General features: G+C 53.4%; 2 protein-coding genes across 4 annotated transcripts; one reads left to right on the top strand and one right to left on the bottom strand.

The window, feature by feature from the left end:
* Positions 1 to 43,661: 43,661 nt before the first annotated feature.
* Positions 43,662 to 61,690, bottom strand: MAJIN (membrane anchored junction protein). 3 transcript variants are annotated; one of them, XM_064466088.1, is made up of 11 exons: positions 61,053 to 61,690; positions 60,803 to 60,927; positions 56,620 to 56,665; positions 55,263 to 55,338; positions 53,378 to 53,509; positions 51,990 to 52,021; positions 51,054 to 51,163; positions 48,618 to 48,672; positions 45,428 to 45,500; positions 44,866 to 45,010; positions 43,662 to 44,023 (listed from the first exon to the last, which is right to left on the bottom strand). In XM_064466088.1, the coding sequence occupies exons 2-11, from the start codon at positions 60,901 to 60,903 to the stop codon at positions 43,978 to 43,980; spliced, it is 816 nt and encodes a 271-aa protein (XP_064322158.1). In that variant the 5' UTR covers positions 60,904 to 60,927; positions 61,053 to 61,690; the 3' UTR covers positions 43,662 to 43,977. The 3 variants fall into 3 exon arrangements, with proteins under 3 accessions (XP_064322158.1, XP_064322160.1, XP_064322161.1); XM_064466090.1 differs by having other exon boundaries at positions 53,378 to 53,503; positions 61,053 to 61,689; XM_064466091.1 differs by lacking the exon at positions 45,428 to 45,500 and having other exon boundaries at positions 61,053 to 61,689.
* A 4,147-nt stretch (positions 61,691 to 65,837) lies between these two features.
* Positions 65,838 to 67,011, top strand: LOC135315770 (apelin receptor A-like). Its single transcript, XM_064465911.1, has one exon. The coding sequence runs from the start codon at positions 65,897 to 65,899 to the stop codon at positions 66,968 to 66,970; it is 1,074 nt and encodes a 357-aa protein (XP_064321981.1). The 5' UTR covers positions 65,838 to 65,896; the 3' UTR covers positions 66,971 to 67,011.
* The last annotated feature ends 2,630 nt before the right edge of the window (positions 67,012 to 69,641 follow it).

Raw genomic sequence — 69,641 nt, 5'->3', positions numbered from 1 at the left:
ACCTTACCTGGAATACTGTGTCCAGCTCTGGCGTCCTCAGCAAAGGACTGACATGGACTGAGCTGGTCCAGAGGAGGGCCACGAAGACGATCAGTGGGGTGGAACGCCTCTTCCTGTGCTGACAGGCTGAGAGAGCTGGGGTTGTTCAGCCTGGAGAAGAGAAGGCTCCTGGGAATCCTTACTGCGCAGGCTTTCAATACTTAAAGGGCGCCTATAAGAAAGATGGGGACAGACTTGTTAGGATGGCCCGTAGCGATAAGATAGGGGGCAATGGTTTTAAACTCAAAGAGGGTAGATTGACACTAGATACGAGGAAGACGTTTTTTAGGATGAGGGTGGTGAAACACTGGCACAGGTTGCCCAGAGCAGTGGTAGATGTCCCGTTCCTGGAAACATTCACGGTCAGGCTAGAAAGGACTCGGAGAAACCTGGTCTGGTTGAAGATGTCCCTGCTCACTGCAGGAGGGATAGGACTAGGTGACCTCCAAAGGTCCCTTGCAGCCCAAATGATTCTAGGACTGCACAGTTGTTTCCCTCTCGCCTCAGCAGCCCCTGGCTCGTCTGCCTCAGGCTTCAAGTGTCCTGCAGTATACCCAGCATGTCTCAGGCTACACCACCCACATGGAAGAACAGGTATGGGTAGCGGTCAAGGGCCACTGCAGGCTAGGACATTTCTTAGTGATGTCCTGAACCTGGGCCCCAGGGGGGCAGCAGTCTTCCCTAAGAGGAGGGTCTGTCTGGCATATTGGACCCTCTGTTCCCCGCAGAAGGGAGTCACCTACAACTGTACCCTGTCTTTTTCCTCCCTCATGGAGGCAGTCACGATCTGCGGGTAGGCCTTTCTGACCGTGGCAACAGCTCTGGTGTAGATGGACCATCACCCACATCATCCATTGACTGGCCTTCCACAGCCAGAGCCTCACACCTGTTCTACAGAGGCACCTGGGAAGGCAAGAAGGGGGTTCACCTGCCACCCCAAGCACGGACTGGCCTCCACTCGCTCCTTTCCTTTAAAACACTGCCTCCAGCCTGGCAGGGGGAGGGTTCAGGATCCCCTTGATCTGGGATTTTTTCTGGTGGCTGTCCCTGTTCCTGTCTCAGGGAAGGCGGAGCATCTCCCAGACTCTTTGGACCTGATCTTTAGGGACCTGTGATCCTGGGTAGCAGCCCCAGACTCCTCCAAGGAAGCTACCCGAGGTGCTTTTTCCTCTTGAAAAAAGATTTCTCCTCTGATATCCGCCTCAGACTCCTCCCAAGCATATCCAAGAGGCTTCTGACCTGTTCTTTAATGACACCAGATGCTCCGTAGCAGCCCCAGACTCCTCCAAGGAAGCGACACAAGTTGCTTTTTCTTCTTCGAAAGGTACCCCTATCCTCAACGACTGAGCAGAGAATCATCCCATGCATGTCCTAGTGACTTCTGACTTCTGCTTCTGTGACCTGAGATCCTGGGTAGCAGCGCCAGACTCCTCCAAGAAGCTACCCGAGGTGCTTTTTCCTCTTGAAAGCATGTTTCCCTGCCGCGTGGCAGCCCCCGGCTCCTCCAAGGAAGCTACGCAAGATGATTTTTCCTCTTTAAAGGACGTTTCGCCTCTAGCATCCACCTGAGACTCCTCCCAAGCATCTCCCAGACTCTTCTGACCTATCATTTAGAGGCACGAGATCTCTAGTAGCAGCCCCAGACTCCTCCAAGGAAGCTACGCCAGATGATTTTCCTTCTTCGAAGGAAGCGCTATCCTCCACGATACAGCGCAGAATCATCCCAGGCATGTCCTAGTGTCTTTTGACTTCTGCTTCTGTGACCTGAGGTCCTGGGTAGCAGCGCCAGACTCCGCCAAGAAGCTACCCGAGGTGCTTTATCCTCTTGAAAGCATGATTGTCTGCCGCGTGACAGCCCCAAGCTCCTCCAAGAAATTTAAGCCAGATGATTTTTCCTCTTTCAAGGACGTTTCGCCTCTAGCATCCACCTGAGACTCCTCCCAAGCATCTCCCAGACTCTTCTGACCTATCATTTAGAGGCACGAGATCTCTAGTAGCAGCTCCAGACTCCTCCAAGAAACCTACGCCAGATGATTTTCCTTCTTCAAAGGAAGCGCTATCCTCCACGATCCAGCGCAGAATCATCCCAGGCATGTCCTAGTGTCTTTTGACTTCTGCTTCTGTGACCTGAGGTCCTGGGTAGCAGCGCCAGACTCCTCCAAGGAAGCTACCCGAGGTGCTGCCTCATTCTGAAACATTCCCTCTCCTTTGGGATCTGCCTGAGACTCCTCCCAAGCATCTCCCAGACTCTTTGGACCTGATCTTTAGGGACCTGTGATCCTGGGTAGCAGCCCCAGACTCCTCCAAGGAAGCTACCCGAGGTGCTTTTTCCTCTTGAAAAAAGATTTCTCCTCTGATATCCGCCTCAGACTCCTCCCAAGCATATCCAAGAGGCTTCTGACCTGTGCTTTAACGACACCAGATGCTCCGTAGCAGCCCCAGACTCCTCCAAGGAAGCGACACAAGTTGCTTTTTCTTCTTCAAAAGGAACCCCTATCCTCAACGTCTGAGCAGAGAATCATCCCAGGCATGTCCTATGACTTTTGACTTCTGCTTCTGTGACCTGAGGTCCTGGGTAGCAGGGCCAGACTCCTCCAAGGAAGCTACCCGAGGTGCTTTTTCCTCTTGAAAGCATGTTTCCCTGCCACATGGCAGCCCCCGGCTCCTCCAAGGAAGCTACGCAAGATGATTTTTCCTCTCCAAGGGCTGTTGCTCCTCTGCATCCACAAGAGACTCCTCCCAAGTATTTCCCAAACAGTTGTGACATATTCTTTAGAGAGAATATACCTGGCGTAGCAGCCCCAGACTCCTCCAAGGAAGCTACCCGAGGTGCTTTTTCTTCTTCAAAGAAGTGCTATCCTCCACGACTCAGCAGACAATCATTCCAGGCATGTCCTAGTGACTTCTGACTTGTGCTTATGGGTCCCGAGATCCTGGGTAGCAGCCCCAGACTCCTCCAAGGAAGCTACCCGAGGTGCTGCCTCATTCTGAAACATTCCCTCTCCTTTGGGATCTGCCTGAGACTCCTCCCAAGCATCTCCCAGGCTCTTTGGACCTGATCTTTAGGGACCTGTGATCCTGGGTAGCAGCCCCAGACTCCTCCAAGGAAGCTACCCGAGGTGCTTTTTCCTCTTGAAAAAAGATTTCTCCTCTGATGTCCGCCTCAGACTCCTCCCAAGCATCTCCAAGAGGCTTCTGACCTGTTCTTTAACGACACCAGATGCTCCGTAGCAGCCCCAGACTCCTCCAAGGAAGCGACACAAGTTGCTTTTTCTTCTTCAAAAGGAACCCCTGTCCTCAACGACTGAGCAGAGAATCATCCCAGGCATGTCCTAGTGACTTCTGACTTTTGCTTGTGGGTCCCAAGATCCTGGGTAGCAGCGCCAGACTCCTCCAACGAAGCTACCCAAGGTGCTTTTTCCTCCTGAAAGCATGTTTCTCTGCCGCGTGGCAGCCCCAGGCTCCTCCAAGAAACTTAAGCAAGAAGATTTTTACTCTTTCAAGGACGTTTCGCCTCTAGCATCCACCTGAGACTCCTCCCAAGCATCTCCCAGGCTCTTCTGACCTATCATTTAGAGGCAAGAGATCTCTAGTAGCAGCTCCAAGCTCCTCCAAGAAACTTAAGCCAGATGATTTTTCCTCTTTCAAGGACGTTTCGCCTCTAGCATCCACCTGAGACTCCTCCCAAGCATCTCCCAGACTCTTCTGACCTATCATTTAGAGGCACGAGATCTCTAGTAGCAGCTCCAGGCTCCTCCAAGGAAGCTACGCCAGATGATTTTCCTTCTTCAAAGGAAGCGCTATCCTCCACGATCCAGCGCAGAATCATCCCAGGCATGTCCTAGTGTCTTTTGACTTTTGCTTCTGTGACCTGAGGTCCTGGGTAGCAGCGCCAGACTCCTCCAAGGAAGCTACCCGAGGTGCTGCCTCCTTCTGAAACATTCCCTCTCCTTTAGGATCTGCCTGAGACTCCTCCCAAGCATCTCCCAGGCTCTTTGGACCTGATCTTTAGGGACCTGTGATCCTGGGTAGCAGCCCCAGACTCCTCCAAGGAAGCTACCCGAGGTGCTTTTTCCTCTTGAAAAAAGATTTCTCCTCTGATATCTGCCTCAGACTCCTCCCAAGCATCTCCAAGAGGCTTCTGACCTGTGCTTTAACGACACCAGATGCTCCGTAGCAGCCCCAGACTCCTCCAAGGAAGCGACACAAGTTGCTTTTTCTTCTTCAAAAGGAACCCCTATCCTCAACGTCTGAGCAGAGAATCATCCCAGGCATGTCCTATGACTTTTGACTTCTGCTTCTGTGACCTGAGGTCCTGGGTAGCAGGGCCAGACTCCTCCAAGGAAGCTACCCAAGGTGCTTTTTCCTCTTGAAAGCATGTTTCCCTGCCACGTGGCAGCCCCAGGCTCCTCCAAGAAACTTACGCAAGATGATTTTTCCTCTTTCAAGGACGTTTCGCCTCTAGCATCCACCTGAGACTCCTCCCAAGCATCTCCCAGACTCTTCTGACCTATCATTTAGAGGCACGAGATCTCTAGTAGCAGCCCCAGACTCCTCCAAGGAAGCTACGCCAGATGATTTTCCTTCTTCGAAGGAAGCGCTATCCTCCACGATACAGCGCAGAATCATCCCAGGCATGTCCTAGTGTCTTTTGACTTCTGCTTCTGTGACCTGAGGTCCTGGGTAGCAGCGCCAGACTCCGCCAAGAAGCTACCCGAGGTGCTTTATCCTCTTGAAAGCATGTTTCTCTGCCGCGTGGCAGCCCCAGGCTCCTCCAAGAAACTTAAGCCAGATGATTTTTCCTCTTTCAAGGACGTTTCGCCTCTAGCATCCACCTGAGACTCCTCCCAAGCATCTCCCAGACTCTTCTGACCTATCATTTAGAGGCACGAGATCTCTAGTACCAGCTCCAGACTCCTCCAAGGAAGCTACGCCAGATGATTTTCCTTCTTCAAAGGAAGCGCTATCCTCCACGATCCAGCGCAGAATCATCCCAGGCATGTCCTAGTGTCTCTTGACTTCTGCTTCTGTGACCTGAGGTCCTGGGTAGCAGTGCCAGACTCCTCCAAGGAAGCTACCCGAGGTGCTGCCTCATTCTGAAACATTCCCTCTCCTTTGGGATCTGCCTGAGACTCCTCCCAAGCATCTCCCAGACTCTTTGGACCTGATCTTTAGGGACCTGTGATCCTGGGTAGCAGCCCCAGACTCCTCCAAGGAAGCTACCCGAGGTGCTTTTTCCTCTTGAAAAAAGATTTCTCCTCTGATATCCGCCTCAGACTCCTCCCAAGCATCTCCAAGAGGCTTCTGACCTGTGCTTTAACGACACCAGATGCTCCGTAGCAGCCCCAGACTCCTCCAAGGAAGCGACACAAGTTGCTTTTTCTTCTTCAAAAGGAACCCCTATCCTCAACGACTGAGCAGAGAATCATCCCAGGCATGTCCTATGACTTTTGACTTCTGCTTCTGTGACCTGAGGTCCTGGGTAGCAGGGCCAGACTCCTCCAAGGAAGCTACCCGAGGTGCTTTTTCCTCTTGAAAGCATGTTTCCCTGCCACGTGGCAGCCCCAGGCTCCTCCAAGGAAGCTACGCAAGATGATTTTTCCTCTTCAAGGGCTGTTGCTCCTCTGCATCCACAAGAGACTCCTCCCAAGTATTTCCCAAACAGTTGTGACATATTCTTTAGAGAGAAAATACCTGGCGTAGCAGCCCCAGACTCCTCCAAGGAAGCTACCCGAGGTGCTTTTTCTTCTTCAAAGAAGTGCTATCCTCCATGACTCAGCAGACAATCATTCCAGGCATGTCCTAGTGACTTCTGACTTGTGCTTATTTGTCCCGAGATCCTGGGTAGCAGCCCCAGACTCCTCCAAGGAAGCTACCCGAGGTGCTGCCTCATTCTGAAACATTCCCTCTCCTTTGGGATCTGCCTGAGACTCCTCCCAAGCATCTCCCAGGCTCTTTGGACCTGATCTTTAGGGACCTGTGATCCTGGGTAGCAGCCCCAGACTCCTCCAAGGAAGCTACCCGAGGTGCTTTTTCCTCTTGAAAAAAGATTTCTCCTCTGATATCTGCCTCAGACTCCTCCCAAGCATCTCCAAGAGGCTTCTGACCTCTGCTTTAACGACACCAGATGCTCCGTAGCAGCCCCAGACTCCTCCAAGGAAGCGACACAAGTTGCTTTTTCTTCTTCAAAAGGAACCCCTATCCTCAACGTCTGAGCAGAGAATCATCCCAGGCATGTCCTATGACTTTTGACTTCTGCTTCTGTGACCTGAGGTCCTGGGTAGCAGGGCCAGACTCCTCCAAGGAAGCTACCCAAGGTGCTTTTTCCTCTTGAAAGCATGTTTCCCTGCCACGTGGCAGCCCCAGGCTCCTCCAAGAAACTTACGCAAGATGATTTTTCCTCTTTAAAGGACGTTTCGCCTCTAGCATCCACCTGAGACTCCTCCCAAGCATCTCCCAGACTCTTCTGACCTATCATTTAGAGGCACGAGATCTCTAGTAGCAGCACCAGACTCCTCCAAGGAAGCTACGCCAGATGATTTTCCTTCTTCGAAGGAAGCGCTATCCTCCACGATACAGCGCAGAATCATCCCAGGCATGTCCTAGTGTCTTTTGACTTCTGCTTCTGTGACCTGAGGTCCTGGGTAGCAGCGCCAGACTCCGCCAAGAAGCTACCCGAGGTGCTTTATCCTCTTGAAAGCATGTTTCTCTGCCGCGTGGCAGCCCCAAGCTCCTCCAAGAAACTTAAGCCAGATGATTTTTCCTCTTTCAAGGACGTTTCGCCTCTAGCATCCACCTGAGACTCCTCCCAAGCATCTCCCAGACTCTTCTGACCTATCATTTAGAGGCACGAGATCTCTAGTACCAGCTCCAGACTCCTCCAAGGAAGCTACGCCAGATGATTTTCCTTCTTCAAAGGAAGCGCTATCCTCCACGATCCAGCGCAGAATCATCCCAGGCATGTCCTAGTGTCTCTTGACTTCTGCTTCTGTGACCTGAGGTCCTGGGTAGCAGCGCCAGACTCCTCCAAGGAAGCTACCCGAGGTGCTGCCTCATTCTGAAACATTCCCTCTCCTTTGGGATCTGCCTGAGACTCCTCCCAAGCATCTCCCAGACTCTTTGGACCTGATCTTTAGGGACCTGTGATCCTGGGTAGCAGCCCCAGACTCCTCCAAGGAAGCTACCCGAGGTGCTTTTTCCTCTTGAAAAAAGATTTCTCCTCTGATATCCGCCTCAGACTCCTCCCAAGCATATCCAAGAGGCTTCTGACCTGTTCTTTAACGACACCAGATGCTCCGTAGCAGCCCCAGACTCCTCCAAGGAAGCGACACAAGTTGCTTTTTCTTCTTCAAAAGGAACCCCTATCCTCAACGACTGAGCAGAGAATCATCCCAGGCATGTCCTATGACTTTTGACTTCTGCTTCTGTGACCTGAGGTCCTGGGTAGCAGGGCCAGACTCCTCCAAGGAAGCTACCCGAGGTGCTTTTTCCTCTTGAAAGCATGTTTCCCTGCCACGTGGCAGCCCCAGGCTCCTCCAAGGAAGCTACGCAAGATGATTTTTCCTCTCCAAGGGCTGTTGCTCCTCTGCATCCACAAGAGACTCCTCCCAAGTATTTCCCAAACAGTTGTGACATATTCTTTAGAGAGAAAATACCTGGCGTAGCAGCCCCAGACTCCTCCAAGGAAGCTACCCGAGGTGCTTTTTCTTCTTCAAAGAAGTGCTATCCTCCATGACTCAGCAGACAATCATTCCAGGCATGTCCTAGTGACTTCTGACTTGTGCTTATTTGTCCCGAGATCCTGGGTAGCAGCCCCAGACTCCTCCAAGGAAGCTACCCGAGGTGCTGCCTCATTCTGAAACATTCCCTCTCCTTTGGGATCTGCCTGAGACTCCTCCCAAGCATCTCCCAGGCTCTTTGGACCTGATCTTTAGGGACCTGTGATCCTGGGTAGCAGCCCCAGACTCCTCCAAGGAAGCTACCCGAGGTGCTTTTTCCTCTTGAAAAAAGATTTCTCCTCTGATATCTGCCTCAGACTCCTCCCAAGCATCTCCAAGAGGCTTCTGACCTGTGCTTTAACGACACCAGATGCTCCGTAGCAGCCCCAGACTCCTCCAAGGAAGCGACACAAGTTGCTTTTTCTTCTTCAAAAGGAACCCCTATCCTCAACGTCTGAGCAGAGAATCATCCCAGGCATGTCCTATGACTTTTGACTTCTGCTTCTGTGACCTGAGGTCCTGGGTAGCAGCGCCAGACTCCTCCAAGGAAGCTACCCGAGGTGCTTTTTCCTCTTGAAAGCATGTTTCCCTGCCGCGTGGCAGCCCCAGGCTCCTCCAAGAAACTTAAGCAAGATGATTTTTACTCTTTCAAGGAAGGACGTATCGCCTCTAGCATCCACCTGAGACTCCTCCCAAGCATCTCTCAGGCTCTTCTGACCTATCATTTAGAGGCACGAGATCTCTAGTAGCAGCTCCAAGCTCCTCCAAGAAACTTAAGCCAGATGATTTTTCCTCTTTCAAGGACGTTTCGCCTCTAGCATCCACCTGAGACTCCTCCCAAGCATCTCCCAGACTCTTCTGACCTATCATTTAGAGGCACGAGATCTCTAGTAGCAGCTCCAGGCTCCTCCAAGAAACCTACGCCAGATGATTTTCCTTCTTCAAAGGAAGCGCTATCCTCCACGATCCAGCGCAGAATCATCCCAGGCATGTCCTAGTGACTTCTGACTTCTGCTTCTGTGACCTGAGGTCCTGGGTAGCAGCGCCAGACTCCTCCAAGGAAGCTACCCGAGGTGCTGCCTCCTTCTGAAACATTCCCTCTCCTTTAGGATCTGCCTGAGACTCCTCCCAAGCATCTCCCAGACTCTTTGGACCTGATCTTTAGGGACCTGTGATCCTGGGTAGCAGCCCCAGACTCCTCCAAGGAAGCTACCCGAGGTGCTTTTTCCTCTTGAAAAAAGATTTCTCCTCTGATGTCCGCCTCAGACTCCTCCCAAGCATCTCCAAGAGGCTTCTGACCTGTTCTTTAACGACACCAGATGCTCCGTAGCAGCCCCAGACTCCTCCAAGGAAGCGACACAAGTTGCTTTTTCTTCTTCAAAAGGAACCCCTATCCTCAACGACTGAGCAGAGAATCATCCCATGCATGTCCTAGTGACTTCTGACTTGTGCTTGTGAGTCCCGAGATCCTGGGTAGCAGCGCCAGACTCCTCCAACGAAGCTACCCGAGGTGCTTTTTCCTCTTGAAAGCATGTTTCCCTGCCGCGTGGCAGCCCCAGGCTCCTCCAAGAAACTTAAGCAAGATGATTTTTCCACTTTCAAGGATGTTTAGCCTCTGGCATCCACCTGAGACTCCTCCCAAGCATCTCCCAGACTCTTCTGACCTATCATTTAGAGGCACGAGATCTCTAGTAGCAGCTCCAGGCTCCTCCAAGAAACCTACGCCAGATGATTTTTCTTCTTCAAAGGAAGCGCTATCCTCCACGATCCAGCGCAGAATCATCCCAGGCATGTCCTACTGACTTTTGACTTCTGCTTCTGTGACCTGAGGTCCTGGGTAGCAGCGCCAGACTCCTCCAAGGAAGCTACCCGAGGTGCTTTTTCCTCTTGAAAGCATGTTTCCCTGCCGCGTGGCAGCCCCAGGCTCCTCCAAGAAACTTAAGCAAGATGATTTTTCCACTTTCAAGGACGTTTCGCCTCTAGCATCCACCTGAGACTCCTCCCAAGCATCTCCCAGGCTCTTCTGACCTATCATTTAGAGGCAAGAGATCTCTAGTAGCAGCCCCAGGCTCCTCCAAGAAACTTAAGCCAGATGATTTTTCCTCTTTCAAGGACGTTTCGCCTCTAGCATCCACCTGAGACTCCTCCCAAGCATCTCCCAGACTCTTCTGACCTATCATGTAGAGGCACGAGATCTCTAGTAGCAGCTCCAGACTCCTCCAAGGAAGCTACGCCAGATGATTTTCCTTCTTCAAAGGAAGCGCTATCCTCCACGATCCAGCGCAGAATCATCCCAGGCATGTCCTAGTGTCTTTTGACTTCTGCTTCTGTGACCTGAGGTCCTGGGTAGCAGCGCCAGACTCCTCCAAGGAAGCTACCCGAAGTGCTGCCTCATTCTGAAACATTCCCTCTCCTTTAGGATCTGCCTGAGACTCCTCCCAAGCATCTCCCAGACTCTTTGGACCTGATCTTTAGGGACCTGTGATCCTGGGTAGCAGCCCCAGACTCCTCCAAGGAAGCTACCCGAGGTGCTTTTTCCTCTTGAAAAAAGATTTCTCCTCTGATGTCCGCCTCAGACTCCTCCCAAGCATCTCCAAGAGGCTTCTGACCTGTTCTTTAACGACACCAGATGCTCCGTAGCAGCCCCAGACTCCTCCAAGGAAGCGACACAAGTTGCTTTTTCTTCTTCAAAAGGAACCCCTATCCTCAACGACTGAGCAGAGAATCATCCCAGGCATGTCCTATGACTTTTGACTTCTGCTTCTGTGACCTGAGGTCCTGGGTAGCAGGGCCAGACTCCTCCAAGGAAGCTACCCGAGGTGCTTTTTCCTCTTGAAAGCATGTTTCCCTGCCACGTGGCAGCCCCCGGCTCCTCCAAGGAAGCTACGCAAGATGATTTTTCCTCTTCAAGGGCTGTTGCTCCTCTGCATCCACAAGAGACTCCTCCCAAGTATTTCCCAAACAGTTGTGACATATTCTTTAGAGAGAAAATACCTGGCGTAGCAGCCCCAGACTCCTCCAAGGAAGCTACCCGAGGTGCTTTTTCTTCTTCAAAGAAGTGCTATCCTCCACGACTCAGCAGACAATCATTCCAGGCATGTCCTAGTGACTTCTGACTTGTGCTTATGGGTCCCGAGATCCTGGGTAGCAGCCCCAGACTCCTCCAAGGAAGCTACCCGAGGTGCTGCCTCATTCTGAAACATTCCCTCTCCTTTGGGATCTGCCTGAGACTCCTCCCAAGCATCTCCCAGGCTCTTTGGACCTGATCTTTAGGGACCTGTGATCCTGGGTAGCAGCCCCAGACTCCTCCAAGGAAGCTACCCGAGGTGCTTTTTCCTCTTGAAAAAAGATTTCACCTCTGATGTCCGCCTCAGACTCCTCCCAAGCATCTCCAAGAGGCTTCTGACCTGTTCTTTAACGACACCAGATGCTCCGTAGCAGCCCCAGACTCCTCCAAAGAAGCGACACAAGTTGCTTTTTCTTCTTCAAAAGGAACCCCTATCCTCAACAACTGAGCAGAGAATCATCCCAGGCATGTCCTAGTGACTTCTGACTTTTGCTTGTGGGTCCCGAGATCCTGGGTAGCAGCCCCAGACTCCTCCAAGGAAGCTACCCGAGGTGCTTTTTCCTCTTGAAAGCATGTTTCCCTGCCGCGTGGCAGCCCCCGGATCCTCCAAGGAAGCTACGCAAGATGATTTTTCCTCTTCAAAGGCTGTTGCTCCTCTGCATCCACACGAGACTCCTCCCAAGTATTTCCCAAAGAGTTGTGACATATTCTTTAGAGAGAAAATACCTGGCATAGCAGCCCCAGACTCCTCCAAGGAACCTACCCGAGGTGCTTTTTCTTCTTCAAAGAAGTGCTATCCTCCACGACTCAGCAGACAATCATTCCAGGCATGTCCTAGTGACTTCTGACTTCTGCTTGTGGGTCCCGAGATCCTGGGTAGCAGCCCCAGACTCCTCCAAGGAAGCTACCCGAGGTGCTGCCTCATTCTGAAACATTCCCTCTCCTTTGGGATCTGCCTGAGACTCCTCCCAAGCATCTCCCAGGCTCTTTGGACCTGATCTTTAGGGACCTGTGATCCTGGGTAGCAGCCCCAGACTCCTCCAAGGAAGCTACCCGAGGTGCTTTTTCCTCTTGAAAAAAGATTTCTCCTCTGATATCCGCCTCAGACTCCTCCCAAGCACCTCCAAGAGGCTTCTGACCTGTTCTTTAACGACACCAGATGCTCCATAGCAGCCCCAGACTCCTCCAAGGAAGCGACACAAGTTGCTTTTTCTTCTTCAAAAGGAACCCCTATCCTCAACGACTGAGCAGAGAATCATCCCAGGCATGTCCTAGTGACTTCTGTCTTTTGCTTGTGGGTCCCGAGATCCTGGGTAGCAGCGCCAGACTCCTCCAAGGAAGCTACCCGAGGTGCTTTTTCCTCCTGAAAGCATGTTTCTCTGCCGCGTGGCAGCCCCAGGCTCCTCCAAGAAACTTAAGCAAGATGATTTTTCCTCTTTCAAGGATGTTTAGCCTCTGGCATCCACACGAGACTCCTCCCAAGCATCTCCCAGACTCTTCTGACCTATCATTTAGAGGCACGAGATCTCTAGTAGCAGCCCCAGGCTCCTCCAAGAAACATACGCCAGATGATTTTTCTTCTTCAAAGGAAGCGCTATCCTCCACGATCCAGCGCAGAATCATCCCAGGCATGTCCTAGTGTCTTTTGACTTCTGCGTCTGTGACCTGAGGTCCTGGGTAGCAGCGCCAGACTCCGCCAAGGAAGCTACCCGAGGTGCTTTTTCCTCTTGAAAAAAGATTTCTCCTCTGATATCCGCCTCTGACTCCTCCCAAGCATCTCCAAGAGGCTTCTGACCTGTTCTTTAACGACACCAGATGCTCCGTAGCAGCCCCAGACTCCTCCAAGGAAGCGACACAAGTTGCTTTTTCTTCTTCAAAAGGAACCCCTATCCTCAACGACTGAGAAGAGAATCATCCCAGGCATGTCCTAGTGACTTCTGACTTCTGCTTCTGTGACCTGAGGTCCTGGGTAGCAGCGCCAGACTCCGCCAAGGAAGCTACCCGAGGTGCTTTTTCCTCTTGAAAGCATGTTTCCCTGCCGCGTGGCAGCCCCCGGCTCCTCCAAGAAACTTAAGCAAGATGATTTTTCGTCTTTCAAGGATGTTTAGCCTCTGGCATCCACACGAGACTCCTCCCAAGCATCTCCCAGACTCTTCTGACCTATCATTTAGAGGCACGAGATCTCTAGTAGCAGCTCCAGGCTCCTCCAAGAAACCTACGCCAGATGAATTTTCTTCTTCAAAGGAAGCGCTATCCTCCACGGTCCAGAGCAGAATCATCCCAGGCATGTCCTACTGACTTTTGACTTCTGCTTCTGTGACCTGAGGTCCTGGGTAGCAGCGCCAGACTCCGCCAAGGAAGCTACCCGAGGTGCTGCCTCATTCTGAAACATTCCCTCTCCTTTGGGATCTGCCTGAGACTCCTCCCAAGCATCTCCCAGACTCTTTGGACCTGATCTTTAGGGACCTGTGATCCTGGGTAGCAGCCCCAGACTCCTCCAAGGAAGCTACCCGAGGTGCTTTTTCCTCTTGAAAAAAGATTTCTCCTCTGATATCCGCCTCAGACTCCTCCCAAGCATCTCCAAGACGTTTCTGACCTGTTCTTTAACGACACCAGATGCTCCGTAGCAGCCCCAGACTCCTCCAAGGAAGCGACACAAGTTGCTTTTTCTTCTTCAAAAGGAACCCCTATCCTCAACGACTGAGCAGAGAATCATCCCAGGCATGTCCTAGTGACTTCTGACTTCTGCTTCTGTGACCTGAGGTCCTGGGTAGCAGCGCCAGACTCCTCCAAGGAAGCTACCCGAGGTGCTTTTTCCTCTTGAAAGCATGTTTCCCTGCCGCGTGGCAGCCCCAGGCTCCTCCAAGAAACTAACGCAAGATGATTTTTCCTCTTCAAAGGCTGTTGCTCCTCTGCATCCACACGAGACTCCTCCCAGGTATTTCCCAAACAGTTGTGACATATTCTTTAGAGAGAAAATACCTGGCGTAGCAGCCCCACACTCCTCCAAGGAAGCTACCCGAGGTGCTTTTTCTTCTTCAGAGAAGTGCTATCCTCCACGACTCAGCAGACAATCATTCCAGGCATGTCCTACTGACTTCTGACTTGTGCTTGTGGGTCCCGAGATCCTGGGTAGCAGCCCCAGACTCCTCCAAGGAAGCTACCCGAGGTGCTTTTTCCTCTTGAAAAAAGATTTCTCCTCTGATTTCCACCTCAGACTCCTCCCAAGCACCTCCAAGACGTTTCTGACCTGTTCTTTAACGACACCAGATGCTCCGTAGCAGCCCCAGACTCCTCCAAGGAAGCGACACAAGTTGCTTTTTCTTCTTCAAAAGGAACCCCTATCCTCAACAACTGAGCAGAGAATCATCCCAGGCATGTCCTAGTGACTTTTGACTTCTACTTATGGGTCCCGAGATCCTGGGTAGCAGCCCCAGACTCCTCGAAGAAGCTACCCGATGTGCTTTATCCTCTTGAAAGCATGTTTCTCTGCCGCGTGGCAGCCCCAGGCTCCTCCAAGGAAGCTACGCAAGATGATTTTTCCTCTTCAAGGGCTGTTGCTCCTCTGCATCCACATGAGACTCCTCCCAGGTATTTCCCAAACAGTTGTGACATATTCTTTAGAGAGAAAATACCTGGCGTAGCAGCCCCAGACTCCTCCAAGGAGGCTACCCGAGGCGCTTTTTCTTCTTCAAAGAAGTGCTATCCTCCACGACTCAGCAGACAACCATTCCAGGCATGTCCTAGTGACTTCTGACTTCTGCTTGTGGGTCCCGAGATCCTGGGTAGCAGCCCCAGACTCCTCCAAGGAAGCTACCCGAGGTGCTTTTTCCTCTTGAAAAAAGATTTCTCCTCTGATATCCGCCTCAGACTCCTCCCAAGCATCTCCAAGAGGCTTCTGACCTGTTCTTTAACGACACCAGATGCTCCGTAGCAGCCCCAGACTCCTCCAAGGAAGCGACACAAGTTGCTTTTTCTTCTTCAAAAGGAACCCCTATCCTCAACGACTGAGCAGAGAATCATCCCAGGCATGTCCTAGTGACTTCTGACTTTTGCTTGTGGGTCCCGAGATCCTGGGTAGCAGCGCCAGACTCCTCCAACGAAGCTACCCGAGGTGCTTTTTCCTCTTGAAAGCATGTTTCCCTGCCGCGTGGCAGCCCCAGGCTCCTCCAAGAAACTTAAGCAAGATGATTTTTCCTCTTCAAAGGCTGTTGCTCCTCTGCATCCACACGAGACTCCTCCCAAGCATCTCCCAGACTCTTCTGACCTATCATTTAGAGGCACGAGATCTCTAGTAGCAGCCCCAGGCTCCTCCAAGAAACCTACGCCAGATGATTTTTCTTCTTCAAAGGAAGCGCTATCCTCCACGATCCAGCGCAGAATCATCCCAGGCATGTCCTACTGACTTTTGACTTCTGCTTCTGTGACCTGAGGTCCTGGGTAGCAGCGCCAGACTCCGCCAAGGAAGCTACCCGAGGTGCTTTTTCCTCTTGAAAAAAGATTTCTCCTCTGATATCCGCCCCAGACTCCTCCCAAGCATCTCCAAGAGGCTTCTGACCTGTTCTTTAACGACACCAGATGCTCCGTAGCAGCCCCAGACTCCTCCAAGGAAGCGACACAAGTTGCTTTTTCTTCTTCAAAAGGAACCCCTGTCCTCAACGACTGAGCAGAGAATCATCCCAGGCATGTCCTAGTGACTTCTGACTTCTGCTTCTGTGACCTGAGGTCCTGGGTAGCAGCGCCAGACACCTCCAAGGAAGCTACCCGAGGTGCTTTTTCCTCTTGAAAGCATGTTTCCCTGCCGCGTGGCAGCCCCAGGCTCCTCCAAGAAACTAACGCAAGATGATTTTTCCTCTTCAAAGGCTGTTGCTCCTCTGCATCCACACGAGACTCCTCCCAGGTATTTCCCAAACAGTTGTGACATATTCTTTAGAGAGAAAATACCTGGAGTAGCAGCCCCAGACTCCTCCAAGGAAGCTACCCGAGGTGCTTTTTCCTCTTGAAAGCATGTTTCCCTGCCGCGTGGCAGCCCCAGGCTCCTCCAAGAAACTTAAGCAAGATGATTTTTCCTCTTTCAAGGATGTTTAGCCTCTGGCATCCACCTCAGACTCCTCCCAAGCATCTCCCAGACTCTTCTGACCTATCATTTAGAGGCACGAGATCTCTAGTAGGAGCTCCAGGCTCCTCCAAGAAACCTACGCCAGATGAATTTTCTTCTTCAAAGGAAGCGCTATCCTCCAAGACCCAGAGCAGAATAATCCCAGGCATGTCCTACTGACTTTTGACTTCTGCTTCTGTGACCTGAGGTCCTGGGTAGCAGCCCCAGACTCCTCCAAGGAAGCTACCCGAGGTGCTGCCTCATTCTGAAACATTCCCTCTCCTTTGGGATCTGCCTGAGACTCCTCCCAAGCATCTCCCAGACTCTTTGGACCTGATCTTTAGGGACCTGTGATCCTGGGTAGCAGCCCCAGACTCCTCCAAGGAAGCTACCCGAGGTGCTTTTTCCTCTTGAAAAAAGATTTCTCCTCTGATATCCGCCTCAGACTCCTCCCAAGCATCTCCAAGACGTTTCTGACCTGTTCTTTAACGACACCAGATGCTCCGTAGCAGCCCCAGACTCCTCCAAGGAAGCGACACAAGTTGCTTTTTCTTCTTCAAAAGGAACCCCTATCCTCAACAACTGAGCAGAGAATCATCCCAGGCATGCCCTAGTGACTTTTGATTTCTACTTGTGGGTCCCGAGATCCTGGGTAGCAGCCCCAGACTCCTCCAAGAAGCTACCCGATGTGCTTTATCCTCTTGAAAGCATGTTTCTCTGCCATGTGGCAGCCCCAGGCTCCTCCAAGGAAGCTACGCAAGATGATTTTTCCTCTTCAAGGGCTGTTGCTCCTCTGCATCCACACGAGACTCCTCCCAGGTATTTCCCAAACAGTTGTGACATATTCTTTAGAGAGAAAATACCTGGCGTAGCAGCCCCAGACTCCTCCAAAGAGGCTACCCGAGGCGCTTTTTCTTCTTCAAAGAAGTGCTATCCTCCACGACTCAGCAGAAAATCATTCCAGGCATGTCCTAGTGACTTCTGACTTTTGCTTGTGGGTCCCGAGATCCTGGGTAGCAGCGCCAGACTCCTCCAACGAAGCTACCCGAGGTGCTTTTTCCTCTTGAAAGCATGTTTCCCTGCCACGTGGCAGCCCCAGGCTCCTCCAAGAAACTTAAGCAAGATGATTTTTCCTCTTTCAAGGATGTTTAGCCTCTGGCATCCACCCGAGACTCCTCCCAAGCATCTCCCAGACTCTTCTGACCTATCATTTAGAGGGACGAGATCTCTAGTAGCAGCTCCAGGCTCCTCCAAAAAACCTACGCCAGATGATTTTTCTTCTTCAAAGGAAGCGCTATCCTCCACGATCCAGCGCAGAATCATCCCAGGCATGTCCTACTGACTTTTGACTTCTGCTTCTGTGACCTGAGGTCCTGGGTAGCAGCGCCAGACTCCGCCAAGGAAGCTACCCGAGGTGCTTTTTCCTCTTGAAAGCATGTTTCCCTGCCGCGTGGCAGCCCCAGGCTCCTCCAAGAAACTAACGCAATATGATTTTTCCTCTTCAAAGGCTGTTGCTCCTCTGCATCCACACGAGACTCCTCCCAGGTATTTCCCAAACAGTTGTGACATATTCTTTAGAGAGAAAATACCTGGCGTAGCAGCCCCAGACTCCTCCAAGGAAGCTACCCGAGGTGCTTTTTCCTCTTGAAAGCATGTTTCCCTGCCGCGTGGCAGCCCCAGGCTCCTCCAAGAAACTTAAGCAAGATGATTTTTCCTCTTTCAAGGATGTTTAGCCTCTGGCATCCACCTCAGACTCCTCCCAAGCATCTCCCAGACTCTTCTGACCTATCATTTAGAGGCACGAGATCTCTAGTAGCAGCTCCAGGCTCCTCCAAAAAACCTACGCCAGATGAATTTTCTTCTTCAAAGGACGCGCTATCCTCCACGATCCAGAGCAGAATCATCCCAGGCATGTCCTACTGACTTTTGACTTCTGCTTCTGTGACCTGAGGTCCTGGGTAGCAGCCCCAGAATCCTCCAAGGAAGCTACCCGAGGTGCTGCCTCATTCTGAAACATTCCCTCTCCTTTGGGATCTGCCTGAGACTCCTCCCAAGCATCTCCCAGACTCTTTGGACCTGATCTTTAGGGACCTGTGATCCTGGGTAGCAGCCCCAGACTCCTCCAAGGAAGCTACCCGAGGTGCTTTTTCCTCTTGAAAAAAGATTTCTCCTCTGATATCCACCTCAGACTCCTCCCAAGCATCTCCAAGACGTTTCTGACCTGTTCTTTAACAACACCAGATGCTCCGTAGCAGCCCAAGACTCCTCCAAGGAAGCGACACAAGTTGCTTTTTCTTCTTCAAAAGGAACCCCTATCCTCAACGACTGAGCAGAGAATCATCCCAGGCATGTCCTAGTGACTTCTGACTTCTGCTTCTGTGACCTGAGGTCCTGGGTAGCAGCCCCAGACTCCTCCAAGGAAGCTACCCGAGGTGCTTTTTCCTCTTCAAAAAAGATTTCTCCTCTGATATCCGCCTCAGACTCCTCCCAAGCATCTCCAAGACATTTCTGACCTGTTCTTTAACGACACCAGATGCTCCGTAGCAGCCCCAGACTCCTCCAAGGAAGCGACACAAGTTGCTTTTTCTTCTTCAAAAGGAACCCCTATCCTCAACGACTGAGAAGAGAATCATCCCAGGCATGTCCTAGTGACTTCTGACTTCTGCTTCTGTGACCTGAGGTCCTGGGTAGCAGCGCCAGACTCCTCCAAGGAAGCTACCCGAGGTGGTTTTTCCTCTTGAAAGCATGTTTCTCTGCCACGTGGCAGCCCCAGGCTCCTCCAAGAAACTAACGCAATATGATTTTTCCTCTTCAAAGGCTGTTGCTCCTCTGCATCCACACGAGACTCCTCCCAGGTATTTCCCAAACAGTTGTGACATATTCTTTAGAGAGAAAATACCTGGCGTAGCAGCCCCAGACTCCTCCAAGGAAGCTACCCGAGGTGCTTTTTCCTCTTGAAAAAAGATTTCTCCTTTGATGTCCGCCTCAGACTCCTCCCAAGCATCTCCAAGAGGCTTCTGACCTGTGCTTTAACGACACCAGATGCTCCGTAGCAGCCCCAGACTCCTCCAAGGAAGCGACACAAGTTGCTTTTTCTTCTTCAAAAGGAACCCCTATCCTCAACGACTGAGCAGAGAATCATCCCAGGCATGTCCTAGTGACTTCTGACTTTTGCTTGTGGGTCCCGAGATCCTGGGTAGCAGCGCCAGACTCCTCCAACGAAGCTACCCAAGGTGCTTTTTCCTCTTGAAAGCATGTTTCCCTGCCGCATGGCAGCCCCAGGCTCCTCCAAGAAACATAAGCAAGATGATTTTTCCTCTTTCAAGGATGTTTAGCCTCTGGCATCCACACGAGACTCCTCCCAAGCATCTCTCAGACTCTTCTGACCTATCATTTAGAGGCACGAGATCTCTAGTAGCAGCTCCAGGCTCCTCCAAGAAACCTACGCCAGATGATTTTTCTTCTTCAAAGGAAGCACTGTCCTCCACGATCCAGTGCAAAATCATCCCAGGCATGTCTTACTGACTTTTGACTTCTGCTTCTGTGACCTGAGGTCCTGGGTAGCAGCGCCAGACTCCTCCAAGGAAGCTACCCGATGTGCTTTTTCCTCTTGAAAGCATGTTTCCCTGCCACGTGGCAGCCCCAGGCTCCTCCAAGAAACTTACGCAAGATGATTTTTCCTCTTTCAAGGATGTTTAGCCTCTGGCATCCACCTCAGACTCCTCCCAAGCATCTCCCAGACTCTTCTGACCTATCATTTAGAGGCACGAGATCTCTAGTAGCAGCTCCAGGCTCCTCCAAGAAACCTACGCCAGATGAATTTTCTTCTTCAAAGGACGCGCTATCCTCCACGATCCAGAGCAGAATCATCCCAGGCATGTCCTAGTGTCTTTTGACTTCTGCTTCTGTGACCTGAGGTCCTGGGTAGCAGTGCCAGACTCCGCCAAGGAAGCTACCCGATGTGCTGCCTCATTCTGAAACATTCCCTCTCCTTTGGGATCTGCCTGAGACTCCTCCCAAGCATCTCCCAGACTCTTTGGACCTGATCTTTAGGGACCTGTGATCCTGGGTAGCAGCCCCAGACTCCTCCAAGGAAGCTACCCGAGGTGCTGCCTCATTCTGAAACATTCCCTCTCCTTTGGGATCTGCCTGAGACTCCTCCCAAGCATCTCCCAGACTCTTTGGACCTGATCTTTAGGGACCTGTGATCCTGGGTAGCAGCCCCAGGCTCCTCCAAGGAAGCTACCCGAGGTGCTTTTTCCTCTTGAAAAAAGATTTCTCCTCTGATATCTGCCTCAGACTCCTCCCAAGCATCTCCAAGAGGCTTCTGACCTGTTCTTTAACGACACCAGATGCTCCGTAGCAGCCCCAGACTCCTCCAAGGAAGCGACACAAGTTGCTTTTTCTTCTTCAAAAGGAAACCCTATCCTCAACGACTAAGCAGAGAATCATCCCAGGCATGTCCTAGTGACTTCTGACTTTTGCTTGTGGGTCCCGAGATCCTGGGTAGCAGCCCCACACTCCTCCAAGAAAGCTATCCCAGGTGCTTTTTTCATCTTCAAAGGTTGTCTCACCTCTGGGATCCACCCAACCCTCCTCCCAGGAGTCTCCCAGAGTCTCTTCAGCTGCACTTTAGAGACCCGAGTTCCTTGGTAGCAGCCTCAGCCCCCTCTAAGATACCCAGATGCTTTTTCAGCTTTAAAGGATGTCTCTCCCCTGGGATCTGCCTAGGTTTCCTCTATTGCACCTCCCAGAGTCATTTGTTCTGCTAGTTAGGCACCTGACATCCCAGGTAGCAGCCCCAGACTCCTCCAAAGAATCTACCCGAGCTGATTTCCCCTTTGGAAAACAAGGCCACCGCTCTGGGATACAACCAAGATTCCTCCCAGGCATGCCCTAGATACCTTTGCCTTCTGCGTTAGGGACCTGACGACCTGGGTGGTGGCACCTCAGACTCCTCATGAGAAAGTTACCAGAAGTGCTTTTTCTCCTTTAAAGAAGCTGCCTTCAACATGAACCACCTGACACACCTCCCTCACTGCTCCTAGGGTCCTTTCCCTTCTGCTTTGGGGACCTGAGATCCTGGGTAGCAGCCCCACACGCCTCCAAGGAAGCTACCCGAGGTGCTTTTTTTTCTTTAAAGATTCCCTCTCCTCTGGGATCTGCCTATGACTCCCCCCAGGTATTTCCAAGGTTTTTGACCTCTGCTTTACTGACTTGATGTCCCTCATAGGAGCCCCACACTCCTCCAAGAAAGCTACCCAAGGTGGTTTTCTTCCTTTAAAATAACCTCTTTCTCCTCTGGGAAGCCTCACCCCTGTGAGTCCTCCCAGGCATCTGTTGCCGCCTTTTCCTGATTTCTTACTCTTGGGGAGGAAGAGCATGGCCAGCAGGTCAAGGGAGGTGATTCTGGCCCTCTACTCTGATCTGCCAAAACCTTACCTGGAATACTGTGTCCAGCTCTGGCGTCCTCAGCAAAGGACTGACATGGACTGAGCTGGTCCAGAGGAGGGCCACGAAGACGATCAGTGGGGTGGAACGCCTCTTCCTGTGCTGACAGGCTGAGAGAGCTGGGGTTGTTCAGCCTGGAGAAGAGAAGGCTCCTGGGAATCCTTACTGCGCAGGCTTTCAATACTTAAAGGGCGCCTATAAGAAAGATGGGGACAGACTTGTTAGGATGGCCCGTAGCGATAAGATAGGGGGCAATGGTTTTAAACTCAAAGAGGGTAGATTGACACTAGATACGAGGAAGACGTTTTTTAGGATGAGGGTGGTGAAACACTGGCACAGGTTGCCCAGAGCAGTGGTAGATGTCCCATTCCTGGAAACATTCACGGTCAGGCTAGAAAGGACTCGGAGAAACCTGGTCTGGTTGAAGATGTCCCTGCTCACTGCAGGAGGGATAGGACTAGGTGACCTCCAAAGGTCCCTTGCAGCCCAAATGATTCTAGGACTGCACAGTTGTTTCCCTCTCGCCTCAGCAGCCCCTGGCTCGTCTGCCTCAGGCTTCAAGTGTCCTGCAGTATACCCAGCATGTCTCAGGCTACACCACCCACATGGAAGAACAGGTATGGGTAGCGGTCAAGGGCCACTGCAGGCTAGGACATTTCTTAGTGATGTCCTGAACCTGGGCCCCAGGGGGGCAGCAGTCTTCCCTAAGAGGAGGGTCTGTCTGGCATATTGGACCCTCTGTTCCCCGCAGAAGGGAGTCACCTACAACTGTACCCTGTCTTTTTCCTCCCTCATGGAGGCAGTCACGATCTGCGGGTAGGCCTTTCTGACCTTGGCAACAGCTCTGGTGTAGATGGACCATCACCCACATCATCCATTGACTGGCCTTCCACAGCCAGAGCCTCACACCTGTTCTACAGAGGCACCTGGGAAGGCAAGAAGGGGGTTCACCTGCCACCCCAAGCACGGACTGGCCTCCACTCGCTCCTTTCCTTTAAAACACTGCCTCCAGCCTGGCAGGGGGAGGGTTCAGGATCCCCTTGATCTGGGTTTTTTTCTGGTGGCTGTCCCTGTTCCTGTCTCAGGGAAGGCGGAGCGTGGCTCCACCAGCCTCTCTCTTTCTCAGGCTCCCTGATGCTCCTTAACCTTTCTGTTTCCTCCCGTGGCTCTGCCACCAGGCTGAGCAGGTTGTCTACCCGGTCACACCTCGCACAGCTGCGCTCACTCCTGCCGTCCCTTACCAGCCTTCGAAGGGCTCTGGCATGCCCTGCGGCCCGAGGCCTGGGTGGCTGCACGCTTTCCTGGGAGCTCTGCCCGGGCTGCCAGAGGACAGGGCTTTCTGCCGGGCGGACCCAGAGCCAAGCTCCTGCCGGGAGGGCGGTGACCAGCAGCGAGACTCACCTCTCGGGCTGGGAGGCTGCCGGCGCCCTCCCGCACCAGCCGCCGCTCCGGCCCCGGCCCCGGCCCCGGCGCCCCCGCTCGCCGGCGCTCCCCAGCCCGCTCTCTGCAGGCGCGGGGACTGCCGCGGCCCGGGACCTGCCGCTCGGCCGCGGACGGGACCGGGACCCGCCCCGGCGCGGCTCCCCTCGGCAACTGACAGCTCGCCGTTGTGACCGCGCCTTTAAACCTCCCGCCGTTGCCGCGGCAACGCCCCCGCCTCGCGGCGTCCCTCGCGACGGCTGCCGTGGCGCGGCGGGTCTCTCACCGCCCCGGCCCGTGCGGCGGCTGCGTCGCGTGCCCCTCGGCCGCCCCTTCCCCAGGCAGGGGCGACCCGGCGCCCTCCTGTGCCCTCCTCGGCCGGGGCCGCACCCGAAGGGCTTCCCGGCCGGCGCGGGGGGCCCGAGACCACGGCCGCGGGGGTCCCTCGCCTCCTACGTTGCCGCATTAGTACCTCTCAAAATATTTTCAGCTGTTATTCAGGGACCTGGCATCCCGGGTAGCAGCCCCAGGCTCCTCCAAAGAATCTACCCAAGCCTATTTCTCCTTTGAAAAATAAGACCATTGCTCTGGGAGCCAAACAAGATTCCTAGCAGGCTGCTCCTAAACTCCTTTCACTTCAGCTTTAGGGACCTGCGATCCTGGGCAGCAGCCCCACACTCCTCCAAGAAAGCTATCCCAGGTGCTTTTTTCATCTTCAAAGGTTGTCTCACCTCTGGGATCCACCCAACCCTCCTCCCAGGAGTCTCCCAGAGTCTCTTCAGCTGCACTTTAGAGACCCGAGTTCCTTGGTAGCAGCCTCAGCCCCCTCTAAGATACCCAGATGCTTTTTCAGCTTTAAAGGATGTCTCTCCCCTGGGATCTGCCTAGGTTTCCTCTATTGCACCTCCCAGAGTCATTTGTTCTGCTAGTTAGGCACCTGACATCCCAGGTAGCAGCCCCAGACTCCTCCAAAGAATCTACCCGAGCTGATTTCCCCTTTGGAAAACAAGGCCACCGCTCTGGGATACAACCAAGATTCCTCCCAGGCATGCCCTAGATACCTTTGCCTTCTGCGTTAGGGACCTGACGACCTGGGTGGTGGCACCTCAGACTCCTCATGAGAAAGTTACCAGAAGTGCTTTTTCTCCTTTAAAGAAGCTGCCTTCAACATGAACCACCTGACACACCTCCCTCACTGCTCCTAGGGTCCTTTCCCTTCTGCTTTGGGGACCTGAGATCCTGGGTAGCAGCCCCACACGCCTCCAAGGAAGCTACCCGAGGTGCTTTTTTTTCTTTAAAGATTCCCTCTCCTCTGGGATCTGCCTATGACTCCCCCCAGGTATTTCCAAGGTTTTTGACCTCTGCTTTACTGACTTGATGTCCCTCATAGGAGCCCCACACTCCTCCAAGAAAGCTACCCAAGGTGGTTTTCTTCCTTTAAAATAACCTCTTTCTCCTCTGGGAAGCCTCACCCCTGTGAGTCCTCCCAGGCATCTGTTGCCGCCTTTTCCTGATTTCTTACTCTTGGGGAGGAAGAGCATGGCCAGCAGGTCAAGGGAGGTGATTCTGGCCCTCTACTCTGATCTGCCAAAACCTTACCTGGAATACTGTGTCCAGCTCTGGCGTCCTCAGCAAAGGACTGACATGGACTGAGCTGGTCCAGAGGAGGGCCACGAAGACGATCAGTGGGGTGGAACGCCTCTTCCTGTGCTGACAGGCTGAGAGAGCTGGGGTTGTTCAGCCTGGAGAAGAGAAGGCTCCTGGGAATCCTTACTGCGCAGGCTTTCAATACTTAAAGGGCGCCTATAAGAAAGATGGGGACAGACTTGTTAGGATGGCCCGTAGCGATAAGATAGGGGGCAATGGTTTTAAACTCAAAGAGGGTAGATTGACACTAGATACGAGGAAGAGGTTTTTTTAGGATGAGGGTGGTGAAACACTGGCACAGGTTGCCCAGAGCAGTGGTAGATGTCCCATTCCTGGAAACATTCACGGTCAGGCTAGAAAGGACTCGGAGAAACCTGGTCTGGTTGAAGATGTCCCTGCTCACTGCAGGAGGGATAGGACTAGGTGACCTCCAAAGGTCCCTTGCAGCCCAAATGATTCTAGGACTGCACAGTTGTTTCCCTCTCGCCTCAGCAGCCCCTGGCTCGTCTGCCTCAGGCTTCAAGTGTCCTGCAGTATACCCAGCATGTCTCAGGCTACACCACCCACATGGAAGAACAGGTATGGGTAGCGGTCAAGGGCCACTGCAGGCTAGGACATTTCTTAGTGATGTCCTGAACCTGGGCCCCAGGGGGGCAGCAGTCTTCCCTAAGAGGAGGGTCTGTCTGGCATATTGGACCCTCTGTTCCCCGCAGAAGGGAGCCACCTACAACTGTACCCTGTCTTTTTCCTCCCTCATGGAGGCAGTCACGATCTGCGGGTAGGCCTTTCTGACCTTGGCAACAGCTCTGGTGTAGATGGACCATCACCCACATCATCCATTGACTGGCCTTCCACAGCCAGAGCCTCACACCTGTTCTACAGAGGCACCTGGGAAGGCAAGAAGGGGGTTCACCTGCCACCCCAAGCACGGACTGGCCTCCACTCGCTCCTTTCCTTTAAAACACTGCCTCCAGCCTGGCAGGGGGAGGGTTCAGGATCCCCTTGATCTGGGTTTTTTTCTGGTGGCTGTCCCTGTTCCTGTCTCAGGGAAGGCGGAGCGTGGCTCCACCAGCCTCTCTCTTTCTCAGGCTCCCTGATGCTCCTTAACCTTTCTGTTTCCTCCCGTGGCTCTGCCACCAGGCTGAGCAGGTTGTCTACCCGGTCACACCTCGCACAGCTGCGCTCACTCCTGCCGTCCCTTACCAGCCTGCGAAGGGCTCTGGCATGCCCTGCGGCCCGAGGCCTGGGTGGCTGCACGCTTTCCTGGGAGCTCTGCCCGGGCTGCCAGAGGACAGGGCTTTCTGCCGGGCGGACCCAGAGCCAAGCTCCTGCCGGGAGGGCGGTGACCAGCAGCGAGACTCACCTCTCGGGCTGGGAGGCTGCCGGCGCCCTCCCGCACCAGCCGCCGCTCCGGCCCCGGCGCCCCCGCTCGCCGGCGCTCCCCAGCCCGCTCTCTGCAGGCGCGGGGACTGCCGCGGCCCGGGACCTGCCGCTCGGCCGCGGACGGGACCGGGACCCGCCCCGGCGCGGCTCCCCTCGGCAACTGACAGCTCGCCGTTGTGACCGCGCCTTTAAACCTCCCGCCGTTGCCGCGGCAACGCCCCCGCCTCGCGGCGTCCCTCGCGACGGCTGCCGTGGCGCGGCGGGTCTCTCACCGCCCCGGCCCGTGCGGCGGCTGCGTCGCGTGCCCCTCGGCCGCCCCTTCCCCAGGCAGGGGCGACCCGGCGCCCTCCTGTGCCCTCCTCGGCCGGGGCCGCACCCGAAGGGCTTCCCGGCCGGCGCGGGGGGCCCGAGACCACGGCCGCGGGGGTCCCTCGCCTCCTACGTTGCCGCATTAGTACCTCTCAAAATATTTTCAGCTGTTATTCAGGGACCTGGCATCCCGGGTAGCAGCCCCAGGCTCCTCCAAAGAATCTACCCAAGCCTATTTCTCCTTTGAAAAATAAGACCATTGCTCTGGGAGCCAAACAAGATTCCTAGCAGGCTGCTCCTAAACTCCTTTCACTTCAGCTTTAGGGACCTGCAATCCTGGGCAGCAGCCCCACACTCCTCCAAGAAAGCTATCCCAGGTGCTTTTTTCATCTTCAAAGGTTGTCTCACCTCTGGGATCCACCCAACCCTCCTCCCAGGAGTCTCCCAGAGTCTCTTCAGCTGCACTTTAGAGACCCGAGTTCCTTGGTAGCAGCCTCAGCCCCCTCTAAGATACCCAGATGCTTTTTCAGCTTTAAAGGATGTCTCTCCCCTGGGATCTGCCTAGGTTTCCTCTATTGCACCTCCCAGAGTCATTTGTTCTGCTAGTTAGGCACCTGACATCCCAGGTAGCAGCCCCAGACTCCTCCAAAGAATCTACCCGAGCTGATTTCCCCTTTGGAAAACAAGGCCACCGCTCTGGGATACAACCAAGATTCCTCCCAGGCATGCCCTAGATACCTTTGCCTTCTGCGTTAGGGACCTGACGACCTGGGTGGTGGCACCTCAGACTCCTCATGAGAAAGTTACCAGAAGTGCTTTTTCTCCTTTAAAGAAGCTGCCTTCAACATGAACCACCTGACACACCTCCCTCACTGCTCCTAGGGTCCTTTCCCTTCTGCTTTGGGGACCTGAGATCCTGGGTAGCAGCCCCACACGCCTCCAAGGAAGCTACCCGAGGTGCTTTTTTTTCTTTAAAGATTCCCTCTCCTCTGGGATCTGCCTATGACTCCCCCCAGGTATTTCCAAGGTTTTTGACCTCTGCTTTACTGACTTGATGTCCCTCATAGGAGCCCCACACTCCTCCAAGAAAGCTACCCAAGGTGGTTTTCTTCCTTTAAAATAACCTCTTTCTCCTCTGGGAAGCCTCACCCCTGTGAGTCCTCCCAGGCATCTGTTGCCGCCTTTTCCTGATTTCTTACTCTTGGGGAGGAAGAGCATGGCCAGCAGGTCAAGGGAGGTGATTCTGGCCCTCTACTCTGATCTGCCAAAACCTTACCTGGAATACTGTGTCCAGCTCTGGCGTCCTCAGCAAAGGACTGACATGGACTGAGCTGGTCCAGAGGAGGGCCACGAAGACGATCAGTGGGGTGGAACGCCTCTTCCTGTGCTGACAGGCTGAGAGAGCTGGGGTTGTTCAGCCTGGAGAAGAGAAGGCTCCTGGGAATCCTTACTGCGCAGGCTTTCAATACTTAAAGGGCGCCTATAAGAAAGATGGGGACAGACTTGTTAGGATGGCCCGTAGCGATAAGATAGGGGGCAATGGTTTTAAACTCAAAGAGGGTAGATTGACACTAGATACGAGGAAGACGTTTTTTAGGATGAGGGTGGTGAAACACTGGCACAGGTTGCCCAGAGCAGTGGTAGATGTCCCATTCCTGGAAACATTCACGGTCAGGCTAGAAAGGACTCGGAGAAACCTGGTCTGGTTGAAGATGTCCCTGCTCACTGCAGGAGGGATAGGACTAGGTGACCTCCAAAGGTCCCTTGCAGCCCAAATGATTCTAGGACTGCACAGTTGTTTCCCTCTCGCCTCAGCAGCCCCTGGCTCGTCTGCCTCAGGCTTCAAGTGTCCTGCAGTATACCCAGCATGTCTCAGGCTACACCACCCACATGGAAGAACAGGTATGGGTAGCGGTCAAGGGCCACTGCAGGCTAGGACATTTCTTAGTGATGTCCTGAACCTGGGCCCCAGGGGGGCAGCAGTCTTCCCTAAGAGGAGGGTCTGTCTGGCATATTGGACCCTCTGTTCCCCGCAGAAGGGAGCCACCTACAACTGTACCCTGTCTTTTTCCTCCCTCATGGAGGCAGTCACGATCTGCGGGTAGGCCTTTCTGACCTTGGCAACAGCTCTGGTGTAGATGGACCATCACCCACATCATCCATTGACTGGCCTTCCACAGCCAGAGCCTCACACCTGTTCTACAGAGGCACCTGGGAAGGCAAGAAGGGGGTTCACCTGCCACCCCAAGCACGGACTGGCCTCCACTCGCTCCTTTCCTTTAAAACACTGCCTCCAGCCTGGCAGGGGGAGGGTTCAGAATCCCCTTGATCTGGGTTTTTTTCTGGTGGCTGTCCCTGTTCCTGTCTCAGGGAAGGCGGAGCGTGGCTCCACCAGCCTCTCTCTTTCTCAGGCTCCCTGATGCTCCTTAACCTTTCTGTTTCCTCCCGTGGCTCTGCCACCAGGCTGAGCAGGTTGTCTACCCGGTCACACCTCGCACAGCTGCGCTCACTCCTGCCGTCCCTTACCAGCCTTCGAAGGGCTCTGGCATGCCCTGCGGCCCGAGGCCTGGGTGGCTGCACGCTTTCCTGGGAGCTCTGCCCGGGCTGCCAGAGGACAGGGCTTTCTGCCGGGCGGACCCAGAGCCAAGCTCCTGCCGGGAGGGCGGTGACCAGCAGCGAGACTCACCTCTCGGGCTGGGAGGCTGCCGGCGCCCTCCCGCACCAGCCGCCGCTCCGGCCCCGGCCCCGGCCCCGGCGCCCCCGCTCGCCGGCGCTCCCCAGCCCGCTCTCTGCAGGCGCGGGGACTGCCGCGGCCCGGGACCTGCCGCTCGGCCGCGGACGGGACCGGGACCCGCCCCGGCGCGGCTCCCCTCGGCAACTGACAGCTCGCCGTTGTGACCGCGCCTTTAAACCTCCCGCCGTTGCCGCGGCAACGCCCCCGCCTCGCGGCGTCCCTCGCGACGGCTGCCGTGGCGCGGCGGGTCTCTCACCGCCCCGGCCCGTGCGGCGGCTGCGTCGCGTGCCCCTCGGCCGCCCCTTCCCCAGGCAGGGGCGACCCGGCGCCCTCCTGTGCCCTCCTCGGCCGGGGCCGCACCCGAAGGGCTTCCCGGCCGGCGCGGGGGGCCCGAGACCACGGCCGCGGGGGTCCCTCGCCTCCTACGTTGCCGCATTAGTACCTCTCAAAATATTTTCAGCTGTTATTCAGGGACCTGGCATCCCGGGTAGCAGCCCCAGGCTCCTCCAAAGAATCTACCCAAGCCTATTTCTCCTTTGAAAAATAAGACCATTGCTCTGGGAGCCAAACAAGATTCCTAGCAGGCTGCTCCTAAACTCCTTTCACTTCAGCTTTAGGGACCTGCGATCCTGGGCAGCAGCCCCACACTCCTCCAAGAAAGCTATCCCAGGTGCTTTTTTCATCTTCAAAGGTTGTCTCACCTCTGGGATCCACCCAACCCTCCTCCCAGGAGTCTCCCAGAGTCTCTTCAGCTGCACTTTAGAGACCCGAGTTCCTTGGTAGCAGCCTCAGCCCCCTCTAAGATACCCAGATGCTTTTTCAGCTTTAAAGGATGTCTCTCCCCTGGGATCTGCCTAGGTTTCCTCTATTGCACCTCCCAGAGTCATTTGTTCTGCTAGTTAGGCACCTGACATCCCAGGTAGCAGCCCCAGACTCCTCCAAAGAATCTACCCGAGCTGATTTCCCCTTTGGAAAACAAGGCCACCGCTCTGGGATACAACCAAGATTCCTCCCAGGCATGCCCTAGATACCTTTGCCTTCTGCGTTAGGGACCTGACGACCTGGGTGGTGGCACCTCAGACTCCTCATGAGAAAGTTACCAGAAGTGCTTTTTCTCCTTTAAAGAAGCTGCCTTCAACATGAACCACCTGACACACCTCCCTCACTGCTCCTAGGGTCCTTTCCCTTCTGCTTTGGGGACCTGAGATCCTGGGTAGCAGCCCCACACGCCTCCAAGGAAGCTACCCGAGGTGCTTTTTTTTCTTTAAAGATTCCCTCTCCTCTGGGATCTGCCTATGACTCCCCCCAGGTATTTCCAAGGTTTTTGACCTCTGCTTTACTGACTTGATGTCCCTCATAGGAGCCCCACACTCCTCCAAGAAAGCTACCCAAGGTGGTTTTCTTCCTTTAAAATAACCTCTTTCTCCTCTGGGAAGCCTCACCCCTGTGAGTCCTCCCAGGCATCTGTTGCCGCCTTTTCCTGATTTCTTACTCTTGGGGAGGAAGAGCATGGCCAGCAGGTCAAGGGAGGTGATTCTGGCCCTCTACTCTGATCTGCCAAAACCTTACCTGGAATACTGTGTCCAGCTCTGGCGTCCTCAGCAAAGGACTGACATGGACTGAGCTGGTCCAGAGGAGGGCCACGAAGACGATCAGTGGGGTGGAACGCCTCTTCCTGTGCTGACAGGCTGAGAGAGCTGGGGTTGTTCAGCCTGGAGAAGAGAAGGCTCCTGGGAATCCTTACTGCGCAGGCTTTCAATACTTAAAGGGCGCCTACAAGAAAGATGGGGACAGACTTGTTAGGATGGCCCGTAGCGATAAGATAGGGGGCAATGGTTTTAAACTCAAAGAGGGTAGATTGACACTAGATACGAGGAAGACGTTTTTTAGGATGAGGGTGGTGAAACACTGGCACAGGTTGCCCAGAGCAGTGGTAGATGTCCCATTCCTGGAAACATTCACGGTCAGGCTAGAAAGGACTCGGAGAAACCTGGTCTGGTTGAAGATGTCCCTGCTCACTGCAGGAGGGATAGGACTAGGTGACCTCCAAAGGTCCCTTGCAGCCCAAATGATTCTAGGACTGCACAGTTGTTTCCCTCTCGCCTCAGCAGCCCCTGGCTCGTCTGCCTCAGGCTTCAAGTGTCCTGCAGTATACCCAGCATGTCTCAGGCTACACCACCCACATGGAAGAACAGGTATGGGTACCGGTCAAGGGCCACTGCAGGCTAGGACATTTCTTAGTGATGTCCTGAACCTGGGCCCCAGGGGGGCAGCAGTCTTCCCTAAGAGGAGGGTCTGTCTGGCATATTGGACCCTCTGTTCCCCGCAGAAGGGAGCCACCTACAACTGTACCCTGTCTTTTTCCTCCCTCATGGAGGCAGTCACGATCTGCGGGTAGGCCTTTCTGACCTTGGCAACAGCTCTGGTGTAGATGGACCATCACCCACATCATCCATTGACTGGCCTTCCACAGCCAGAGCCTCACACCTGTTCTACAGAGGCACCTGGGAAGGCAAGAAGGGGGTTCACCTGCCACCCCAAGCACGGACTGGCCTCCACTCGCTCCTTTCCTTTAAAACACTGCCTCCAGCCTGGCAGGGGGAGGGTTCAGAATCCCCTTGATCTGGGTTTTTTTCTGGTGGCTGTCCCTGTTCCTGTCTCAGGGAAGGCGGAGCGTGGCTCCACCAGCCTCTCTCTTTCTCAGGCTCCCTGATGCTCCTTAACCTTTCTGTTTCCTCCCGTGGCTCTGCCACCAGGCTGAGCAGGTTGTCTACCCGGTCACACCTCGCACAGCTGCGCTCACTCCTGCCGTCCCTTACCAGCCTGCGAAGGGCTCTGGCATGCCCTGCGGCCCGAGGCCTGGGTGGCTGCACGCTTTCCTGGGAGCTCTGCCCGGGCTGCCAGAGGACAGGGCTTTCTGCCGGGCGGACCCAGAGCCAAGCTCCTGCCGGGAGGGCGGTGACCAGCAGCGAGACTCACCTCTCGGGCTGGGAGGCTGCCGGCGCCCTCCCGCACCAGCCGCCGCTCCGGCCCCGGCCCCGGCCCCGGCGCCCCCGCTCGCCGGCGCTCCCCAGCCCGCTCTCTGCAGGCGCGGGGACTGCCGCGGCCCGGGACCTGCCGCTCGGCCGCGGACGGGACCGGGACCCGCCCCGGCGCGGCTCCCCTCGGCAACTGACAGCTCGCCGTTGTGACCGCGCCTTTAAACCTCCCGCCGTTGCCGCGGCAACGCCCCCGCCTCGCGGCGTCCCTCGCGACGGCTGCCGTGGCGCGGCGGGTCTCTCACCGCCCCGGCCCGTGCGGCGGCTGCGTCGCGTGCCCCTCGGCCGCCCCTTCCCCAGGCAGGGGCGACCCGGCGCCCTCCTGTGCCCTCCTCGGCCGGGGCCGCACCCGAAGGGCTTCCCGGCCGGCGCGGGGGGCCCGAGACCACGGCCGCGGGGGTCCCTCGCCTCCTACGTTGCCGCATTAGTACCTCTCAAAATATTTTCAGCTGTTATTCAGGGACCTGGCATCCCGGGTAGCAGCCCCAGGCTCCTCCAAAGAATCTACCCAAGCCTATTTCTCCTTTGAAAAATAAGACCATTGCTCTGGGAGCCAAACAAGATTCCTAGCAGGCTGCTCCTAAACTCCTTTCACTTCAGCTTTAGGGACCTGCGATCCTGGGCAGCAGCCCCACACTCCTCCAAGAAAGCTATCCCAGGTGCTTTTTTCATCTTCAAAGGTTGTCTCACCTCTGGGATCCACCCAACCCTCCTCCCAGGAGTCTCCCAGAGTCTCTTCAGCTGCACTTTAGAGACCCGAGTTCCTTGGTAGCAGCCTCAGCCCCCTCTAAGATACCCAGATGCTTTTTCAGCTTTAAAGGATGTCTCTCCCCTGGGATCTGCCTAGGTTTCCTCTATTGCACCTCCCAGAGTCATTTGTTCTGCTAGTTAGGCACCTGACATCCCAGGTAGCAGCCCCAGACTCCTCCAAAGAATCTACCCGAGCTGATTTCCCCTTTGGAAAACAAGGCCACCGCTCTGGGATACAACCAAGATTCCTCCCAGGCATGCCCTAGATACCTTTGCCTTCTGCGTTAGGGACCTGACGACCTGGGTGGTGGCACCTCAGACTCCTCATGAGAAAGTTACCAGAAGTGCTTTTTCTCCTTTAAAGAAGCTGCCTTCAACATGAACCACCTGACACACCTCCCTCACTGCTCCTAGGGTCCTTTCCCTTCTGCTTTGGGGACCTGAGATCCTGGGTAGCAGCCCCACATGCCTCCAAGGAAGCTACCCGAGGTGCTTTTTTTTCTTTAAAGATTCCCTCTCCTCTGGGATCTGCCTATGACTCCCCCCAGGTATTTCCAAGGTTTTTGACCTCTGCTTTACTGACTTGATGTCCCTCATAGGAGCCCCACACTCCTCCAAGAAAGCTACCCAAGGTGGTTTTCTTCCTTTAAAATAACCTCTTTCTCCTCTGGGAAGCCTCACCCCTGTGAGTCCTCCCAGGCATCTGTTGCCGCCTTTTCCTGATTTCTTACTCTTGGGGAGGAAGAGCATGGCCAGCAGGTCAAGGGAGGTGATTCTGGCCCTCTACTCTGATCTGCCAAAACCTTACCTGGAATACTGTGTCCAGCTCTGGCGTCCTCAGCAAAGGACTGACATGGACTGAGCTGGTCCAGAGGAGGGCCACGAAGACGATCAGTGGGGTGGAACGCCTCTTCCTGTGCTGACAGGCTGAGAGAGCTGGGGTTGTTCAGCCTGGAGAAGAGAAGGCTCCTGGGAATCCTTACTGCGCAGGCTTTCAATACTTAAAGGGCGCCTACAAGAAAGATGGGGACAGACTTGTTAGGATGGCCCGTAGCGATAAGATAGGGGGCAATGGTTTTAAACTCAAAGAGGGTAGATTGACACTAGATACGAGGAAGACGTTTTTTAGGATGAGGGTGGTGAAACACTGGCACAGGTTGCCCAGAGCAGTGGTAGATGTCCCATTCCTGGAAACATTCACGGTCAGGCTAGAAAGGACTCGGAGAAACCTGGTCTGGTTGAAGATGTCCCTGCTCACTGCAGGAGGGATAGGACTAGGTGACCTCCAAAGGTCCCTTGCAGCCCAAATGATTCTAGGACTGCACAGTTGTTTCCCTCTCGCCTCAGCAGCCCCTGGCTCGTCTGCCTCAGGCTTCAAGTGTCCTGCAGTATACCCAGCATGTCTCAGGCTACACCACCCACATGGAAGAACAGGTATGGGTAGCGGTCAAGGGCCACTGCAGGCTAGGACATTTCTTAGTGATGTCCTGAACCTGGGCCCCAGGGGGGCAGCAGTCTTCCCTAAGAGGAGGGTCTGTCTGGCATATTGGACCCTCTGTTCCCCGCAGAAGGGAGCCACCTACAACTGTACCCTGTCTTTTTCCTCCCTCATGGAGGCAGTCACGATCTGCGGGTAGGCCTTTCTGACCTTGGCAACAGCTCTGGTGTAGATGGACCATCACCCACATCATCCATTGACTGGCCTGCCACAGCCAGAGCCTCACACCTGTTCTACAGAGGCACCTGGGAAGGCAAGAAGGGGGTTCACCTGCCACCCCAAGCACGGACTGGCCTCCACTCGCTCCTTTCCTTTAAAACACTGCCTCCAGCCTGGCAGGGGGAGGGTTCAGGATCCCCTTGATCTGGGTTTTTTTCTGGTGGCTGTCCCTGTTCCTGTCTCAGGGAAGGCGGAGCGTGGCTCCACCAGCCTCTCTCTTTCTCAGGCTCCCTGATGCTCCTTAACCTTTCTGTTTCCTCCCGTGGCTCTGCCACCAGGCTGAGCAGGTTGTCTACCCGGTCACACCTCGCACAGCTGCGCTCACTCCTGCCGTCCCTTACCAGCGAAGGGCTCTGGCATGCCCTGCGGCCCGAGGCCTGGGTGGCTGCACGCTTTCCTGGGAGCTCTGCCCGGGCTGCCAGAGGACAGGGCTTTCTGCCGGGCGGACCCAGAGCCAAGCTCCTGCCGGGAGGGCGGTGACCAGCAGCGAGACTCACCTCTCGGGCTGGGAGGCTGCCGGCGCCCTCCCGCACCAGCCGCCGCTCCGGCCCCGGCCCCGGCCCCGGCGCCCCCGCTCGCCGGCGCTCCCCAGCCCGCTCTCTGCAGGCGCGGGGACTGCCGCGGCCCGGGACCTGCCGCTCGGCCGCGGACGGGACCGGGACCCGCCCCGGCGCGGCTCCCCTCGGCAACTGACAGCTCGCCGTTGTGACCGCGCCTTTAAACCTCCCGCCGTTGCCGCGGCAACGCCCCCGCCTCGCGGCGTCCCTCGCGACGGCTGCCGTGGCGCGGCGGGTCTCTCACCGCCCCGGCCCGTGCGGCGGCTGCGTCGCGTGCCCCTCGGCCGCCCCTTCCCCAGGCAGGGGCGACCCGGCGCCCTCCTGTGCCCTCCTCGGCCGGGGCCGCACCCGAAGGGCTTCCCGGCCGGCGCGGGGGGCCCGAGACCACGGCCGCGGGGGTCCCTCGCCTCCTACGTTGCCGCATTAGTACCTCTCAAAATATTTTCAGCTGTTATTCAGGGACCTGGCATCCCGGGTAGCAGCCCCAGGCTCCTCCAAAGAATCTACCCAAGCCTATTTCTCCTTTGAAAAATAAGACCATTGCTCTGGGAGCCAAACAAGATTCCTAGCAGGCTGCTCCTAAACTCCTTTCACTTCAGCTTTAGGGACCTGCGATCCTGGGCAGCAGCCCCACACTCCTCCAAGAAAGCTATCCCAGGTGCTTTTTTCATCTTCAAAGGTTGTCTCACCTCTGGGATCCACCCAACCCTCCTCCCAGGAGTCTCCCAGAGTCTCTTCAGCTGCACTTTAGAGACCCGAGTTCCTTGGTAGCAGCCTCAGCCCCCTCTAAGATACCCAGATGCTTTTTCAGCTTTAAAGGATGTCTCTCCCCTGGGATCTGCCTAGGTTTCCTCTATTGCACCTCCCAGAGTCATTTGTTCTGCTAGTTAGGCACCTGACATCCCAGGTAGCAGCCCCAGACTCCTCCAAAGAATCTACCCGAGCTGATTTCCCCTTTGGAAAACAAGGCCACCGCTCTGGGATACAACCAAGATTCCTCCCAGGCATGCCCTAGATACCTTTGCCTTCTGCGTTAGGGACCTGACGACCTGGGTGGTGGCACCTCAGACTCCTCATGAGAAAGTTACCAGAAGTGCTTTTTCTCCTTTAAAGAAGCTGCCTTCAACATGAACCACCTGACACACCTCCCTCACTGCTCCTAGGGTCCTTTCCCTTCTGCTTTGGGGACCTGAGATCCTGGGTAGCAGCCCCACATGCCTCCAAGGAAGCTACCCGAGGTGCTTTTTTTTCTTTAAAGATTCCCTCTCCTCTGGGATCTGCCTATGACTCCCCCCAGGTATTTCCAAGGTTTTTGACCTCTGCTTTACTGACTTGATGTCCCTCATAGGAGCCCCACACTCCTCCAAGAAAGCTACCCAAGGTGGTTTTCTTCCTTTAAAATAACCTCTTTCTCCTCTGGGAAGCCTCACCCCTGTGAGTCCTCCCAGGCATCTGTTGCCGCCTTTTCCTGATTTCTTACTCTTGGGGAGGAAGAGCATGGCCAGCAGGTCAAGGGAGGTGATTCTGGCCCTCTACTCTGATCTGCCAAAACCTTACCTGGAATACTGTGTCCAGCTCTGGCGTCCTCAGCAAAGGACTGACATGGACTGAGCTGGTCCAGAGGAGGGCCACGAAGACGATCAGTGGGGTGGAACGCCTCTTCCTGTGCTGACAGGCTGAGAGAGCTGGGGTTGTTCAGCCTGGAGAAGAGAAGGCTCCTGGGAATCCTTACTGCGCAGGCTTTCAATACTTAAAGGGCGCCTACAAGAAAGATGGGGACAGACTTGTTAGGATGGCCCGTAGCGATAAGATAGGGGGCAATGGTTTTAAACTCAAAGAGGGTAGATTGACACTAGATACGAGGAAGACGTTTTTTAGGATGAGGGTGGTGAAACACTGGCACAGGTTGCCCAGAGCAGTGGTAGATGTCCCATTCCTGGAAACATTCACGGTCAGGCTAGAAAGGACTCGGAGAAACCTGGTCTGGTTGAAGATGTCCCTGCTCACTGCAGGAGGGATAGGACTAGGTGACCTCCAAAGGTCCCTTGCAGCCCAAATGATTCTAGGACTGCACAGTTGTTTCCCTCTCGCCTCAGCAGCCCCTGGCTCGTCTGCCTCAGGCTTCAAGTGTCCTGCAGTATACCCAGCATGTCTCAGGCTACACCACCCACATGGAAGAACAGGTATGGGTACCGGTCAAGGGCCACTGCAGGCTAGGACATTTCTTAGTGATGTCCTGAACCTGGGCCCCAGGGGGGCAGCAGTCTTCCCTAAGAGGAGGGTCTGTCTGGCATATTGGACCCTCTGTTCCCCGCAGAAGGGAGCCACCTACAACTGTACCCTGTCTTTTTCCTCCCTCATGGAGGCAGTCACGATCTGCGGGTAGGCCTTTCTGACCTTGGCAACAGCTCTGGTGTAGATGGACCATCACCCACATCATCCATTGACTGGCCTTCCACAGCCAGAGCCTCACACCTGTTCTACAGAGGCACCTGGGAAGGCAAGAAGGGGGTTCACCTGCCACCCCAAGCACGGACTGGCCTCCACTCGCTCCTTTCCTTTAAAACACTGCCTCCAGCCTGGCAGGGGGAGGGTTCAGAATCCCCTTGATCTGGGTTTTTTTCTGGTGGCTGTCCCTGTTCCTGTCTCAGGGAAGGCGGAGCGTGGCTCCACCAGCCTCTCTCTTTCTCAGGCTCCCTGATGCTCCTTAACCTTTCTGTTTCCTCCCGTGGCTCTGCCACCAGGCTGAGCAGGTTGTCTACCCGGTCACACCTCGCACAGCTGCGCTCACTCCTGCCGTCCCTTACCAGCGAAGGGCTCTGGCATGCCCTGCGGCCCGAGGCCTGGGTGGCTGCACGCTTTCCTGGGAGCTCTGCCCGGGCTGCCAGAGGACAGGGCTTTCTGCCGGGCGGACCCAGAGCCAAGCTCCTGCCGGGAGGGCGGTGACCAGCAGCGAGACTCACCTCTCGGGCTGGGAGGCTGCCGGCGCCCTCCCGCACCAGCCGCCGCTCCGGCCCCGGCCCCGGCCCCGGCGCCCCCGCTCGCCGGCGCTCCCCAGCCCGCTCTCTGCAGGCGCGGGGACTGCCGCGGCCCGGGACCTGCCGCTCGGCCGCGGACGGGACCGGGACCCGCCCCGGCGCGGCTCCCCTCGGCAACTGACAGCTCGCCGTTGTGACCGCGCCTTTAAACCTCCCGCCGTTGCCGCGGCAACGCCCCCGCCTCGCGGCGTCCCTCGCGACGGCTGCCGTGGCGCGGCGGGTCTCTCACCGCCCCGGCCCGTGCGGCGGCTGCGTCGCGTGCCCCTCGGCCGCCCCTTCCCCAGGCAGGGGCGACCCGGCGCCCTCCTGTGCCCTCCTCGGCCGGGGCCGCACCCGAAGGGCTTCCCGGCCGGCGCGGGGGGCCCGAGACCACGGCCGCGGGGGTCCCTCGCCTCCTACGTTGCCGCATTAGTACCTCTCAAAATATTTTCAGCTGTTATTCAGGGACCTGGCATCCCGGGTAGCAGCCCCAGGCTCCTCCAAAGAATCTACCCAAGCCTATTTCTCCTTTGAAAAATAAGACCATTGCTCTGGGAGCCAAACAAGATTCCTAGCAGGCTGCTCCTAAACTCCTTTCACTTCAGCTTTAGGGACCTGCGATCCTGGGCAGCAGCCCCACACTCCTCCAAGAAAGCTATCCCAGGTGCTTTTTTCATCTTCAAAGGTTGTCTCACCTCTGGGATCCACCCAACCCTCCTCCCAGGAGTCTCCCAGAGTCTCTTCAGCTGCACTTTAGAGACCCGAGTTCCTTGGTAGCAGCCTCAGCCCCCTCTAAGATACCCAGATGCTTTTTCAGCTTTAAAGGATGTCTCTCCCCTGGGATCTGCCTAGGTTTCCTCTATTGCACCTCCCAGAGTCATTTGTTCTGCTAGTTAGGCACCTGACATCCCAGGTAGCAGCCCCAGACTCCTCCAAAGAATCTACCCGAGCTGATTTCCCCTTTGGAAAACAAGGCCACCGCTCTGGGATACAACCAAGATTCCTCCCAGGCATGCCCTAGATACCTTTGCCTTCTGCGTTAGGGACCTGACGACCTGGGTGGTGGCACCTCAGACTCCTCATGAGAAAGTTACCAGAAGTGCTTTTTCTCCTTTAAAGAAGCTGCCTTCAACATGAACCACCTGACACACCTCCCTCACTGCTCCTAGGGTCCTTTCCCTTCTGCTTTGGGGACCTGAGATCCTGGGTAGCAGCCCCACACGCCTCCAAGGAAGCTACCCGAGGTGCTTTTTTTTCTTTAAAGATTCCCTCTCCTCTGGGATCTGCCTATGACTCCCCCCAGGTATTTCCAAGGTTTTTGACCTCTGCTTTACTGACTTGATGTCCCTCATAGGAGCCCCACACTCCTCCAAGAAAGCTACCCAAGGTGGTTTTCTTCCTTTAAAATAACCTCTTTCTCCTCTGGGAAGCCTCACCCCTGTGAGTCCTCCCAGGCATCTGTTGCCGCCTTTTCCTGATTTCTTACTCTTGGGGAGGAAGAGCATGGCCAGCAGGTCAAGGGAGGTGATTCTGGCCCTCTACTCTGATCTGCCAAAACCTTACCTGGAATACTGTGTCCAGCTCTGGCGTCCTCAGCAAAGGACTGACATGGACTGAGCTGGTCCAGAGGAGGGCCACGAAGACGATCAGTGGGGTGGAACGCCTCTTCCTGTGCTGACAGGCTGAGAGAGCTGGGGTTGTTCAGCCTGGAGAAGAGAAGGCTCCTGGGAATCCTTACTGCGCAGGCTTTCAATACTTAAAGGGCGCCTACAAGAAAGATGGGGACAGACTTGTTAGGATGGCCCGTAGCGATAAGATAGGGGGCAATGGTTTTAAACTCAAAGAGGGTAGATTGACACTAGATACGAGGAAGACGTTTTTTAGGATGAGGGTGGTGAAACACTGGCACAGGTTGCCCAGAGCAGTGGTAGATGTCCCATTCCTGGAAACATTCACGGTCAGGCTAGAAAGGACTCGGAGAAACCTGGTCTGGTTGAAGATGTCCCTGCTCACTGCAGGAGGGATAGGACTAGGTGACCTCCAAAGGTCCCTTGCAGCCCAAATGATTCTAGGACTGCACAGTTGTTTCCCTCTCGCCTCAGCAGCCCCTGGCTCGTCTGCCTCAGGCTTCAAGTGTCCTGCAGTATACCCAGCATGTCTCAGGCTACACCACCCACATGGAAGAACAGGTATGGGTACCGGTCAAGGGCCACTGCAGGCTAGGACATTTCTTAGTGATGTCCTGAACCTGGGCCCCAGGGGGGCAGCAGTCTTCCCTAAGAGGAGGGTCTGTCTGGCATATTGGACCCTCTGTTCCCCGCAGAAGGGAGCCACCTACAACTGTACCCTGTCTTTTTCCTCCCTCATGGAGGCAGTCACGATCTGCGGGTAGGCCTTTCTGACCTTGGCAACAGCTCTGGTGTAGATGGACCATCACCCACATCATCCATTGACTGGCCTTCCACAGCCAGAGCCTCACACCTGTTCTACAGAGGCACCTGGGAAGGCAAGAAGGGGGTTCACCTGCCACCCCGAGCACGGACTGGCCTCCACTCGCTCCTTTCCTTTAAAACACTGCCTCCAGCCTGGCAGGGGGAGGGTTCAGGATCCCCTTGATCTGGGTTTTTTTCTGGTGGCTGTCCCTGTTCCTGTCTCAGGGAAGGCGGAGCGTGGCTCCACCAGCCTCTCTCTTTCTCAGGCTCCCTGATGCTCCTTAACCTTTCTGTTTCCTCCCGTGGCTCTGCCACCAGGCTGAGCAGGTTGTCTACCCGGTCACACCTCGCACAGCTGCGCTCACTCCTGCCGTCCCTTACCAGCCTTCGAAGGGCTCTGGCATGCCCTGCGGCCCGAGGCCTGGGTGGCTGCACGCTTTCCTGGGAGCTCTGCCCGGGCTGCCAGAGGACAGGGCTTTCTGCCGGGCGGACCCAGAGCCAAGCTCCTGCCGGGAGGGCGGTGACCAGCAGCGAGACTCACCTCTCGGGCTGGGAGGCTGCCGGCGCCCTCCCGCACCAGCCGCCGCTCCGGCCCCGGCCCCGGCCCCGGCGCCCCCGCTCGCCGGCGCTCCCCAGCCCGCTCTCTGCAGGCGCGGGGACTGCCGCGGCCCGGGACCTGCCGCTCGGCCGCGGACGGGACCGGGACCCGCCCCGGCGCGGCTCCCCTCGGCAACTGACAGCTCGCCGTTGTGACCGCGCCTTTAAACCTCCCGCCGTTGCCGCGGCAACGCCCCCGCCTCGCGGCGTCCCTCGCGACGGCTGCCGTGGCGCGGCGGGTCTCTCACCGCCCCGGCCCGTGCGGCGGCTGCGTCGCGTGCCCCTCGGCCGCCCCTTCCCCAGGCAGGGGCGACCCGGCGCCCTCCTGTGCCCTCCTCGGCCGGGGCCGCACCCGAAGGGCTTCCCGGCCGGCGCGGGGGGCCCGAGACCACGGCCGCGGGGGTCCCTCGCCTCCCCAGGGACAGGCGGGCATGGGGGCTTCTGCCTCGGAAACTCGCTGCTCTGTGACAGACTGCCACAGCTGCCACAAAACCCCCACCAGCGCATATGCCCGGGCTCCAAAATGTGAACATGTGCAGGTCTAGTTCTCTCTCATACTAGTACAAATAATTATCAACAATCCATAACAGCAAAATGGATAATGGCAACAGACATCAACAAGAGCACCAAGTATATATAGGGTACTACAGCTTAAGACAAACTAATAAAGAAAACATATCAACACTAGAACAGCAGATGTGCTTGGGATCTGTTGCTTATGCACCTACATAGGGCACCCAGTGAATGAGGCAGAGCCCAAAAGGGGACCCAACCATCCCAGAGGTGGGGGGACAAACTGAACTGCCCCCACCAGCGGGCTCACAGGGGGACCAAGAAAGGAACAGACAGAGCCCCACACCTGACCCCACTGTGGGTGAAAAGTAAGCCGTTTTTACACCACAGAGACCTAAGGCCATAGGACACCACCGCTTCAAATGGCCAAGAGGTACTGGTAATTCCTGTGCCTCACCTAGGATAGATATTGATGTTTTCTGTTCTCTCAGACCAATTTTTATTTTGCAGACTCTCTTCCTGTGCTTGCAGTGAGAACTCATGTGAGATAGACATGACTCACGCTCATTTGAAGTAGACCAGCTTAACTTTTTTCCCCTCCTTTCCCAGGCTCAGCTTCACCCCAGACTCTTCTCCCCCTGCTCATTACTGCTGCAGGCCACACTCGGTCCCATCAGCCAGGCAACAAGGGGTGCAGGGGTCAGGGACTGTGCACAGCGGTGTCTCACGCTGTGCCTGTGCTCCTGCCAGGCCCCTCTGCAGGCTGCTGCCCCTTTGGCGGGGTGGGGTGACCCTGGCTGGCAGGTGAGCCCACACCCAGCTGCTCGCTCCCCCCCTCAGAGGGATGGGGGAAAGAATCGGAAGGGACTAACACACAGAGGGTTTAACAAGGGAAGGAAACTCCTGCAGGAAATACTCAGAGAATCACACCATGGCTGAGGCGGGAAGGGACCTCTGGAGGTCATTGAGTCTAATGCCCTGCTTAAGCAGGGCCACCTACAGCCAGCTGCCCAGGACCATGTCCAGAAGGTGTTTGACTGCCTCCAAGGTGGGAGACTCCAAAACCTTCCGGGGCAACCTGTGCCAGGGCTTGGTCACCCTCACTGGGAGAAAGTGTTTCCCAACATGCAGAGAGAACCTCCTGTGTTCCAGTTTGAACCCTCTGCCTCTGGTCCTGCTGCTGGGCACCAGTGAAACGAGGCAGGCTCCATCCTCTCTGCACTCTGCCTTCAGGTATTTGCAGACATTGATAAAATGCCTGCTGAGCCTTCTCCTCTCCGGGCTGAACAGTCCCAGATCTTGCAGGGTAAGAGCCCTTTTATGCAGCTGCATGTAAGATCAGGAAGTGGGACCTCATCATCTTCTTGGCATAACCAGTGCTAAAGAAGATCAACTCACAGATATCTTTTCCTTCATTTATGGCTTGTAACCCATCTGGTCAACTCTTTATCCATTTTCTGGTCCTCACCACTGTCCATCTCATTGTACAGTCCTCCAAGAAGAAGGGATTTGAATCCTGGTGCACTCAGCCTTTACCAGTCTTTGTGGGACAGGACTAAGGAGAACAGGATAAACAGAACTAGTTTCTCAACTCCATTTCTTCTTGGAGGGAAAGCATTGTTTCACTGCCGATGGGAGTCCAGGAACAAATACACTGGTATGTAGGGTGGATAATCTGTGGACCAGGGTGGAAACCAGCCAGACCGACCATGTGTCGCATTATCTGACTTATTTAGAGCATCACCTCATTCTGCGAGACAGGTTACCCCTGAGATGCAGTTAAACAGCTGCTACTGGTAAAGTTACAACCATTCAGTGTTATGTGTTAGACTAGCATTGTGCACGTACGTGCCTCTGGTGTCTCAGCTCAGGAGACAGCTGAAGAATGATGGTTTATTGTAAATGCACAAATGTGATGGCAAAAAGCGGACTGAGCAGGCCCTGGGCACGTCTGAAATCTTAACTCCCAGCCTCATCCCACTGCACAGTGAAAGCATAGATAATTACACAAGCTGTAGTGTAGTGGTAAAATTTAATCCAAAGTATCTTCACCAATTTTGAACTTTTCAATGCTGTGAAGCATAGTCCAGCAGTCCATCTAATACTAGAAACCTCTACTTCTTGGAGGGGAAGAGTATTTTCTGCCAGGATAAGACTGATTAAAGTAACACACAGTTCCAAGTTGATGCTTCTTTTATTAGAATCTCATATAATGGTTTTTAAATGTAAAATACACGATTTATGACACTCAAGGATCAAAATCTTAAAACTTGAACAAAGCTTAAAAAACTCTAGGTTGCGAAGAAAAAGACATACTAACCCAACATCTTCAGTATGTTAATTTGAAAACATAAACAAAGTAGGATTTCATTTATAGCATTTGGTAGCTCAGATAAGCAATGTGAAAAGCTGAATTACAAAAGAAACAATACAACCCAACATTCATGCTACAAGTTTACCTTTCCACAACTATTAGTACTTCACTTCCAGATCAGTTCTTTCCACCAAAAAGATGCTGAAGTGGCAAAAAGATTATACTGGGGAAAAAACAACAACAACAAAAAGAGCATATTAGATTTAAAATACTTTTCTGAGAACTGTGAGAACAAGGCAATTTCTGTCCACCAGAAAGACACAACCCCAGCACAAACTAATACAGAGGAAGACTGAAAAAACAGCGGAAACAAAGGATAACTTGTGCCGTAATGGTCTAGTCTCAATAGTTAAAGGGACTGGGATACATTATGATCAACAAGTTGTTTTATTTCTTCCAAAACTAACTCACCTACTCAACAAACAGTTACTGCCAATGTTCAACTTGTGCTGTGCAGAGTGCGTATCTCTTGTGGGATACAGCTTCCACAGCTTTAGAGCATTCCTTTAGCCAGTAACGCCCAGCAACTCTTTGCACAGCTACTTTAATCTCAGATTAAAGTGGTGTCTTTGGGAGTCAAAGTTACAAAGGCCACAGTTGCTAAGAGGCCAAGTAAAGGTCATACTTACCTTAGCGGGACTGAAGGTCAGTCCGGGGAAGGCCTTGTTAGAAAGGGGAGTGCTTAAGTCCTTTAGAAATTTGGCTGGAGATGGCACTGATAAAAGCCACACTGTATGAGGGCTACGACTGAGGTCAGTAACCGTCCCCTGAGGAGCTCCTTTCCCAAAGACAGCACAAAAGAGGAACATTTATGGGGAATGTTGCACCTCACCATAAGACAGAAGCACATCCCTGAATGTTCCTTTGCCTTGGGAGACTTTGGTTTAACAACAGAAAAGATGTACCCATTCTTCAAGATCATGTAGAATCACCTGACCTGCCAGAATCAGGCAGTCTCTGACACAGGCTTGGACGTAGCCAGGCCTGCACCTGCTGCATCAGTACCTTCTCCAGAACTTTGAGACACCTCTTCCTTCTGACTCGACGTTTCCTTTGTCTGCCATTTGGTCCATTTGCTGCAGTAGCTGCATGGCACCCTCAGCCTGACCGGTTGCTGTTCTTTGTTCAAGGTTAGATTCCTCAGGTGCCCCTGTAAGAAACAGCAGCAACAGCGAAAACATAGGCTTGCTCTCTCCACGCTCCTTGCATGCCCAACAGCAGACCCTGAAACTGAGAGGTGGGTCCAGACTCTGACTGATGGGACACCTGGGAGGTTTCAAAGCAATCACAGTGCAGACTGGTTTGGAGGTAGGCTCCCATCTCACAGTCCAGCTCTGAAAGAGCTACGTAGCCTACCTCTACGGGTGGGAATTCATTACACGGGGAGTGAGGCTCAGCCAAAATCATTGGTGACCTACCGCTTTATGGTTTTTCCTCATTCCTACTCTCACATGCTGTAAAATAGCAAACATGATTTTCAGAGGAAAAGTAATACCGATGTAATCCTTGCAGCTTTTGATTTAATGTGACCAATCTGAATGAAACAATCCAGGAATTCCTTACTTACAGAAATTCACTTGGTTACAGCCCACAGTAAGGGATGCTTGGCTAAACTCACACTCATTTTCTTTGAAACAACTCTGAAAGGAAAAGAAACCCAAGAACTGTTACACAATGTAAAATTATATTGTACAGGAGATTGTGCTTTGTTTGCTTGCTTTAAGAACTGAAGGGTAAGGTCTACTCTCTCGTTTTGCAATTTTGGTGTTTTTCCTGCTACTATGAGGATTTCCTTCACCAATATATTTCTACCCTTCCCTCCTCAGGACATTCACAGGCCTAACGTAAAAGCTGTAATTCACTGAGTAGACTTTAATAGAGCAGATAGAGAAAGGACAACAGCAGCTGTGGCATAGACATATTTTACAAAACATGGACAGAGGTGCTGTGGGAAATCACAGCCACGGGACAATACAGGTCCCTAGACATTAGCCCTGCTAAGACACAGTCACAGGAAACAGAGTAACAGGGAAGGGACAGAAGTGAAAAGTGCCAGAAGCAAGAGGTGAGCCAGGAATACCCGTTAGGAAGGCTATCGGCAATGCAAAGGAACACAAACAACAACATCAGCATGTAAGCTTCTTTAAGAGAGCATAAAACAACTTTGTCAGAGAGAGAAGATAACAGAAGAATAGACCCACTCCCCGATGGTGTTTCTCTTGCACTAACTCAGGTTCAAGCAAGATTCCAAACTTTAGATGTCCTGAGATCTTTGCAGTTTAGTCTCAGAGGATTAACTCAGTTAGGAAGATTATCTGCAGTGACTGCCTTCAGCGTCTCTCAGTTCTCTTCCTTTCTTTCTTTGACTTCTACTGGTGCATTTGGTAAGTGGAAAGATACACAGGCTCGACTCCAGTCATCCTGACCGGATAGCCTACTGTCAAATCACAAGCCTAGAAGACATTTGAGGAGAGCTGAAAATGCATTCTATTTAACTGCCTGCAGCACTTAACAGTGACTGCGGCTCTTCCATGCTCCTCCTTCTGAACTGAGTGCTAATGTTGTAAAGTGGATCTGTCTGCTTATTACATGTAGGATTTCCTTCACGTTTAACGAGACCCTTCCCTTTTTGAGATGCATTCTAAAACTCCAGGTGGATTTGATGTCATATACTGCTGATAAACTGAACAAGAGCCCTGGAGGAATGATCAGAAGGTTCCTATCGATATGTTTTTTCCAAAACCTAATCCTTCATCTCATCCTGAATACCAAAAGCAAACCAAATGGAAAGCATGTCATAGAAGCACCTGGCTCTGATCACCTAAAAACGCACATAAGGGAGAGGTCGCCTGCCCATGATTTCAGGCAGTGCTCATGACATCTGGTCTGGTATTCCTAAAGACAACAGTTTCTGTCTGGACACCCCTCTCTGTGTAACAGTGTCTTGACTACTGCAAATTTGAGGTACGAGTCATGGTGGCACAAGCATCTGTTCTGAAGGTTCTTCTCGCCTGAACTGGTATTTGCTGAGCTGATGATTCATTTGTCATGGTTCCAGTTTACCTGCAAAGAGCTCAGGACATGTCCTCCCACATTAATTAACACAATACGAGATTACAGCGATGTCTGCCACGTAGTACATTATTTCTCAGGGTCCAGCGTGCTAACCTGGCGCTCCAGTTTTCAAGGACTGTAATGTTTGGGAACAAGGAGCGGAGGCATTCTGGGGACAGTGGTTACAGCAAAGTGGGGAATACAAAAGCATCTTTCAGAGGATGACCCTTACCCCACCAACAGACTCTTTGGGGCCCCTGAGGAAAGAAGCCAGAAGGGGCATGTATAGAGAGACCTGTCACTAATCCCACAAAGGTAAGCTGAGGGGGAAAAAAAAAAGCAATACAGGTTTTAAAGACAAACAAGCCTGCTGTTTGAGAGAAGTTCTTCTCTACTGAACACTCTTGAGGAGTTACCAAGCAGTCTCCTTCCTATCTTGAGAATCCAACAAACCTCTCAAAAACCCCTCTTCTGAAAGGAAGCTGTGGGCTTACAAGGTGAGGGCTGTTTCAATACAGGAGTTTATCTGTGCAGGCTGAAGGTAACCATGCACCTAGTAGCACCTGAAATTGCAGGCTACTGTATACACAGTGAAGCCCTGCAGAGCAGTTATGCTGGGACTGGTCCTTTGAAACCATCTCTACAGGAGCAAGCAGGCAGTATGCCCTGGCCATCTGAGATTTCAAGCAAGCCCACAGTTGTGGAGTCAGCCAGTTGTAGAGAGGTCCAAAAGCTTCCTGAAATGGGGGCAGCCTCTCATCATGCAGAAATCCAGGTATCTGATGCAGCTGTTCATATCCCAGGGAACAGCGGGAGAAGAAGCTGTTCCTTTTATACTACCAGGCAACTTTCTTTGTGGACAATTGCATGAAGAATGAGTTTGCCTCCTCGGAAAAGACTCTATCCCAAGAGTTGGAGAGGGAAAAAAGCCAGGAAGACGATAGTGTGACAGGGATTTGAACTAAATTTAGAATGGGTATCAGCCTGCACAAAATGGATGAAATGCACTGGGCGTTTGGGAGGATGGGCAACAGCGAGGAGGAGGAGATCAGGGGTGTTGGGGAAGACGCTGTTACCTAAAGGGTGTGCCTAACAGCAGCCCTGTCAGAGCAGCATTTTAGCCTGTGGGCTAAGAGAAAAAGAATCTTCCCCTCCTGACAAGGTCTTTGGAGAACAGTGGGTTTAGAAAGCAACTGCCAACCCCTCTGGAAAAATCCTGTTGTAAATCTGCCACTCAATGCCATAGAGAGAAAAGGCATGACACTGTTTCAAGAAGAGGGAGGTGCCTGCAAGGCCATCTGCACAGAGAAAGACAACTGGGTGTGGAGTGGCAAGTACTCTCACTGAAGCCAGTGACAAGGTGTCAGCAACCACTCTTGGTCCTTCATGCAGTTCTGCACGAAGCGGCGTCTGAGGTAAAAGAGGACTGGAGTCTTCAAGACAAGGCAGGGCATGTTTCAGGTTGCTCTCTCAGAGGCTAAGCTCATGCCTAGAGTTCATAGCATGACAATCAAAAAGGCTTGTGTCGTCTCCATGTAAAACTCATCCCTTGCCTAAGTTTGATGAGCAGGAATAAAAAAATGTCTCGATGCAGGTGATACAGGTGAAAAGGGAAAAAAATTACCTGGAGGCATTTTTATGCTTTATGCCACTTTAAGCATCCAGGACTAAACAGTTGTCTTTCTGAATATTCTGTAGCTTACCAGTTCAAATCCGTGCTTCTCTTTACCAATATAGTGAACGCACTCGGCTCCGGTTCTAAAAATAAGTCAAATAAGCACTCAGTTTACAAGAAGTCACAAAAAGGAAGCAATCTTGCCAATGGCTACTCCAAGTATTTAATTAGATATCAGGATTTCAGTACCCCAGCCAACCAGATAGATACCCTTAATCTGTATTTGTACTCATGTTTCAAAGTCTCCTTTAAGAAATTGTAATATGCACTCATTCCGCTATTAGGCTTTCTATTTGTCTAGTAAAACCAACAAGCAGTTAAAGAGAAGTGTTACATGACATGAAAAGGGGGTTGAGCAGCGAGTCAAGAAAGCTTGCAAATCCTACAAGGTTACTGACACAAAGAGAAGGGCAGGTAGCAAAGAACCATAGAAAGATCTTACAAGACTCGGTCATGAAGCAATAAAATGGCAGAGGAAAACCTGTGCAGAGAGGTACAAAGTGATGCATGTGGGGAAAAACCCTGGCTTCACACATGAAATAGTGCTCTTCTGGCCGATCGGTATCACTGGGGAGTGACACCTGGAGATTCTGATAGCTCAACACTCAGTAGCACCCCAACAAAACCCAAATCCAAATCCACCATGAGGAATTATGAGCAAAAGAGCTTGTCCAAAAAGAAAAGAAATGCAAGAGGTGGTCTGATTGCAGTAGACAAACTCCTTCCTGGTGGGGAAATGCTCAGACTGAATGAGCTCTTCAGTCTAACAGAGTAATTCGAAGAAAATGACAGAAGGCTTGAAGCTGATGCCACACCAGTTTAATTTTGAAATCAAGAATACACTTTGAAATCATTTACTGTTTTAGCCTTCCTTGGAATAGCATAATTACTGGGGCAAGACACAGGACTAAGAGAGAACTGCCAGGCTGGATCATGACACAGCCCTTTCTGGCCTTGTATTTTATGATTCTTCAACTCATGTCTTGGCTAAAAGAGATGAGAAAGCATTCTGGATCCTGGTCTCATTCTTTACTCATTTCCAGCAGTTTTATTGTGACTAGGAACTGACAGGGGAGGAGGGAAATGAAAGGACTACATTTCTATGAGCAGAAAAAGAACTGGCTTCAGACTTCTCCTGGTATAATCTCTGTGTGAAATATATTTGGGAATTGGGTAGAATATAAGGCAGCGAGGGAGATGATTTGACATGGTCTGTACATTGCCATGGAAGGGGAAAGGTGAGCACAAACACATCTGATCACAACGCTGGATCTGGGACTGTCTGCCACGTATTTGTGAATATCAAGTACAGACACGCATTTTCTTTTTTTAAAAGCTACACTCCGTGAAAGAAAGAAAGCTGCTAGACTATAACTAGTAATGGGCCTGCTTCTGAAAGGTAATCAAGAACTAAGCTTGAAGTTAGCCAACATGAGCAAGCATTGCACACTCGTGCTGAAGGCAGCCAGCAACATCCTGAGCTGCATTAGGAAGAGTTTTGCCAGCAGCTCGAGGGAGGTCCTTCCCCTCTGTGCAGGGCTGCTAAGGCCAGTCGGCGTGCTCTGTCCAGGCTGGCCTCCCCAGGACAAGACTGGAACTCAGTGAAGTGAGCCCAGCAAAAGGCCACCAAGATGCCAAAGGGACTGGAGCACTTTTCATATGCAGAGAGGCTGGGAGAGCTGGGACTGTTCAGCCTGGACAAGGCTCAGGGGGTTCTTCTCAATGTACATCTGATGGGAGGGAATGAAGAAGAGGGAGCCAGGCTCTCCTCAGCAGTGCCTCCTGGCAGGACAAGAGGCACAGGGCACAAACTGCAAAACATGAAATGAAATCTGGACAGAAGAAAACACTGTTTGACTGCAACTGTGGTCAAGCACTGCAGCCAGTTGCCCACAGAAGTTGTGGCATCTCCACCCTTGGAGTCCACTCAAAATCTGAGGGGACACGTCCTGGGCAACCTGCTCTGGGTGACCCTGCTGGAACAGGAGGGGTTGGACTCGATGATGTCAAAGGTCCGAAAAACCTCAACAATTCTGTGAAAACCACGGATATGGTCCTCAGCCTCAAGCTGAGAGGCAGCCTTCATCAGCCGACTCAGAGGAACAGGCTGGGATGCAGCTAGAAAGCTGTTCCCAGTTCTTCCCTTGTCAGCCCTGGGTCAGGTGTGCAAGCCAGTGCACTGCGTTGGCTAGTTGCCAAGTCCTCGCCCCACTGCGATTCTACAGATAACATTAAAACAAAGGAGATAAACAGGAAGACCTCTAGTTAATGGCAAGGGAACCTGAAACCATATGGCAACTCTTCTCCAAACATGGGCCATGCTGCTTAGATTCTGTCAGCTATGAAAGAAAAGGATGAAGACAAGTGGGGCAAAGGATTACACAGGAATGAAATGTGAGGAAACAACAAGAGACATTAAAAATATTGATATGTGCCCTGGAAGACACTTTTGTAGTCAACTCACCTGTCCATACCCAACTGTGGGCATGAGGTCTCTGCTCTGACTTCCACTCTTCTCCTCTTCACTGTTTCTTCCACTGCAGTACTTTCTGACACTTCATTTCTTCTCTTGACCTTCAAAACATTGCAGACTTGGTATTCATAACACTTGATTTTGACTTTTCTGTTTTACAACAAAATTCAGAGTTCATATACATCCCTAGTTTGCAAAACTGACCATGTTTATACAACAAAACCCCCCAAAAAATTGTTTAGGAATAAAAGATTAGCAGTCTTATTCAAAGAGCAGATAAGCACTGAGAGACCACTGAAGAATTATCCCCAACAGTTTTAAACAAGAAATACTGCTTTCCAGGACATCCTATGTGCCCCATTTTTAGAGAAGGGCTGAGGAATGTCAGTAGCCGAAGGTAATGCTAGCAGAGACACTGGGATTTTCTTCTGGGGAATTTGGACAGGACACCTTCACTAATTCACTCTATCTTCAGACACTCACCCATACTGAAAACAAACCTACCGGAGCTCCCATTAAACAAAAACTTTCCAAAGAAGCTTAACTTTGGTGTTTATGACACATACAGCACCTAGGAAGCTACTTCATTATTCAGCAATATTGACCTCATACAGACCCTCACAGTGAAGAAACCATTGGACAGCTCAGCTCAGACTTGTAGAAAACACATTTAACTGAAGCCAGCAGGACTCTCAGGTCCTGAGGCAAGACTTCATTCAAAGTCTGATGGAACTGACAGGAAGATTACTCTCAAATTGGATGCCTCTAGGTGAGAATTCAGTGCCACCTTACACTGCCTGACTGGCACCTAGAAATAGGAGAACAATAGCATTGCCTATATATACACATATATATATTCTGTTTCTCCAGACTATTTAGAATATAACTTAAAAAAAACCCCCAAAACAAAACAAACACACAGCTTACATGCTCATCACTGCCCTTGTTTACTTCTTTACCTGTAACAGAGGTATTATAAAATTTGGTGACTATTTGGTGACTGGAGTTTCTTTAACCAACCTAAAAGTATATTTTTGCATTGCACCTCACTTTCTGAGAACAAGATAAACTCCTTAGAAACCATGCTGGGCTTGCATATGATATGTAGAAACTGGAAAACTGCAAATAAAGCTCTTTCAGAACTAGAATTCCTGGCTATGAATACCACATGTCGATGGGACGGGGACAATTGCTGTTCCTGAAGAAGTCAAAGGAGTCTTCAAAAGAGAGGAAGGAACTGAAGAACTGTTGGCACCACTCTGTGTTTTGGGCACCAGGCGGAAGGTGCAAGGACATCTGGAGCATAGTCTCCAGAGAATATTGGCCAGCTAACCTCTGAGGCATGGGATCCATACACATTTTCCTGGAGAAAAATCCCTGCCAGCAGAAACTTGAAACATCAGTGCCTGAAATTAACAGCACGTTATGCTGGGCATAATTTTAGAATAGAAACATTGTACAACTATCTGCAGAGGGTAACTAAATACTGGAGCAAGGTGTACAGGGAAGAAAGAAGAATTCTCCACGTTTAGAAGTTTTTACATCCAAACATGGCATATTTGATAGGGGACGCTGCATGCAGCAAACGGGCAAGACTAAGCAATGACTACTTGTCCATTTTACAATGGAGACCAGACTATCTACTAAGCAGCCATACGAAAAAACAGCAGCTTTTCCCGGGGACCAATAATCAGAACAGGAAATAGTCAGGACAAGCGCTTCGTTTTCACATCAGAGGAGGTTAAATGTAGAGTCCCACAGAAGTCTCAGCTGGGGCCTGGGGCTGTTCAGGGAATTCACAGAAAACCTGCAAAGACGAGATACTAGGGAGGTGAGAACATTTGGTAATTCTACAAAATACATTATTACCATTATTACTATCACCATGTAAAAAAAACCAAACGTATTCTTGCTTTAGGAAAATAGAAACGGAGAGTGTGAAGTTCAATGTCAACAAATGTAGTCAAGCCTAAGGACGAAAAACATGCGTTCCATATACATGGGCTGGCTCCAGCCTAGCTACTGACGCTAAAGAATGAAGGTTAGGAGCCACTGAGCATTGCTTCATAAAAATACTAGCTGAAGAGTCAGCAATGGTTGAAAAGGCAAAGAGAAATTAAAGACATTTTAGAAAAGCAATACGGGACAAAAGAGAACACACTGTTCTGCTCCGTTTCAAATCCAAGGTACAGCCATACTGCACGCAGTTTTGCACCCTGCAATTCAAAGACACAGTAGATGAAGGGAAAGGGAAAAGCAAGTCATAGATCACAGGTGTTTCCAGAAACTATCCAAACATAACCATACAGACTTACCACAAGATACCTTTTGCTGAAATGAGTTGAGTTCTAGATACATAGTGCAAATGTAGGGATAAGGCACCAGATGGACATTCTCATGTTTGAATCTCATCTTTGATACTCTCTCCCATTTACTCAAATCTGAGACTAACGATAAGACTGAAGAACATAGCACTAACATTTCAAAGGAGCAGAAGTCCTGACAATGTCTTCTCGTAAAGCTTCAAAAGTCATACTGTACTCCACATGTGTATAAGGGAGCAAATACAATCTGTCAGTATGACCCTTGTGAAAAAACTCTTTACAAGCAACACTCATCCAAGTGGTGCTCTCCCATCAGTCACTTGTATTGATAGTGCTGTGTTTCCTTAGGTGTATTTGGCTTCAGGCCCACAAGATCGCAGGAGATCCCGCACGTTCTCCCGCAAGAAACAACCTGCCAGGCTCTTCCAACCCTACGAATAAAACCTCATCAGCTTTCCTAACTAAAAAGTAATTGTTTTAAAAAAAAAGGGCTAGGATTCGTAGGAGTAGCGCCATTACATTTACTTCACAGTTCAGAATGGGAGGAATAATGATAATTGACATGACAACTGCTGCAGTTACAGATGTTCCTTCCTGTGGGTGCAGTTCTGACACCTAGGAGCTCATGCACGCCAGAATGGATGACGCTAGTCAGCAGCCTCCTTACATGCCTCTGATCTCAGGAAGAAACAAGTAAAATGAATACTTTTAGTCCATTTGCTAGCAGAAACTAACATCCTAAGGACTGGAGATGGAGCCCAACATTTGCCTAGATAAAACATTGACACAATCAGTTCCTTTAAGGGATTAATTTGCTCGTTTGAGTTTGGCTTGAAGGACTCCTGCAGCTGGTGATTAACTTAAGAGTTATGCTACAGCAAGGACCCGACACACAGATTGCAGGACAACTCATCGCACCAGGCCTCTGAGCTTGCAGTTCTCATCGGGGCCCAGTGCTGGCTCAGCACACGGATGGACTTCCAAGTTCCAGAAATACAAGTTCATGAATCAAACACTCCTCAAGCATGCGGGCAAAACTGGCTGAGCTTTAGTGAAGCAAACCAACGAGGCTTTGTTTGTTTGGGTGCTTCCTGTCTGACAATGTTCTTGGCTAGGTTCTGTTCCTGGCAGTAACAGCAATAACTTTGCTATCACACGTACCAGCCTCTGAAAGAGAAAGCGGACGACCTCATTCTTGCCTACTATTACCAGGTGCGGCAATAATGCAGTCTTCCAAGACTGGAAAGGAATGCCCTGGAGGCGGAAACACATGGGTGTTCATTACTCCTGGGCACCCAGAACCACAGCAGGTGATGCCAAAGGGCCTGATCCAAGTCACAAATTAACACACCTTAGGACTGAAAAGGCTTCCCATTCAATTAACTTCCTTTTCAACAAGAGCCTCAGGAGAGTAACTTCTTTTTAACCCTTTACACTGGCACAGCTACAATATTTAATCCTCATGTACCATCAAAGAAAACTACTGGGGTCTTCTCTACTAGCGGGCCAATGTCGCTGAGGCTGTAAGGAGCATTTTATGGTCTGTTAACCTCTTGAAACAGTGCACTAGCTTTGCTTGCAATCACATTAGTTGGGCTTCCTGTGACTTTATCTATGCACATTCATTTTCTCTGGCTAAATCAGATTTGGAACACAGGGGTGTTCATCTGAAAACACTGCAAAACACTTCACATCAGTTCTCTGGTGAAGGCAACTGAGGAGAATCTTCTTCAGCTAATGTAAAACTGCAAAGCGCAAAGCAGCCATACTCCAGCTAAAGATCTGCACACGACTAGACGTGAATGTCAAATTAAGCAATGCCCAACATATACAAGTCATTCAATCTTTTCTTTTACGACTAGGAAAGAAAGGATACACGGAAAGACAGTGAAGTGGTCTGTAGAAAATGGATGTAAATCATCAAGATTTCCAAGGATCACTCGAATCGCTTCCTGGAGAGGCCAAAAAGAGAAACAAAGGAAGATTATTGACAATATAGCCATGATTCCACTGCAAAGTACAGTTTTGAGGCTTGGGAAAAAATTAAAATTACTTTACAGTTTGCATGAATTGGAGAAGAGCAGGTTCTAGATATTTTGCTTTTTCTCCTCCCCTTCTTCACCCCGCTCCCTCCCGTCACCTTAGAGTGAGCTGCACTAACAGACTCATAGAAATTAAAGGGAATGACTATCTTAACCTTGAATTAACACAAGAGCATTACTATGGAGAGTGGAGGTGACCTTTTAAATTTAAGAAGCGTTACATTTAAGAAGTCTCCTTTTTTTCCAGCAAAACATGTGTAGTGTTGACCTGTTTCAAAAATAAACATATTCCTCTTTTTCTAAATATCGACCCAATTCACCTACAAAGGAACTGTAATTCAGCCTCAAGAAACTCCTGCTTTACAAACGGGAAACTTTTTCCAGTAATACCTTTCAATATTTTAAAAAGTGAAAAAGAAAAAAAATTAAACAATGATTTTCCATATCAATTAAAATCCACATATTTTCTTCAACAGTATTTGTAACGCTATTACCACACTCTCAAGGTTTTTTAAAATTAAGTAATAGGAGCATTTTTAAGCAGGCACTATAATTGTCTCATTTCCTCAGGAATGGCCGGGGCTTTCTTCCATCTCAGGAAGGAGACAACAACCACCGAACTCATCAGTTGCAACCCAGCTTGGTCACAAAGTAATGGCATCATTAAAAGAACAACCACTGGTTCCGCTAGCTCCACAGCTATGAGGAACGCATGTGCAATTTAGCACTAGGTGAGCCTCTGTCAAGCTTGCTAGTGCTGCCACAGCTCCTGAAAAAATAGCAGGGTTTGACAGCCAGTCAAGCCTGAGAAGCTAAAAGCGCTACTCAGGTCTGGGGCTGAGAGTGAAACCCTGGGAAAGTACTACTGCAGAATGAATTTGAACAGGAATGAAAAAGGAGCTGGGTGCAACTAGCTCGACAAATAGGACTTTTGATTTGTCCAGTTTTAACAGCCAGTAGCTTCTCTGAAATACTTAAAATAAAAACATCACTCCTCTATGCTAATGCTGCCTGTTGATGACATTTTTCATACACGTCACTATTTTCACCTTCTCACCTCTCCAGAGAAGCTCCCCATTACTCTCGTTTGAAACGTTGCATGTGACAAAGTGTCCTCAGTCCCATAATGGACAAAAGATTTGCTCAGCCTAACATTCAGCTAAGGTCCCATGCACCTGCTTCATCTCCTACCTCTAACTCCTTGACAGCACTTTCGGTGTTGTCGAGGTTGGGAGCACTGTGAAACAAACAGACAGTTAGTCCTAACCCAATCAAAAAGCAATGGAGCTACATTCATTCTAAGACTTTAAGCAACAACAAAACATCATTCCCATTGTACAGAGAAAACACTTAGCAGGCAGATGAATTCCTCGGTTTTTGTTCTCAAAAAAACATCCGTTATCCCGCAAGGACAGTTTCTTGTGAAATTTCTGCCCATTTGTATCTGAGGACACACTGGATGAGAAATCAGATCTTTTCAGTCGATCCTCAGTAACCTTTAGGACTGGTTTTTTTGACAACGTGCCCTCAAACCAGCACCTCTGTCTTCTAGCCTATCACGATGCCATTCTACTCACGGAACTAGAAGAAAGACCAGCAGGACACATCTCCAATCCCCTCCACAGTGCAAACCTGCAGAGGACAGGCCTTCACAGCATTGGAGCTACGCCCTGTGATGCTGGGAGTTGTATACTGTGCGCATCAAACTGTATTCCCAAATATTAGCCACATCTTTCATAAGCCAGCTTCTCAAAAGTTGTCTGCTGCTTGCTATCAGCCAACAATAAAATGCACAGGGAGAGAGGAGGTCTCGAAGAACATCCAAACCCATTAAAAAGTAAACAAGTCACATAACTGTTACTTGGAAAGAAGTAAATACTGTGGAGTGTAAGGAATTATGGCATGCAAGTATTCTCTGGTATATGGTCTGGTAGGCAGCCATTCTCGTATCCTCCACAGTCAGGGTCCCCAGCCAGAACTCTGCCAGAGATAAGAACTTTCCTTCCTCTTCAGAAAGGCTCTCTCCTCGCCTGATACGGAACAAGTTAACAAAAGGAATTGCACGGCGCGCCACAGCAGAAGGGCAGGGATCACCCACCAAAGACTCATGCCGTGGTCATGAAGCCTTCACGAATCAGCAGGGAAGCAAAAGTACAATTCAGGAAGGGACATTGCTGTGGTGATGAGAAGAGGATGGAGAGAATGGAAGAAAGCAAGGCACCATCCAGAGCCTCCTGACAGGGATGTCAGATCTGCTATCTGACTGTGGGGGGATTCACTGGTTGGGCTGGGGGAGGAGGGGGTGATTATTGTCTTTTAAGCCTGGAGTGCGGAGATGCAAAAACAGAGTAATCTTTGAATCGTTAAAGAAGGGAAGACCCTTCATTGTTACCTGGGTTTCCCTGGGGATTCAGGAGACCTTCAGTGAAGATGACCTCGCTGTAGCAAAAGCCTGCACGCATAGATAATGCGCTCTATGATCAGCTGGGATCAACTCTGGCAACTCTTTCAATGTTCTTTTGGAAACTTGTCCTCAGATCGGTCACCATCTTATTGTGGGAAAAAGGAGCTCACTTCCTAAATCTGCAGGCTGATTGCTTTGGGCATAAGGCTGTGTATGTACTTAGGACTTATTCCTTTACTCTTTCTCAGGGCTTGGGAGTGAACCCGAATGCTTTGAATAAGTACCCCCTATTCACCACAACCATGACACAGTGGGTAAGAGCTTCACAAGCTTCACTGTAAAAGGAGCTGCTTTTGCTGTTTGACCATGTTGGTGTGAACACCGATTTGATGAGCTCGCTACCAATTCCAGAACAAAACACAAAAGGTGCTGCAAGAGTCTTGTGTCCTATTCCCTCACATATAACAATGAATTGCAAGAACTGATGGACTTCTCTGTCTCATTACAGGCTGCCAAACTCAGACAGGTGTAGTGCTCTCTACCATCAGGAGACCAAACACCCGAAGGCTGTTCAGAAACGCATGCACGCTGCTGGCAGTGCCTTCCAAAGGGATTATGCTTACAGACAAGAGCAATATTTCAAGGATCTTCTGAACACTACACAACACCACAAGACACCTTCCTCTCCGAAATCAACACAGAGAACAAAACAAGGAGGAAGGTTAATCCTCCTGGGTCTGCAACTATTCCAGCAAAATGCTAATAAGCAAAGCTAAAAAACAATTGTGTTTCTATTCATCCCAAAATAAAGTCATGCACAGAATTTCAAAGAGCCAGCCTACAAGGAAAAAGGAGACAAGTGTGGCATGAGGTTTAATGTAGCTTCAGGTCTGGAGACAGCCTAATTAGCATGATGATCATAGCACATTCTCTTCAGTTCTTCTGCAGCTACCAACAGTTGCCTCTGGAGCAAACACAGGCGCTGGCAATGCCTGCGCACATCTAATTGCAAAAGGAAATTCACTCACACTCATAAAACCACTCTACAGGCAGATGCTTGAGTCACTGCCTGTGGCATTTTAGCCCCGCTGCAACCTCACTGGCATGAAAACAGGGGGTTTGGGATGGCACAATGCTGTTCTGTTTCTCTGATGGAGGGATACTTGCTGACTCAAAAGGATCTCAGTCCTAGTTTCTGCATGGTTGCCACCATCTGAAAAGAGATTTAACCTCAACAGTTTGCAAGACCTTCCAAGAGCCTGTGAGGGCATCAGCCTTCAATTGTTGTCTGCTGATGATCACAGACTTGAAAGATGTACACAAGGAGCCAGATTATGCTGAGCCACTGCTTTTGGGGGAGGGGGTGGGTGTGTGTATTAACATTTTTTAATACTACCATTAATTATTTAGCAGAAGCTGAGACAGCAACAAATCATAAAGTTTCAGACCAACTTTGAGCTCTACAGAACACTCCTTCAGCAGGACATAATCTAGAAGCAGCTGGTTTGGAATACTACCCTTAAAACTGAGCAGCTCCAGCTCCTTTTTGCCAGAGTAGCTCAAACTCTGTCATTATTATAGATCGCAGCTGCCGGGATTATGAGTCTCCTCTCAAACTGAAAACTCCAGAGCTCCTTGAGTGAGATGGTCAAGGATTTGGCCACTCGCAAAAGCAACTGCACATCATCTCTGTGTGTCTGACCAGCAGACACAAGCAGATTCCTCCAGGGCAATACCCTCCGGGGAAGTCTTTGTTTCACCTCTAAAAGATCATCCTCTTTACTTGTTTGATGCCTTCCCCACCCAACCAGATGACTTAGCACCCTGTGCTTTACTTTGCTGGCTACTAACTACAGCTTCCTATTTGAGGCTTACCACACAGCTGTTGCCTCCCACAACCCTCCTATTCATTATGCCCCGCACACCCAAAGGCTGTTTTCCTTTCTCCTCTTTGCACGCCACCAGTACCACAGACTAAAATACTCTCCCTTCACTCTCATTTCTCAGGCTTGCCACTACATTGCCTGCTCTAGAAACTGAGAGAAGGAGTTATCCTAGAAGTCCTGCTCGGCCCCTCTGCCCACACGAGAGGCACGCTGTTGCTTCAAAGCAATGGGACAGGTTTGTCACAAACATATTTGAAAGAGGAGTGGCACTGGAAAGGGAACCTCAAGAGGAACAATCCCAAGAGCACAACAAACATCTACTGCCAGCAGCCAGTGACAGTTTCCAAAGACCCTTTCTACATCCACAGGGCCAGACTGCAAGGCCAGACAAAGGCACATTGCTAACAGGAGACAGCCCAAGAAACAAGTACATACTCGGAGCACAGAGCTCCAAGGTGGTGCTGGTTCTGACTGGGACACAGTGAATTTTCTTCCTAGCAGCTAGAATGGGGCTGTGCTTCAGATTTGTGCTGGAAACAGCGCTGATAACACAGGGGTGTTTTAGTTACTGCTGAGCAGTGCTTACACAGCATCAAGGCCTTTTCTGCTCCTCACACCGCCTCACCAGTGAGTGGGCTGGGGGGTGCACAAGGAGTTGCTTTACCCACAAGTTTTCTTACTTTTACCCTTCTAATTCTCTCCCCCATCCCACTGCGGGGCAGTGAGTGAGTGGCCGTGTGGGGCTTAGCTGCCGGCTAGTGTTAAACCACTAGAGAGGCTCTAGAGCTTCTCAGTTAATGCTTAGAAAATTTCAAAATACTGCCAGTAAAAACAGCCTCTTCTTCCACTGAAGCACAAAATCCACACATGGCAGGGAAACCGAGGTGTTTCCTACAGCTCAGACTACTCTCTCAGGCCAATGCTCAGCCTGTGCAAGTGCAGTAGCGACTTTTAAGCGACCACTTTCACAGTCAAAGGTGGTAGGAAATGAGGAGTCCCCGAGATCTGAATTTAGGGTCTCATATTAACTCACTGCTACGTGCAGTCAAACTGCAGGTTGACTTTTCAGCTTTAACGTGCTTACCTGTTCAAGTTGCCATACCGGATTTTAAATTTGTACACAAGCCTGCCTGCACGAAGAAACCGTGTTTCAGGCAACGGATAGGTAAACGGTTTCAACGACATCTTTCTTCCTCCCTGAATGCCAGCCTAGGGAAGCAGGAGAGTCAAAGGTAAATTCCTAAAACTCTTCACCAGATCTCATTCTGTCATATGAGAAGATTACACGTAGTTCTTCCTCTAAAGGACATTTTCAGAGAGAACAGATTTCCTACCACTCTTTCCTACAAGCCAGAAAATTGCGGATTCAAGTGTCCGTCCCAATAAAGCCGGGTATTTCTGAGCAGGATTAGAGGACGGATTTGAGGTGATGGGTACGTCGCCTTCAGCGGCGCTGCTCTGGAAATACAGTTGCCAACGACCCTGAGGCTTTACAGGCCTCTTGCCCGGGGGCTGGCAAGAAAGTCTCGTCGCAGCCCGTGACCGACCCCAGGCTGTGAGGGACACCCGACCCCAGGCTGTGAGGGACACCACCCCCCCCCCCGCCTGCTGTGGGTCCCGCAGCCCCTGCGGGCACAGCCCGGAGAAACTCCCGTCTCCCCACCCGCACGTCTCCCCGGCCTCCGCCGGACAGCCGCCAGCGGGAGCCGGCCCCTGCTGCCCCCGCAGCCGCGGGGCGGGAGGGACGGGACGGGGCTGGCCGGGCCTGCTGGGGGAAAGCCGGGACCCGCCGCGGACGCCGGCCCAGCGCCCGGCCCGCCGAGAGGGGAGGAGATGCCGCCGCTTCAGCCCCGCCGCCCGCCTGCGACGCCCCCGGCCAGTCCCGGCGCCGGCGACCAACGCGCAGCCCGCCGCTCCGCTGAAGGCCGCCGCCCGCCCTTGCCTCAGCTGGGGCCGGGCCCAGCCCAGCCGGCAGAGCGCAGCGCCCCCTAGCGGCGGGGAGGGCCCGGCCCCGCCCCGCCCCGCCCCGCTCCGCCCCGCCGCCGGTGCGGGGGCCGGCTGCAGGCGAGGCTGAGCTCCTCTCGGGGTGCTGGCGGTGACGAGGGGCTGGCGGGCAGGACTCTGCTGCCCGGGGGTGGGTTTGCACCCCTGCGTACCCGCGTCCTTCCACTGGGCACCGCCCTGCCGCTGGTTTGGGGGAAGACTGGCACGTTCGTGCCTTGAGCTGCCCAGAGAGGTGGTGGAGTCACCATCCCTGGAGGTGTTAAAAAAAATGTGTAGACGTGACACTTCAGGGCTTGGTTTAGGAGGCCTGGGGGTGTTGGGCTGGCAGTCAGACTTGATCCTAGAGGTCTTTTCCAACCTTACTGATTCTATGATTCTATTCTATGATTCTACGATGAAAGCTGTCCTGTGGGGATGCCAGGGTGGGTGTCTCCTGCTCCAGCCAGAGATGCCTCCGTGAGGATGCCTGTGGAGGGGACAGCCACCAGCATGGCTCAGGAGGGGACGGGACAGCTTGTTGGGGAGCTTTCTGATCGAGGGGGACCCCGTTTCAGAGACCCTGCCAACGCTCGCTCAGCAGCACATGGCTGCGTTGTTCGCACAGCAGGACTCTGGGCAAGTCCCTGGGGATGCTGGGAACTGGCCCCGGCTGCAGAGGGGAAGGGTAGACACGGCACAGCGTGACATGACATGGCACAAAGTGCACCCAAGCGCCCCAGCACAGCACCCTCTTTCCAGCCCTGGCGCAGGTGTGGGAGGGGGCGGAGGAGCAGGACGTGCTTGGTGGCAGGTGCTGGAGGTGGCTGGGCCTGTGCTGCAGGGGTAGCATCGCAGGTCTGGGAAAGCTCCAGGACATGTCTTACCTGCTACAGGGAAAGTTGGGTGTCAATCCTCAGCCACTGCAACAGCTCCTTTTCTTCCCTTTCTGCCCCACAGAGCTCCCTGGTGCACCTCTACTCTGGGTCACCCGGTGCTGCCACCTCCCTCTGCTCCAGCTCCCCACAGCCTCGTGGCTGCTGGCCAGTGCCTGGCTAGCTGAGTCGGTAGAGCATGAGCCCTCTTAATCTCAGGATTGTGGGTTTGAGCCCTATGTTGGGCGCCAAAATGGACCATTGTGGTTCAGCCTCATTTAGCAACTAAACACCACGCAGCCGCTCGCTCACTCCCCCCACCCCCACCCCTGTGGGACGGGGAAGAGAAGCAGAAGAGCAAAAGAACTTGTAGGTTGAGATAAGCACAGTTTAATAATTAATAAATAATAATTAATAATAATAAAATAATAATAAATACAGATAATTAATAAATAAAATACATATAAATAATAAAAATAATAATTATTATTATGATAATAATGACAATAATGATAATATAATAAAATGGAAAAGGAAGGGAAAAAAACCACAAACGATACAGCTGCTCACCACCCGCCGACAGACCCTGCCTGTCCTGCCTCCCTCCCCCAGCCAGCCCCTCCCAGGTAACATACTGGACATGACGTTACATGATATGGAATATCCCTTTGGCCAGTTTGGATCCGCTCTCTTGGCTGTGCCCCCTCCCCTCCCGGCTTCTTGTGCCCCTGGCAGAGCATGAGAGGCTGGAAAAGTCCTTGACTAGTACAAGCGCTGTCCAGCAACAACCAAAACCTCTGTGTGTTATCTCAACGTTGTTTTCATGCTAAGTTCAAAGCACAGCACTGTGCCAGCTGCAGGGAAGAAAATTAACTCTATCCCAGCTAAAACCATGACAGCATCAGAGCAGTTGGCCTTTACCTTGTGGCAGGTCTTGCAACTGCTTTCCAGGGGGTCTGGGCTCTGCCCAGGACTTTCAAGTCAATGTTAACTCTGGTGCCTAATGACAGTCCCTTGACAGCGGCCCACCCACTGCGTCAGTTACCCAGCAGAGATAGTGGCTCTTGGGAATCGCTCATCATTCTTCAAGGAGTAAAAAGCCACCCTCAGTCAAGGTGGTGCTTTCAGTTCAGCCACAGACAGTGCAAGGGGACACAGAGGACTCAGCCAAGAGCCCCAGCAGCTCATCAGGGCAGGGCAGTCACTTACAACAGAGCTAATGGCACAAAAGCTCCCAGATGCAGTGGGAGAGCTAGGCCCCCCTGTGTCCAGGTGAGACAGTCCCCCCTGCCCAAGCCTGGCTCTATGGGGTGCCTCAAGCCCCATCTGGGGACCTCACCTGCACCTGGGCTAGGTCGGGGGCAGTGGCTAGGACCTGCAAATGACACAACCCCACCCTAAGCAGCACAGCTGGAGCAATGTGAAACTCTTCACCTCCTTGGAGCACCACCTCCCCTGCACCTGTCACAGCTCCAGGTGGTGACCAAAGACACCTCCATCTTCTCCTAGGGTCCACCTCATCACTCAGCAGCCATGAGGGCTCAGGGAGCCCTCCTACATGCATCTGCAGCACAACCCCAGGATGTCCTCAGTGGCACCAGCACATCCTCAGCGCTTGCAGCGCCCCGGCACAGACACCACTGCCTGCTCACAAGCTGCAGCAGGTGTGGGGCACCCTTCCTGCTCGCCCTGCAGCCCCAGCTTTGTGCTGCATGGCAACTGAGACTGAGGAAAGGCTCTGCAGTGTCAGGCACACAGTACAGAGGATGAGCAAAACACAGAAATGTCCCTGCTGCCTGGGGAGGTCCTCTTGCCTGGCTCCCAGGTACTTATGGACCATGGTCCAGGGTTCAGTTTGCCCACATCGCCCTGTGGGACAGGAACTGCGCTCCTCCCCGTGATGGAGAAATCTCTGCTGGGAGCAAGCAGCCCACCACAGCCCAGAACCCCCTCCCTGCTCCTGGCAGCGCTGCAGCTGGCCACCCGCCACCTCGGGTCCAACACAGGGGAAGCGTCTTCTGCAAGGCTCTCCTCAAACAAGGATGTTTTTATGGTGTGTCTGAGAGGAGGAAAAGAAAGAAAAGAAAACCTCTCTGAAATACGGACACCATGATCCGTAGGAAGCCAGCCCAGTGGAGAGAGAACTTGCTTCCGGAGACCTTGCAGATGCTGCTGGCTCCAGGGCTCCCGACAATGCTGCCTGTTCCCCACCCTTGGCATGGCTGGGGAAGGGGAGGGTGAGGATGCTTAGTGGGTGCAGTGGGTGCAGACTCAGTGGGAAATGTGTAAAGACTTGAAAAGGGGCCCTGCTGCTGCTGAATGCTGCAAACCAGGGAGTGGCCCAGCACATCCAGCTAACCCAGCTGCAATTTCAAAAGGAAGTCCACGCTCTCAGCTGCAGCATCAGCCTCTCCTTCCCTCTTGCCTGAACCGAGCGGTGATAAGAGCTCCTATCCCTGCTCCAGTGCAGGCTCACTCTTCTATCCTCAGCACACAGAGATTGCTTTGCAGGAGGCTGCCACCTTCTCTTTATCACCAGGTCCAGTGGGAACAAGGACCTGACTGCCCTTACAAACGCTGGCCAGACCTGGACCACTCTCACAAACACTGGCCAGGACAGAATAAAGTCACTTCTGCCTTTGAGAAAACAGAGTAAATGTGCAGGCAGAAAGCAGTAAGAAGGATACCCTGCCACCTCTCCTCCATTCCTCTGTGCTTAAACAGGGAGGACAAACAGGTTTGATGCTGGAGGGAGCTGCTGGAGGGAGGCATGAGGTGCTGGTGGGGAGGTGGGGGAGGGTGCTTCACGAGGCCAGGATGCTCTGGCCTCATCTTGGAAGGATACTTCATCTCCTTCCACCAGACCTCCAAGTCCCACTCGGCCAAGGCTGTGCTCCAACACAGCAACACCAACAACTGCCTGGTGGTGTGCCAGAGTGCCGAGGTGCCTGGAGCAGGGACCTCGCCATGCTCTCCTGGAGGCTATTGCACCCTTCGAGTTCTGCATCCTGGCCTGTTCATCCTGCATGATGCCTGGCACTCCGCTCCAGTCCCCAGCTCCCCACCAGCACCTCATGCCTCCGCTCCCCGCGCACCCCGGCGCGGGATGCCGGCAGCCAGCCGAGACGCCCGCGGGGGCGGTGGCCGGGGCGAGGGGCGAGCGGGGCACCCTATGGTGGCGCGGGGGAACGGGGGGGGGGGGCGAGGGGAAATGTTGCACCGGGGCGGAGCGACGGCCCCGGGGCCGCCCCGGGGCGGGGGTGGCGGCGGGGCCGACGACCCCCTTATAGCGGCGCGGCGGAGCGCGGAGGGCGGCGGTCGCGATGGAGTACGCGGAGGCGGAGGAGTACTACTACGGCGATGAGACGGCGGGCAACTGGACGGGAGAGGCGTGCGAGTGGCAGGCGGACTGGGAGGCGTCCTTCTCGCTGCTGCCGCTGCTCTACCTGCTGGTCTTCGCCCTGGGGCTGTCGGGCAACGGGCTGGTGCTGCTGACGGTGTGGCGCGGCCCGCGGGCGCGGCGCCGCTCCGCCGACGCCTACATCGGGAACCTGGCGCTGGCCGACCTGGCCTTCGTGGCCACGCTGCCGCTCTGGGCCGCCTACACGGCGCTGCGCTTCCACTGGCCCTTCGGCGCGGCGCTCTGCAAGCTCAGCAGCTTCCTGGTGCTGCTCAGCATGTTCGCCTCCGCCTTCTGCCTGGGCGGCCTCAGCGCCGAGCGCTGCCGCGCCGCCGCCCGCGCCGCCCCGCCGCCCCGCGCCGCCCCCCGCCGCCGCCGCCCCGCCGGGCTGGGCCCGCTGGCCGCGCTCTGGGCGGCGGCGGCGGCGGCGGCGCTGCCAGCGTTGCTGTTGCGGGAGGCGCGGCGGGGACCCCGCAACCGGACGCTGTGCGAGCTGGCGGCGGGGGGCGCGGGGCGGGCGGCGGCGCTCAGCCTGGGGGCTACGGCGCTGGGCTTCGCCGCCCCGCTGCTGCTGATGGCCGTCTGCTACTGCTGCGTGGGCGCCGCCGTCCGCCGCCACCTGCGCCCGCGGCGGGCCGAGGCGGCGGCGCGGCGGCGCCTGCTGCGGCTGATCGCGGCGCTGGTGGCCGTCTTCGCCGGCTGCTGGCTGCCCTTCCACCTGCTCAAGAGCCTCTTCGCGCTGGCGGCCGCCGGGCTGCTGGAGCTTCCCTGCGCGCTGCTGGGGCTCATCGCCCGCCTGCACCCCTACGCCACCTGCCTGGCCTACCTCAACAGCTGCCTCAACCCGCTGCTTTACGCGTTCCTCGACGGCCGCTTCCGCGCCCGCTGCCGCTTGCTGCTGGGGCCGCGCCGCCCGCCCGCCGCCGCCGCCGCCTCCTCCACGCTCAGCGGCCCCACGCAGCGCTCCGAGCTGCCCTCGGCCGGCACCAAGCTGTAGCGCCCGCGGGACCCCCGCGCCCCAATAAACGCCCTTTCCGCCGCCGGAGCCCGCAGCCTTCTTCCTCCGGCTCCGCTCGGCGCGGCAGCCACCCACCTCTACCGCTCCTCCCGGGGAGGGCAGAGGCCGGGGAGGGGCTCGGGGCCCTGCACCCGCGGCCTCGGGTCACCTGGGGGCGTCGCCAGCCTCGCCCCCACGTCCAGACTCCCAGCCACAGCGCCGGGGCTGGCCCTGGGAGCTGCTCCCTGCGGGGCTCCGGCCGGGACCGCCGGTTTGACAGCCCGGGGCAGCCCCTCTGCCGCCGGCCCCAGGCCCGTACCTCCCTCACCGCCGCCTGGGGACGCGCCTCTCCTCCACCGGCAGCTCCCTGCAGCGGAGGGGCTTTGGCATGGCCGCTGTCACCTTCCTAAGGCACAGCTCCCACGGTCGTTCCGGCAGCGTCCCTCTGCGCTGCTTGCCGTCGGGGCACATCCAACCTGTCTACAGCCGTGTCCGGAGGCTGCTCAACTCCTCGCCTCACAGACAGAATCTCCTAAAGGGTTGCCCAAGACAGCTGGGTGAGGACACCTGTGTGCTGCTGTCCTCCAGGCACCATCCCAGAGGGGCCCTGCAGTCCACTGGACCCAGCATGCAGGGAGCTGGGTGCATTTACCTTGAGCTCAGGTGAGCCAGCCTTTCCCCAGGCACAGTCTGGTGCTGGAGGTGTCTCCTAGGAAAACCCTTCTCATATCCAAGGGGTGACGCCTGGGCCCCTGGGGGTCCCCCCCTGGGTGCCCGCTGAGCAGACACCAGGCAGGCAGCACAGGGTCTTCGGAGCATTGCATTGGGTAGAAGAGTTACCCATGCTGTTGTCAGCATGAGGTTGTCCTACTTTGGGCAGTGATGGTATCATTTCTGGAATGCCACAGATGTGTCACCCCTTTCTGGCTGGCAACGGGCAGCTATTTTGTGGATTCTGATGGCCATGTCCCAGGGCCAAGCTCAGAGGGTGCAGCTGCTGATGGTGCCAATGCAGGAACTGGGACAGGGCCAGCCAAGCCTTGTGGTGGGGATGCTGCCCTACCAGAGAGGTTGCACTAAGGAAAGCTGGGTCTGACCTGAGCAGTTGCCCCACTTGGCAGCACTGCACATGCAGGTGAATGTGCTTTTCTCTTCCCTTGGCTCTGCAAATCCTGCTGGGTTTTTGCTGTCTTGTCTCAGCTCTCATATACACCTCTGAGAGTGCAGCCTCCCAAGCCCAGACCAAAATGAGACCTGCACAGTCATGTAGAGTGACAGGCTGCCCCACACAAAACCATGTGTGTGGGGGGACAGAGGAGCATCAGGCAGCACAGGTGTAGGTAAGAGGTCCTCAGGCCCCCTGGTCATGGGACATCTGGACAGGACATCAGGGCAGCATAACATGGGCTGTAAGCACTGTCCCCCCCAGCACCTGGTGAAGAGTCTCTCCTTGTAGCAGTCCCTGCTGCTGCTGTCCAAGGCCACCCCTGGGGAAGGCTGCCATCTCTCCATGCCCTTGCCAGCCCAGGGCACCAGCACCAAATTGGGGCAGGCTCATGCTCCATAGCCTCCTATTGCTCCTCCTTGAGCTCAGCTAGGCAGTTCTACCTAACCAACAGCAGGTTAAAGCCCAAATCCTGCCCATCCCTCCTTCCGAGCAGTGGCCAAGCCTAGCATCTGTAGGGCTGTGGGCTTTTCTTTACCCATGAAACATTTGAACAAGAACATTTGGGACACCTGCAAGGGCAGCTGCAGACATGGCTCCAGACTGTGCGAGGGGAACATCAATCCCAGTAAGGAGAGCCCTTGAGGAAGGGCCAAGGGTGCAGGGGGAATCCCAAGAGGGGAAGGCACCCACTACAGCCCCCTTCCTCCACGGAAGCACAGCAGAGAGGAGATGGTGATGATGGGGCTTGCAGCACTGATCACCAGAAATCACAGAAATCACACGTACTGATTTCCCTGGAGGGAAGACTGGGAAAAAGGGAAGGGTTCACGGCCCTGCTGCCCTCAGGGTGGCCCTGCATGCTTGCATCCATGCTAGTCCCCCATTCTGTCCCCAGACCTTCCCTGGAAGCCCCACTGTCCATGTCCCACCCCTGGACAAGACACGCTCGCTGTCCTCCAGGCCCGGCCCCAAGGCACCTGCCCCACACCAGCCCTGTGAGTGCAGGGAATCGTCCTGTGCTCTGCCACCACCCTCACTACTCTCTGGGGCTTCCCCTGGGAAAAGGTCAGAGTGATGGCCAGAGCCCATGCAGAGGCAACCGGTGCCAGCCCCACAGCCGTCCCAGCCCCTGTCCTAGGTGAAGCCGTGTGAGACCCATCTGTCCTCTGGGCTGTTGGCCACACAGACCCTAAGCATTGGCTGATCAGGCATGGGGTGAGCATGGGGACAGGCTGGGGCCATGTAAGGAATAACCACGCCAGCCAGGGCATATGTCTTCCCTGCTCTAGGGGGCAAGCCTCTAGAGGAGGAGCAGAGATAGCTCTGTGTCCTTCCAGGGTTTCTGCTCTGTGTGCATCCACCGCTTTGCACTTGGAAGACGCAGCCAGAGTATCCATGCTCCTGCTGCCCATGGGCACTGCATCCAGCTTCAGAACCAGTTCTCAAAGCTCAGGCTCTCTGGGCAATGGCTGGTTTGGACCTATACCACACTGCAGGATGGGT

This window comes from Phalacrocorax carbo, chromosome 15, assembly GCF_963921805.1.
Source record: "Phalacrocorax carbo chromosome 15, bPhaCar2.1, whole genome shotgun sequence".
NCBI classification, from domain to species: domain Eukaryota; kingdom Metazoa; phylum Chordata; class Aves; order Suliformes; family Phalacrocoracidae; genus Phalacrocorax; species Phalacrocorax carbo.
The sequence above is the reverse complement of the archived record's forward strand: the minus strand, read 5'-3'. Positions and strand labels throughout refer to the sequence as shown.

Bases quoted from the DNA above. Each gene is read 5' to 3' on its own strand.
- MAJIN (XM_064466088.1), bottom strand. From the start codon at position 60,903: ATGTCGTTGAAACCGTTTACCTATCCGTTGCCTGAAACACGGTTTCTT. The intron at 56,666-60,802 runs GTAAGCACGTTA...TTTGTTTCACAG, and splicing joins CGGTATGGCAACTTGAACAG to TGCTCCCAACCTCGACAACA. The intron at 44,024-44,865 runs GTACTGATGCAG...TTTTTTCCCCAG, and splicing joins GTCTCAAAGTTCTGGAGAAG to TATAATCTTTTTGCCACTTC.
- LOC135315770 (XM_064465911.1), top strand. From the start codon at position 65,897: ATGGAGTACGCGGAGGCGGAGGAGTACTACTACGGCGATGAGACGGCG.